The following is a 71,820-nucleotide window of genomic DNA, read 5'->3' as shown; positions in this document are numbered from 1 at the left end:
CTTTAAGCCAACTTTTTCACTCTCTACTTTCACTTTCATCAAGAGGCTCTTTAGTTCCTCTTCACTTTGTGCCATAAGGGTGATGTCATCTGCATATCTGAGGTTATTGATATTTCTTCCGGCAATCTTGATTCCAGCTTGCGCTTCCTCCAGCCCAGCGTTTCTCATGATGTACTCTGCATATAAGTTAAATAAGCAGAGTGACAATATACAGGCTTGACATACTCCTTTAGGGATTTGGAACCAGTCTGTTGTTCCATGTTCAGTTCTAACTGTTGCTTCTTGACCTGCATATAGGTTTCTCAAGAGGCACTGTATTCTAGATACTGTATTAATTAGAATTCGTATCAGTCTCAAGAATTTTATAGTATATAGATGGCTAGGAGGATATATAAATAAATAATTGTAAGTACCATGATAAATCTTTCATCAGTTATATAAAAAAACATAGTACTGTAGTCTAGTCTTAATAAGTGGTAATTCTAGTTAATGTAAATGGGCCAAACTCACCAATTAACATACAGACTATGGCTTCCCTGGTGGCTCAGATAGTAAAGAACCTGCCTGCAGGTGCAGGAGATATGGGTTCAACTCCTGGGCCAGGAAGATCCCCTGGAGAAAGGAAGGGCAACCCACTCTGGTATTCTTGCCTGGAGAATCCTATGGATAGAGGAGCCTGGTAGGCTATGGTCAATAGAGTTGCAAAGAGTTGGATTTGACTGAAGTGACTTAGCATGCATGCATGAGTTAAATGTATAAAGGAGGTAATAAGAACAGGAAGAGAAAGAGTCTTACAGGCTCAAGGAATGATAACTATATAAATTGTAAAGTGGTGCAAAAATCCTTAACAAAATTCTAGCAATCAGAATCCAACAACATATTAAAAGATCATACATCATGACCAAGTGGGCTTTATTCCAGGGATACAAGGATTCTTCAATATCTGCAAATCAATCAATGTAATACACCACATTAACAAATTGAAAAATAAAAGCCATATGATTATCTCAATAGATGCAGAGAAAGCCTTTGACAAAATTCAACATCCATTTATGATAAAAACCCTCCAGAAAGCAGGAATAGAAGGAACATACCTCAACATAATAAAAGCTATATATGACAAACCCACAGCAAACATTATCCTCAGTGGTGAAAAATTGAAAGCATTTCCCCGAAAGTCAGGAACAAGACAAGGGTGCCCACTTTCACCACTACTATTCAACATAATTTTGGAAGTTTTGGCCACAGCAATCAGAGCAGAAAAAGAAATAAAAGGAATCCAAATTGGAAAAGAAGAAGTAAAACTTTCACTGTTTGCAGATGACATGATCCTCTACATAGAAAACCCTAAAGACTCCACCAGAAAATTACTAGAGCTAATCAATGAATATAGTAAAGTTGCAGGATATAAAATCAACCCACAGAAATCCCTGCATTCCTATACACTAATAATGAGAAAATAAAGAAATTAAGGAAACAATTCCATTCACCATTGCAACGAAAATAATAAAATACTTAGGAATATATCTACCTAAAGAAACAAAAGACTTATATATAGAAAACTATAAAACACTGATGAAAGAAATCAAAGAGGACACGAGTAGATGGAGAAATACACCATGTTCACGGATCAGAAGAATCAATACAGTGAAAATGAGTATACTACCCAAAGCAATCCATAGATTCAATGCAATCCCTATCAAGCTACCAACGGTATTTTTCACAGAGCTAGAACAAATAATTTCACAATTTGTATGGAAATACAAAAAACCTCGAATAGCCAAAGCAATCTTGAGAAAGAAGAATGGAACTGGTGGAATCACCCTGCCTGACTGCAGGCTCTACTACAAAGCCATAGTCATCAAGACAGTATGGTACTGGCACAAAGACAGAAATATAGATCAGTGGAACAAAATAGAAATCCCAGAAATAAATTCACGCACCTATGGACACCTTATTTTTGGCAAAGGAGGCAAAAATATACAATGGAGAAAAGACAATCTCTTTAACAAGTGGTGCTGGGAAAACTGGTCAACCACTTGTAAAAGAATGAAACTAGAGCACTTTCTAACACCATACACAAAAATAAACTCAAAATGGATTAAAGATCTAAACATTAACACCACACACAAAAATAAACTCAAAATGGATTAAAGATCTAAACATAAGACCAGAAACTATAAAACTCCTAGAGGAGAATATAGGCAAAACACTCTCCGACATAAATCACAGCAGGATCCTCTATGACCCACCTCCCAGAATATTGGAAATAAAAGCAAAAATAAACAAATGGGACCTAATTGAAATTAAAAGCTTCTGCACAACAGAGGAAACTATAAGCAAGGTGAAAAGACAGCCTTCAGAATGGGAGAAAATAATAGCAAATGAAGCAACTGACAAAGAATTGATCTGAAAAATATACAAGCAACTCCTGCAGCTCAATTCCAGAAAAATAAACGATCCAATCAAAAAATGGGCCAAAGAACTAAACAGACATTTCTCCAAAGAAGACATACAGATGGCTAACAAACACATGAAAAGATGCTCAACATCACTCATTATCAGAGAAATGCAAATCAAAACCACAATGAGGTACCATTTCACACCAGTTGGAATGGCTGCAATACAAAAGTCTACAAGCAATAAATGCTGGAGAGGGTGTGGAGAAAAGGGAACCCTCTTACACTGTTGGTGGGAAGGCAAACTAGTTCAGCCACTATGGAGAACAGTGTGGAGATTCCTTTAAAAACTGGAAATAGAACTGCCATACGACCCAGCAATCCCACTGCTGGGCATACACATCGAGGAAGCCAGAATTGAAAGAGACACACGTACCCCAATGTTCATCGCAGCACTGTTTATAATAGCCAGGACATGGAAGCAACCTAGATGTCCATTGGCAGACGAATGGATAAGAAAGCTGTGGTACATATACACAATGGAGTATTACTCAGCCATTAAAAAGAATACATTTGAATCAGTTCTAATGAGGTGGATGAAACTGGAGCCAATTATACAGAGTGAAGTAAGCCAGAAAGAAAAACACCAATACAGTATACTAATGCATATATATGGAATTTAGAAAGATAGTAACAATAACCCTGTATGCGAGACAGCAGAAGAGACTCAGTTGTATACAACAGTCTTATGGACTCTGTGGGAAAGGGCAAGGGTGGGATGATTTGGGAGAATGGCATTGAAACATGTATAATATCATATGTGAAACGAATCGCCAGTCCAGGTTTGATGCATGATACAGGATGCTCGGGGCTGATGCACTGGGATGACCCAGAGGGATGGTATGGGGAGGGAGGTGGGAGGGGAGTTCAGGATGAACACGTATACACCCGTGGCAGATTCATGTTGATGTACCGCAAAACCAATACAATATTGTAAGGTAATTAGCCTCCAATTAAAATAAATAAATTTATATTTAAAAAGTTGTAAAGTGGAATTAGGCATTGTGTTTTTTAAAAGCACAAGATCTTAAGTGTACTAACCATACACATACATACATACATACTATACACACACACACACACATATGTACAAGGTAGCTATGTGAGGTGATAAATGAGTTAACCTGACTATAGTAATTGTTTCACACATTGCTATACCTCAAAAAATCACACTGTACAACCTAAATAGATACAATTTTTGTCAATTTTACCTCAATAAAACCAAAACACAGAAGATAAGTCTGGGGAATTAGGCAGGACCATGTGAAAATGCCAAAGGTCAAACGTTTGAAAATCTTTTTTAAAAAAAAACTTAAAAAACTTATTTCTTTATTTGGCTGCACTGGGTCTTAGTTGCAACATGCATGTCTTTAGTTGCAGCATGTGAGATCTAGTTCTCTGACCAGGGAATGAACCCAGGTTCCCTTCATTGGGAACATAGACTCTTCGCCACTGAACCACCAGGGAAGTCCCATAACTTCTTTGAACCTTAAAGGTATTTGAAAGCCATTGAAAAACTTTAAGAAAGAAAAGAGTGATATAATTAAATTGTGTTTTTAAAAATGAGTCTGGCTGCAGTGAAGATAATAGATTAGAAAGAGGTAAGAGTTTATGCATGGAGATCAGTTTAGGAGGTGAGTGTAGTAGCTCATGTACAGAGTGATGGGAGCTTAAACCAAGAAAATGTTGAAATGGAACAAAGGAAGAGGGATATGAAAGTTATTTAGAAGGTAACATTGAACAAATCAATGTAGAGATAAAGGTGTGTTGTCAAAGATGGAGGCCCTTGTTTTTGGTATGCACAAATTGGTGCTAATTGAGATTAGTTCATAGCTTGTGGGAGAAATGAAAATGGATATATATAGTGAGTTGAAATGCTTTCATGATATCTAGTTAGAAATATAGCGTAGGTGGTTGGGGTTCAGTGTCTCATCTGAAGTGGAAATACAAATTTGAGTGTCATCAGCTCATGCAAATAAAGTGGCTACATTTATTTTTTAAAATAAATGGAAATACACCTTTTCCTAAATGGTTTCCCATCTGTCTTCCTCCACAGAATAGATGGCTTTGTATTCAGGGATGAGGAAGGGGATGAATGAGTCCTTAGGAGTAAGTGACTGTCATTTCCTTTTGCTTACTATTTTTCAACTCTTTCACCAATAACTATAATAAACCAAATTGTAATAGTAGTAATAATAAAATCAAACAATATATTGCACAATCTCAACAAAATTAAGCTATATATAGTGAATTTAAACCACTTAAATCCACTGGAATGATTTGTTCAGAGTAGGCGATCAATACATATTTGCTGCTTGACCAAGTCACACGAAAAGTATTACTAAATCACTTTATAATGATGGCTTATAATTGAGTTTGTTGTAAGAACCATAACGATGGCCATAAATACTTTTATGTATTTGAGAAGACAAGAGAAAGCCCTTCCAAACATGGAGAAGCTGACATTGGCTACCATAGTTCAGCGACCTGGCTTAACCTCAGACCCAAAGTTTCAGGCTGTCACTTAGCCTTTGGTGGGCTGTGGGCCTTCACACCTAATATAATTTGGCAAACACAAAGTGTTTTATAAGACAGGTGATGTGGAAAATACTCGGTAATTTTGCCAGTGTTTTTAACCACTCACCGTCCCAAATGCTGCCTAAGTCAAATTAATTTACAAAGGTCTTGTATTTTCCATGTCCTTTTCCATTCTCTCTCTAGGGACCAAGGACTTGGCATGAACCCTAGCTCTAGTAGCCCCATGGGATCAGGCTGAATAGTTAGTTGTCTGGAAAGACCATAAAAAGACATGATTTAAGAGGCAAGTTCAAGGAAAGTAAGTCAAGGGTAAAGCCAGAGGGACAATATATTATACACTGGTGCCTAGGGTAGAGTTTGGGGCAATAGACAGGAAATGTGGTAAGAAATCAAGAGATCAGTGATAGGTGTCCTACCCAAATGCTAGGATACAAGAATATGGAAGAAGATCTGAATGTAGTTGTGAAGACCTTTGCAAATTAATAAATAATTAATAAAATAAAAAATAAAACAAAGGTGTCAGGAGTTTCTTTTATTGGGGTTGGGCAATGGGGGCATTTAAAAGTTCAGGATCGTCTCAGACACCTGAGTTCTTTTGCAGTACAATCCTCCTTTCTTTTGGAATGTTTCCCTTTCCCTTTGCTAACTTAAATCCTTTCTGTTTTCTGCACACCAATTCAGGTCCTATATCTTGTGTAAATGTTGATATAATATTTAATAGGCCTGAGACTAGTGTGGGAAAATCCATTTCCTAATGAAAATGCCAAGTCATTATAGCGTGTTTGTTTTAGGAAGTAAATTTTGCCATCTTTGGTGTGTCTTATTGTGTCCTCTTTTCTCCAGAACTTTCAGCAAATTTTTCTCTTTTCTTTTTTTACCATTAAAATTTTATTTATTTATATATTTATTTCTTTATTTTTGACTGTGCTGGGTCTTTGTTGCTGTGTGCAGGCTTTCTCTCATTGAGGTGAATGGAGGCTACTCTCTAGGTGTGGTATGTGGGCTTCTCCTTGGGGTGGCTTCTCTGTTGCAAAGCAGAGAACTCAAGTGGCATGGGCTCAATAGTTGTGATGCACTGGCTTAATTGCCCTGTTGCACGTGGGATCTTCCCTGGGCAAACAATCAAACTTGTGTTCCCTGCATTGGCAGGTGAATTCTTACCACTGGATCACCAGGGAAACCCCTCTCTTCTTTTGCTTTGGAAAAGTTGTCTATTTTCAGGGAATAATTACTGAGGATGTCTTAGCACATTAAATTTAATGTGTCATATACTTCATGAGGGTTTCCTAGGTGGCGCTCAGTTCAGTTCAGTCACTCAGTCATGTCCGACTCTTTGCAACCCCATGAACCACAGCACACCAGGCCTCCCTGTCCATCACCCACTCCTGGAGTCTACCCAAACTCATGTCGATTGAGTCGGTGATGCCATCCAACCAGCTCATCCTCTGTTGTCCCCTTCTCCTCACTCCTTCAATCTTTCCCAGCATCAGGGTCTTTTCAAATGAGTCAGCTCTTCGCATCAGGTGGCCAAAGTATTGGACTTTCAGCTTCAACGTCAGTCCTTCCAATGAACATTCAGGACTTATATCCTTTAGGATGGACTGGTTGGATCTCCTTGCAGTCCAAGGGACTCTCAACAGTCTTCTCCAACAAAAGCATCAATTCTTTAGTGCTCACCTTTCTTTATAGTCCAACTGCCACATCCATGCATGACTACTGGAAAAACCATAGCCTTGACTAGATGGGCCTTTGTTGGCAACGTAATGTCTCTGCTTTTTAATATGCTGTCTAGGTTGGTCATAACTTTCCTTCCAAGGAGTAAGTGTCTTTTAATTTCATGGCTGCAATCACCATCTGCAGTGATTTTGAAGTCCAAAAAAAATAGTCAGCCACTGTTTCCACTGTTTCTACATCTATTTGCCATGACGTGATGGGACTGGATGCCATTATCTTTGTTTTCTGAATGTTGAGCTTTAGCCCAACTTTTTCACTCTCTTTCACTTTCATCAAGAGGCTCTTTAGTTCTTCTTCACTTTCTGCCATAAGCGTGGTGTCATCTGCATATCTGAGGTTATTGATATTTCTTCCAGCAATCTTGATTCCAGCTTGTGCTTTCTCCAGCCCAGCATTTCTTTTATGTACTCTGCATATAAGTTAAATAAGCAGGGTGACAATATACAGCCTTGACGTACTCCTTTTCCTATTTGGATCCAGTCTGTTGTTCCATGTCCAGTTCTAACTGTTGCTTCCTGACCTGCATACAGGTTTCTCAAGGGGCATGTCAGGTGGTCTGGTATTCCCATCTCTTTCAGAATTTTCCACAGTTTATTGTGATCCACAGAGTCAAAGGCTTTGGCATAGTCAATAAAGCAGAAATAGATGTTTTTCTGGAACTCTCTTGCTTTTTCGATGATCCAGCGAATGTTGGCAATTTGACCTCTGGTTCCTCTGCCTTTTCTAAAACCAGCTTGAACATCTGGAAGTTCACAGTTCATGTATTGCTGAAGCCTGGCTTGGAGAATTTTGAGCATTACTTTACTAGCATGTGAGACGCTAGTGGTAAAGAAATTGCTGCCAATGTAGGAAATATGGTTTTGATTCCTGGGTTGGGAAGATCCCCTGGAGGAGGGTGTGGCAACCCACCCCAGTATACTTGCCTGGAGAATTCCATGGACAGAAGAGCTGGCGGGCTACAGTTTATGGGGTCACATGGAGTCTGACATGAGTGAAGCAACTTAGCCCACAGCACATAATACTTCTTGCAGGTTACGAATCATGTTTTACTTATATTGCTTTATATACTTTTGAATAATAAGGATATCTATCATTCATGAAGTCCCACATATATTCCAGATATTTCACCTTTATTATTTTTATTTTCATAAAAACTGTTCCAGATATGGATATTATTCCCATTTTGGGTTTAGCAAGGTTGTGCTTAGTCACTCAATCATGTCCAACTCTTTGCTACCCTATGGACTGTATGTAGCCCATCAGACTACTCTGTCCTTGGAATTCTCCAGGAAAGAGCACTGGAGTGGGTTGCCATACCCTCCCCCAGGGGATCTTCCCAACCCAGGGATCGAATCCAGGTCTCCTGCATTGTAGGTGGATTCTTTACCACCTGAGCCACCAGTGAAGCCCTTAGAAAGTTTAACTTGCTCAAAGATTGAACCAGTAGATGCTGGGGTTGAGATCAGAACTCAGGTTTGATCTCTCTTCTCTACACTAGGCTGTCCTGGAACATTTGTTGACTTGATTGATTTGAATTGATTTAAATTGTTGATAATTTATGTTCCCCATCTCCTAGAGTTTCTGTGATATCTCCAGAGCCAGTCTAAACAGGAGCTGATGAGAGAGAGAGAAGGAGAAAAAGAGAGAGATCCGCATTTTGTGCCTTCTGTTTCAAGTGAGAAAAGCTTCCATTTCTTCTCTTTTGGTTTTTGTCTTTCTTCTTTTATGTCTTTTCTACTTTTTGTACTTTTACTTGCTCATAAACACACTCATTTATTTTAAGAAAATTAATTTTCTTGCATATCGATCCTTCTTACCACCTCCCTGATACAATTTTCCATCAGTAAATGGCTGGTCTAATCTAAAAATTTTGCAAAAGCTCTTTAGATAATGAGTTAAATTTTAAAAAGTTAATTTATTTAACAGGGGTTGCTAATTTCTATGGCCTTCCAAAGGGGAGGGAAATATACATACAGTTTCTTAGAGGAGAAAACCAATAGATTCCAGCAAAGATATTCTTGGAGGCAGCGAAGCTAATTTTCTAAACCAAATAGATAAACTCTGTAGAGTCTCTTGATTTGTTCAGATCTGGTCCTGAGGTTTGCGGCTCTACTTACTCTGCTCCAGCCTTGTGTTCAAGAGCCTTCTATAGGCTCAGATAGCTCTGAGTCTTTTGATGGTCATGGTCATGGGCTCATACATTATCAGAGCATCATAGATGTGATGGTGGAAATAAACTATTTAAAACAGGTTTGGAGATGTTTCCCAGAGATCAAAGCTATGTATTGTGCTCTCAGTGTGTGCTATATGCTTTGTAAAGATAGATATATATATCATGATATATAATATATCATTTAAATATATAATATATAATAAATTAATAATGGGAATAAGAGGAATGAGGCCCAAGGAAAGTTCCAGAGAGACCCATTTGAGTGGGGCCCTTGATGATTGATGAGGGGCTGCCAACAAGGAAAGGTGGGGGTGGGCATTTCTAGGTAAAATGAACAGTTAATACCTTAGTACAAACCAGGCAAAGGAAAAACAAAGAAAGCTTGTGAAGTGTGTGACAACTGCCCATTTTTAAATATTTCTCAAGTAGGATAACAGATACGTGCTCTGTGCTAAGTTGTTTACTTGTGCTATTTCACTTAATCTTCACCTAGGAAGTTAGTATCAAAGAACTGATGCTTTTGAACTGTGATGTTGGAGAAGACTCTTGAGAGTCCCTTGGACTTCAAGGAGATCCAGCCAGTCCATCCTAAAGGAAGTCAGTCCTGAATATTCATTAGAAGGACTGATGCTGAAGCTGATGCTCCAATGCTTTGGCCACCTGATGCGAAGAACTGACTCATTAGAAAAGACCCTGATGCTGGGAATGATTGAAGGCAGGAAGAGAAGGGGATGACAGAGGATGAGATGGTTGGATGGCATCACTGACTCAATGGACATGAGTTTGAGTAATCTCCAGGAGTTGGTGATAGACAGGGAAGCCTGGTATGCCGCAGTTCATGGGGTTGCAAAGAATCGAACATGACTGAACGACTGAGCTGAATTGAACTGAACTGAGGAAATTAGTTCTGTTATGATTCCCGTTTTACATGGTAGAAACTGAGGCACAGAGAAACCAGTAATGTTTTGAGAGTCCGTACTTTTATTACACTATTGGTAAGTAGTAGAATCAGACTGTCTGCCCCCAGAGTCTGTGTGCTAAATGCTATGTTATATTTCCTTCCACATGTTTTTTGAACTAGAAATAAATAGTAGTGTTAGTTCCTTCTGTGGGGCACTTGTGTCTTTCACTAATTGTAAACCCCTATGTATTTTTAATTAATTTTTATTGTAGTATAGTTGCTTCCCTAGTGACTCAGTGGTTAAGAATCCTCCAGCGATGTGGGAAGATCTTCCCTAGGCTGGGAAGATCCCCTGGAGAAGGGCATGGCAGCCCACTCCAATATTCTTGCCTGGGGAATCCCCATGGACAGAGGAACCTGGTGGGCTACAGTCCATGGGGTCACAAAGAGTTGGACATGACTGAGTGACTAGGTACATAGTTGTTTTATAATGTTGTATTAGTTTCTGCTGCACAGCAAAGTGAATCAGTTACATGCATATTTCCTCCTTTTTAGATTTCCTTCCCATTCAGGTCACCATAGAGCACTGAATAGAAGTCCCTGTGCTGAACAGTAGGTTCTCATTAGTTGTCTGCTTTATACATAGTGTCAATAGTGTGTATATATATCAATACCAATCTCCTAAGTTATCTCACTCCTGCTTCCCTTGGTAACCTTAAATTTGTTTTCTACATCTGTGACTCTATTTCTGCTTTGCAAATAAGTTCATCTGTATCATTTTTCTAGATTTCACATATAAGTGATATTTTAAGATATTTGTCTTTTTCTTTCTGACTTACTTTATTCTGTATGACAATCTCTAGGCTCACCACCTATGTCATTGTAAATGGCACTATTTTGTTCCTTTTTTATCACTGAGTAATATTCCATTGTATAATATACTGCATCTTTTTTTATCCATTCCTCTGTTGATGGACATCCATGTCCTGGCTGTTGTAAATAGGGCTGCAATAGCCTATAAATCCTTAAATTTTAATAGCCCTTCATAACATCTCCTGAGGAGAGAGGGAAAAAAAAGCAGACCTAAAAGGAAAAGAAAACCCTTAAAAGTAGAAGGGAGAGGGCCAAAAATAAACTCAATCCTGGGTTTAGTTATAGGTCTGAATATCATGTTGAGACAGGAAGTGATAAAGACCACCATCCTTGGTTAACACTAGAAGGGCAGTGAGAGCCCCCAAAACATGGAAGGCAAGATTCAGACAAAAATGTGTCTCATTCACTGGGATGAATGTGCCAACTTTCATCAAAGGAAGATAAAGGCTCCTGCTAGGGTTTAGGTAATTCACGTTACTGCCAGTTGCCTTTAGGAATTTCTTGTATTCTGGGCTCTATTTTTCACTGAGGTGCTTTACACAGATCTGAGGGAATAAGCACATGTTGGAGCCCTGGATTCTGAAGGCTTTGGGGGAGCAGATTTGTGAGAAAAGAGTGGGAAGGAAGCAAGGAGGAGGATGTTTATTTTTAATAAAGAGACCCTGCCCTCCCTTCCTGAACTCAAATCTGTCTAGACTTGTTTTTTCCATTTTGCACAATGTTCACAACAACAGAATAAATGTATTAAAGTCAAACAAGCTGGGGGCTGAGTTTTGGCATGGAGAGTCGGACAGGAATAGAATCAGCTGCTTTTGAGTTGAGTCGAATAATTGATTTACAAACCAGTGGTAGATTAAGGCTGTGCTGGCCTGAACTGAACCAAAGTTATTTTCATTCTGAGGAGACAATAAGGAAGCGATGTGTCTGGCCTGGCGCCCAGGACAGGAACTATCAGTCCGTTCTGCACTCTTTGTCCTTCAGTTTTCCAAAACTGACAATGTTAGTTCAAGGAGTCTTTGCAGTCACGTTTCGCATCACCTATTTTGTGTGGTGGGAACTAGGTTGCAGAGAAGTAAGATGTCTCCCTTGTTAGTGCTGGATCAAACCTTGTCTCAAACAGTACCTACAAAGGGGCAGGGGGTGGCGGGGGGGTGTGGCTTCTCTGGTGGCTCAGACAGTAAAGAATCCACCTGCAATGCAGGAGACCTGGGTTTGATCCCTGGGTTGGGATGATCCCCTGGAGGTGGGCATGGCAACCCACTCCAGTATTCTTTCTGGGAGAATCTCCATGGACAGAGGAGCCTGGTGGGCTATAGTCCATGGGGTCTCAAAAAAGTCGGACATGACTAAGCACAGCATAGCACCTACAAAGGGGGAGTTTCAGTTTTGGCTCTTCTGGGTTGAGAAATTAATGCAGAAACAATTTGGCTTAAAATACAGCTGATCATACATTCTGAGTTAACTCTTTATGAATTGATAGACTCCATGTTTGAGGATTCTGCTGTTTTGTCCCTTCTCCTTCTTAGCCATTCAAGACTGCCTTTTATAGTACATCTGGACAAGGGTGTGTGTGTGCGTGTGTGTGTGTGTGAGTCCAGGCCAAAGTCAATGTGTATTTTTACATCTCAGAATGTTTTACATTCCTCAACTCATTTAATCTTGACTATATAAATGTGAGGAGTTAAGAAAGTTATGACAACCCTATTTTATATGCTGGGAAAATGAGACCTACAATATTCCCAAGATGACATGCTGAATTTAATGGGCAAGTCCAGATTCAAACCCAAATGTCCCCTCTCTTCATGATGAAGAGGGACTTCATCATGTCCCCCTTCTACTGTTCCCTCCTATTAATGTGAATTAGAGAAGTTGTCTACCAAAGGAAGACTGGAAGGTATGTGTGCTCCTAGGTTTAGTTTCACAAGAGATACTTCTGTTTCTTCAATATGTTGGGCTAATTTTGAAAAGCGTTTGGATTCTTAAGAGTTACTTCTTTTTTGGACTCTATTATTCTAAATTTTAATTCTCCATGTCTAGTCTAAAGAGACAGATCCTTTCATATACCTCTTTGTGGACTATCCACACCCAACACTTCTAGTGGCCAATCATATTATTATGACAAATTATTAGCGGTAAGATGTCTTAATCAAACAAAACCTGTGACAGTCTCTTAAAAAGTGTTTGTTTATTTGTTCATTTGGCTGCATTGGGTCTTAGTTGCAGCATGCGAAATCTTCATTGTGTTATGCAGGATCTTTCGTTGTGTCTCACAGAGTCTCTAGTTGTGGCACGTGGGCTCAGTAGATGCACTACATGGGCTTAGTTGCTCCAGGGCAAAGATCCCTGATGAGGGACTGAGCCCATGTACTCTGCATTGCAAGGTGGAGTTTTAACCACTAGACTACTGGGGAAGTCCCCATGACCATCTTTTAAGTGCTGAACAGAGGAGTAACTCTGATGGAAGGGACAGTTGCCAGGAGAGGTGATTTTTTCCTTAAGAGATTTCCTACTCCTTGACTTTTCTTCCTTTTCATACAACTGTGACCACTTTGCTCAGATTCTAAGGGGTCAATCCCTCATAGGAAAAAATTAAAATCTTTTATCTCGATGGATTATTGAGTATCTGTTTTTTTAAGGATAAACTGAAACATGGTCAAGAATTTGTAGAGGTGCGTGAGAAATCACCGTTGGCTTCCCAAATGAAAAAGCCTTTGCTGTGGTTTGGATTCTATTCTGTTTTTGGTGACTAAGAGTTGTATCTATTATGTGGTTTGTTCCAAATACATCCCTTTTAAGATCCCGCTTGATGGTTATCACAGTCTTTCTCATTCATTCCTTCCTTATATCGCAATAAAGTCCTTTTAAAATTTATTCTTAAAATTTCTATCTCTTCTTGGAAGTTGAGAACATTGTGGTTAAAACCAGATATTTTGAAAACTATGCGAAAAATGTGTTTTGTGACTTTTCAGACATGGCTTGTGCTAATAAGATGCTAAAATGTAATTAAAATCATGCAATTAGAAAATGGTGACTTTCTCCCTGAAGAAGTCCTGATGAACTTGAATATGCTGTAATTTAGCAAATTGGAAAATGAGACGGTGGAAGGAGAAAGAGAGGGTCATAAGTTGATGGCAATTCTAAAACTGTCACCTTTGGTAAATTGCCATTTTAACACTTGGTCTAGCTTCCATAATTATACCCAGGCTTAACCTCACTGACTACCATTCTTTTCCAAACACTGGTTGGCCCCAGCCTTGCAATAGTTCTCTGACCCGTTAGCCTGTTGCCTTACAAATCAACATCCCATCATTGGCTGCTACCATTCTTGCATTGCACCATCGTGTAAATATCTTACCACAAAACCACCTGCCTGCCCACAAACACCTCACATTTCCACTTGTTGACTGACTTAGCCTCTTCCCCTCTCCAGCCCTGGCATATTATTAGTGGTGTGAAGGGAAACGAGCAGGTGGAGTGAGCAGAATGAGTCAATGCAAGTAATTATTCCCCATTTTCATTCAGTGGCACGTCTGCCCAAGTGCAGTGGAGTGCCCATTGAGACCAGTAAGAGTCTCATGGTCACGGTGATAAAAGTGGATGGTGTGGGACAGGGCCAGGACTTTCAATATACTGTTCAACATGTACCTGCTTCCTTCCGGATACTTCTTTCCCTGAATATGACCCTTTGTGCTCAGCGCTCATATTATAACTCAACTTGTCTCAACCTCTCCCCCACGTAGTCACCTGGAGCAATATCCTAGGATAGGTAAAGATGGAGGAAGAAGTGGAGACAGAGACCATGCATTAGTGGGAAAGTAATAAAGGATGGAACTCAGGGTTGGCAATTATTAGCAAGAAAGTGAACATACAAGAAGGAATGAGGAACAGGAAGTGGAGACAGGAAGGTAAGGCACTGTTGATATTGTTAAATATCTTTTCCCACGTAAAGGGAAAAGATATTTAACAAGCAATGTGCATGCGTGCGTGCTCAGTCATGTCCAACTCTTTGAGACTCCATGGATTATAGCCCACCAGGCTCCTATGTTCATGGGATTTTCCAAGCAAGAATATTGGAGTGGGTTGCCATTTTCTCCTCCAGGGGATCTTCCTGACCCAGGGATCTCACTCTTGTCTCCAGGGGCTCCTGCTTTGGCAGGCAGATTCTTTACCACTGAGCCACCTGGGAAACATGATTTGCATCAAATGATCAGCGTCCGGGTATAAAGGCGCCTTCTCCATTCTCCAATTTGGTATGACCCTGCAAAGACATTTCAGCACTTAATAGCCCCATGGGATAATCTGAGACGTTATGTGACAATATCACATACCAGCTTTTCCTTCTGCCCAATCCAATCTTCTTCATTTCCTCATAGGTCCTAAGAACACTGCCCACCACCCTCTGCCCCGCTGCAATAAACTTCCTGTAAGGAAATTCAGTCTCAGAGTCTTCTTTCTGGGAAATAGGACCTGAAACACTACATATTTGTTAATTTTTAAATTCTTACTTCACTACAGCTGGAATTACATCAAATCTCATCTATTTTTTTCTTCCTCGAGCCTAGGCTAAAACCATGTTACCATATTAAGAATAGTGGGTCTAATGTAGACATCGAATCCTGCTATTAAGACCGAGTGCAACTGTTTGGACAATGACACATTAAAGTCTGGATTCCACACAACTTTTCAAAACCCATACATGCAGCTTAACCTCCTCATCCTTCACTCTCCCTAACCTTCTGCTCTAGTGTAACTCAGAGATTTTGCTGTGAAACTCACAGAAACAATGACCTCTGGTTGTGAAATAGAAAAGAAAGAATGACACCCTGACCTACATTAGATATGATTTGAATGCAGGTGAATCTCACACCTGTTTACAGAGGTATGATTTTAAAATTCATTTGTTTCTTTGATTTCTCAAGTATATTTTCTCCAAAGGTTTGGAATGTAAAAGAGGTTTTAAATGTTCTTCTTTTTCTGTTCTTATGTCTCTGGATGTAAAAGTGCTATAATTAGGGGCATGCGTCAGGTACCATCCCACTTCCTGTTTATTTTCCTTGCTTAGGAAACCAGATCCTTTCAGGAAGGTGAAATACATGGCGAATGTTGTTAGTCGCTCAGTTGTGTCTAGTGTCTGACTCTTTGTGAGCCCGTGGGCTGTAGCCCTCCAGGCTCCTCTGTCCGTGGGATTTTCCAGGCATGAATACTAGAATGGGTTGCCATTTCCTTCTCCAAGGATCTTCCTGACCCAGGGATGGAACCCAGGTCTCTTGCATTGCAGGCAGATTCCTTACCATCTGAACCACATAGGGCTGGTTCCAAACTCGACTGTGAAATAAAATTTGTCTGTGGTGAGCCTCTTCCCTTTTGTGGGGTACCCCTGTCACTTTGCCTTTTCTCTTCCCCTGACTCTGGGGTCTCCCCAGCCCACCGCCAGCCTCTTACCCATCTCTCCCCATAGCTCTCCCTTTCTTTTTATCCAGCTTTCCCTGCTCTACTTTTCTCTATCCATGACCCAGAATCAGTCTGATGGACTCTGTGCTGCCTGTTGTCACTACAGCTGAAACTTCCCCGTTCTGTCGTTCATCAGTCAAGGCCAACTTTCTCTCTTAGGAGGCATTTCTGCCTGACTTACTTGTAGTTGATTAGTATTTAAATAAAGGAGTGGACATATGAATAAGCGAAGTGCTCTCTCATAATGGGCCGCTTAGCACCCATCTTATCCCCACACACCCAAGGTATATGTGTATTCATAAGGGCCTGATAAAGACAGTATGCCTTCCTTTGTGGCCTGACCAAACCAGGTGAGTTGACAGAGAAACCTCATGACAGGTGAGTGGTAGAAGATTGTAGATAAACAATGAATGTTTCTGATGACTTGACATCTGGGAATTTGCTGCCCCTGGAGAAACTGCTCCTCCCAGAGCTAGCCAATCCTAGCGATAATAAACAATTCACCTGATGGAGTTTCTTTCATACGCAAACCAACAAATCCATACTTTATACCCCAACCACTTCCTTTACTGAGCTCTCACAAGACTCTCATCACGTTCTGGGACACAGTCCATTTGCTCTAATAGCACCAGGGCCAGGTTCAAGGCAACTAAGGACAGTTTCTATAGCCCAGAGTCTCTGAAATTATTTATATCAGTCCATCCAGCGTACCCTGCCTTGACTGTTCCTTCCCACAAAAGCCACAATGAAGGCCCTTGCCCACATTTCCCCCTTGGTCCTTCTGTCTCTTGACCAACCCTGGTGCTTCCCCATGTGGTTCTTTGTGACAGAGCTGTTCCTTCCTCTTGGGAACTGTGAGTAACAAGCTCTCTTTTCAGTGGCGATCATCTCCTGATCTGTTGGCTTCACCATATCTGGGTAATAATAAAGCTTACATTTTACAAGTTATAGTTATTTCAAGGGAGGACAGGCTGGAGCTCAGTGGTAGAGCACATGCATAGCAAGAATGAGGCCCTGGATTCAACTCTCAGTACCTCCATGTTTGATAAAACCAAAACTTTTAAAGTTTCAACTATTTCTCCAATCTCAGGTGTGAGGCCCCTCCCCCCATGCTAATTCTTTTAAGACCCTGAAGGAAGCCTCTCCTTTGCTATAAGTTCAGATGATTAGAGAAATGATTATTACCCAGAAAAGGGAGGGTAGCATTAAATTAAAAAAATAGAAGTAATGATTGAGACCTTTCTGGCAGTCCAGTGGCTAAGACTTCACCTTCTCGTGCAGGGGGTACAGGTTTGAGCCCTGGTTGGGGGGATCCTACATGCGTTGGTGCCAAAACACCAGAACATAAAACAAAAACATTATTGTAACAAATTCAATAAAGACTTTACACAAATGGTCCACATCAGAAAAAGTCTTCAAAAAAAGTAATGACAAACCTTATTTAATATATGATATCACCTTGAGATCTCAAAAAAAAAATCCTATGAATTATTATTGTATTATCCTTGATGAGTGGAAGTTCTAAGTGGTTTTTCCAAGGTCACAGAGAGGTAAGTCTCAAATACAAACTTTCCTGGCATTCCTCTGACTCATGCTGCTCCCACTCCTTCCTTCTGTCATAGTCTTCCAAACCATCCAATAGCTTTTACAAAGTATTGTATAACATCACCACTTCCTTCATAATTTAAGGACAAAAATATGGCAGTCTTGCCAACTAGGACTAATGAATGGTTGGTTCCACAGTGAAAAATAGCTGTGACATATTAATATTTAGATATTTCAACAATAATACAGCCTTGGGGAAAGGAATATAGAGTCTTAGGAAGATAATTACACAAAGAGAGGATCTAGAGATGACAGAAGTTTCTAGTACTAAGTCTGATCTTTAGTGAATGAATGAGAACCTTTAGAAATTTCTTCTTTCTAGAGAAGTTCCATTCTTTGCTCATAAGTCCCTGGTGGCTCAGATGGTAAAGAATCTACCTGCAAAGCAGGAGACCCAGGTTCAGTCCCTGGGTTGGGAAGATCCCCTGGAGAAGGGAATGGCTACCCATTCCAGTATTCTTGCCTAGAGAGTTCCATGGACAGAGGAGTCTGGCAGGCTACAGTCTATGTGGTTGCAAAGAGTCAGACACAACTGAGCAACTAACACTTTCCCATACAAAGAACAAGATTGGCCGTGAAGGAGACAGACAAGAATATCTTTCAGTTTTGGAGAAACATAAACCTAAAAGGAATAATTAAACACTATAAGATAAAAAGAAACATACAAAGTACAAAGTATAATGAAATTGCTGTTGAAGGTCATCAACAGAAAAATACCCTGTAAAGATGTTAAGATCTGTGTAGTCAATGCTGACCATAGTTATTGGCAGGAAGACTTCAAGTAAAATAATTGAAAAATGAACCCAATATTGAACAGAATATAGCTCATGGGAATTTATGTGTTCAGTTCAGTTCAGCTCAGCTCAGTCGCTCAGTCATGTCCGACTCTTTGCGACTCCATGAATTGCAGCACACCTGGCCTTCCTGTCCATCACCAACTCACAGAGTTCACTCAAATTCATGTCGGTGATGCCATCCAGCCACCTCATCCTCTGTCGTCCCCTTCTCTTCCTGCCCCCAATCCCTCCCAGCATCAGAGTCTTTTCCAATGAGTCAACTCTTCGCATGAGGTGGCCGAAGTGCTGGAGTTTCAGCTTTAGCATCATTCCTTCCAAAGAACACCCAGGACTGATTTCCTTTAGAATGGACTGGTTGGATCTCCTATTTATGTGTTGCTGCTGCTGCTGCTAAGTCACGACCGTCGTGTCCGAGTCTGTGCGACCCCATAGACGGCAGCCCACCAGGCTCCTCTGTCTCTGGGTTTCTCCAAATACCAACAAGGGTTTGGAATCCCATTCTTTTAAGCAAAAGAGAGGGAATGTTGACATAAGAGGAAAAGAGGAAATAATAAAGAAAATCAAATGACTTGGAAATTTTTTTAATTTGGATTACGACGAATATGGAGGAAAGAAGACAGGTTAGGAAGGTTTAAGAGCAATCAGCAAGGAGTTAAAAGTACTGTTTAGAGATGGTGATTGGCAGCCATTAGGAATTTCCATGCAGTATAAGTTAGAAGAAACGAGCTTGTGTGGTTAGTGGACCTCAGCAGGATATCAGGAAGAATTTCCTGATGGTAAATATCAAAAGTTCTGGTTCGCAGGATCAAAGGGCAGCTTCTGGAATGTGCCTATCCCAGGAATATTTTTCAGCCTCAAGCAGGAGACTGTTTGGGTGGTTTTCAGCAGCCCTGTGGATGGATGGGTCTGCCTCCTTGGAATCCGCTGGTCTCATGTTGCCGAGGGGCGTGCCCTCCACCGCTGCTTTCATGGACTCCCAGCCAGCAGCCAACTCCCAGCTCACAGGCCATGGAGTTTTCCCCCCAGAAAGGAACAACTAAGTCTTTCAGTGTCTGTTCCCCACTTGGACCAGCCCTTAGGTATACACTGTGGTTTTTCAGCTCTTCAGCACTTAGGCACTTTCCTTCAGAGCCAAAGGCCTCCTGGGAACAATGCAGCATTTGTGTGTTGACAGTAACAGCCTGTGGGCCAGAGACACTCAGCCAAACTCTCCCTCTGTCCCACATGGGCTGGATCACACCCCTCATCTGCAATAACCCACACTCGGTCAGCCCCAGCTTGCCCCCAGCGCCCAAGCACCCCACTTCTCTTCCCCCCTTCCCCAACTTCTTACCTAGTTCAATCCCCAGCTCCACTACCATGTTTATCCCAGTGGTCATGCAGGATGATCTCCACCAGCTCCCATCCCACCCACAGGGAACAATGACACAGAGGTGGCTCATGGCCTGACTCTGAACAGTAGGCACTGAAGAGGGAGGTCCACTCTGCTGAGCTGGGCAGGGGGTATTTACAAGAGGTTAGGTCTGCAAAGAGATGCCAGCCTTTTCCTATAAGATAGGGCTTTTAATTTATCATGTGGTTGTTGATTCACATGGGGAGTTAGGAACGCGAAACAAGCACAGAGTTGTACACGGTCTGTTTCTGCCGAGTTCAGAGACTTGGAAATACCGTTAGACTTCTGGCATGAAGACAATTCCAGACAGGTGTTTAAAACCATGTTTGTGTCCTTGGCTCTGAGTCAGAGAGGGACAAGGGCTTATGAAGAGTAGGGTTTCAACCCTTAGGCAGCTCTACAAGAGGTTGTATGTAAGTCTCGTGCAGTATGAATTCAATATTAAATGACCCATCAGAACAGTCTCCCTCTAAGAATGCTCCCCATTCCCCAACTTCCCCTGCCCTCCACTTTACAGCAAGAGCACAGTGTTTCTCTTAAAACCTCCATCCAGTGTATGGGTCCCCTCAGTATGAATGTAGAAGAGAAAAATCAGATGGGTAGTAGAGAATATAGAAAATTTTAAAGAAAGGTCAAGTAGAGTAATTGAGATTTTAAGGAACAAACTGGAGTTTTGTGTGTGTGTGTGTGTGTGTGTGTGTGTGTGTGAAGCTTGGTGAGTCTGTTATTTAATGTCTCTGAGATTTGAGTCTTTTTATTGACTCCTTTTTATTCAGCATAAAGTAGTTACTTGATTGTATGCAGAAGAAACAGGGAAGCAATCAGAGTTCCACCTTTGACGTCTTCTCTTTTGCTTCATGATTTTGTCTCTGAAAAACATCATGACATGGATATTTAGCTCTGGAGCCCAATCTTGTTTTTGAACTCTGAGACTAACAAATTGAGCTATTTAATCCCTCTTGAAAACCCTAAATCCATCTTCCACTGTTATCTCATGAACTCCTCATATGAATTTGACTCGTTTCCCATCGATATTGTACACAGAATGGTAAAATCCAAAATTCAGCTCCTTTGAATATGCAAGACCTCCCCCAAAGTGCTTTTGGAGTTCTATTTTGGTTTGCTTCCCATGACTATGGGCTTCCCTGATAGCTCAGTTGGTAAAGAATCCACCTGCAGTGCAGGAGACCCCGGTTCAATTCCTGGGTCAGGAAGATCCCCGGGAGAAGCGATAGGCTACCTACTCCAGTATTCTTGGGCTTCCCTTGTAGCTTAGCTGGTAGAGAATCCACCTGCAATGCGGGAGATGTGGGTTCGATCCTTGGGTTTGGAAGATCCCCTGGAGAAGGGATAGGCTACCCACTCCAATATTGTGGCCTGGAGAATCCCATGGACTGTAGTGCATAGGGTCACAAAGAGTCTGACATGACTGAGCGACATTCACTCACTCCCATGTTTACATCCTAAAAAGAGTCTCGACCCTGACCACTATATCTTCCCACTCCTTTACTTTTAATCAATTCCAGTGGAGGTCAAAGAATTTTTATTCAACAGAAAATTAAAGGGACTGAGAGGTAAAATGGATCTGATTCGATGGACATGAGTTTGAGCAAGCTCTGGGAGTTGGTGATGGACAGGGAAGCCTGGCATTCTGCAGTCCATGGAGTTTCACAGAGTCGGACATGACTGAGCAACAGAACTGAACTGAACTGAGAGGGAAAAAAAACCTCAACTTGCTTTACCTGCAGTTTCATACTTACCAATCCCTTCCCTTTCAGGAATCCATCACAAAAATTTTGCACTTGCTCTACTAAGACTTCTGTTATAGGCAATGTATCCCACTTATCATCCAGAGTCTGGTAAATTGCTAAAGCAGGCAGTTCAGCCATCTTTAGTTTGAAAAATGATATCGCCTTTTCATTTTGCTTCACTCCACTGTCCACTAGAATAAAAAGAATCTGCAGTTGGGGAAATTTGAAAGAGAAAGATCTGTCTGAGGTCCTTGGAAGAAAGAGACACTTGGTGATTGTTGCAGTTTACACTGATTGAATTCAGGGTCTGTGCCACACAATTTAAATCTTCATTGAATTAAAATGAATTTCTTCTTTTACTTTGCATTGTTTTAGGTCTATTTAATTTAATTTTAAGAACAAAGCATTGGAAGACAGTTTAATGATTAGCTAAGGGAGAAAGTATGATCTAAATGGCTAAACATGGGGAATTCTTTTTAAATGTTGCCTCTAGTACTTTCTAGCTGTCTGACTTTGGGTGCATTACTTGGCCTCTCTGAGATTCAGTGTTCTCATTGGATTTTGTTGGGGGGAGACTGAATGAGAGAATAGATAATATTTCTAATACAGTTTTTAGCATATATAGTAAGATGATGGGACGGATTGGGGGCAAGAGGAGAAGGGGACGACAGAGGATGAAATGGCTGGATGGCATCACCAACTCGATGGACATGAGTCTGAGTGCTGGGAGTTGGTAATGGACAGGGAAGCCTGGTGTGCTGCGATTCATGGGGTCGCAAAGAGTCAGACACCACTGAGCAACTGAACTGAACTGATAGTAAGTGCTTGATAGGGCTTCCCTGGTGGCTCAGATGGTAAATAATTGTTAACTATTTTATATTATTAAATCAAACCTTTTGCCCAATGAGGAAATCTCCTTGATAACAGTCTAGTTAGAGAGTTATCTATATTTAGTAACACTGAAAACTTCCAGTGTTAGGGAAACAACCACCAGAAAGATTTTTTTTTTTTTACCAAACAGCCCTCATCACTGGGGTCTCTAGTTCAATGCAGTAGACTTGAAGTAGTTGAAGTTTTACTATTTCAGTGACATAAGCAGAACTGCACAAAGTGGGGAAGGGAAAGAAAAATATTTATTGCCTATCCAGTGGGTAATAGGTACAAGATATGTGTTTTATGTGAGAAATAAGCCCTGAGGTCTAAAACTTCAGAGTTTATAGTGAGGAGTAGATAAATCATGGGGCTTCCCTGGTGGCTCAGTTGTAAAGAATCTTCCAGCAATTCAGGAGACATGGGTTTGATCCCTGGGTCAGGAAGATCCCCTGGAAGAGGGCATGGCAACCCACTCCAGGATTCTTGGCTGGAAAATCCCATGGACGAGGAGCCTGGCAGGCTACCAGGCCATAGAGTCACCAGGAGTCGGACATAACTGAAGCTACTTGACACAGCATAGATATATGAAGCTATCATGACTAACAGGTGATTTTTATGTTCAGTCTCTTTGGATCTCTATTTTTTGTCCAACCATCAATGAATAAAAAAGAAATAGACTTACTGCTAATGGAAGATATGATTAAATACATCTTTAACAGTTTAAAATACATCTTACGTTTTAAGGCAGAGTAATGGGATTTATTATATTCCAGTTCTCACTTCGTTATCTCTTAACCATAATTATTTTCCACATTTCTCTCACTTCCCTAGCCCCATCTCTCTTTTTCTGGTGTCCTACAGCTGAGTATTCAAAAGAGAATCTCCCCGTCCAGACTTACCCTCCCCTGGAAGAGCTTAGCTGCCTCCTGAAATCTGTGCAAGTTTTCTTCAAACTCTGAGGAGGCCTTGTTCATAATCAGTAGAAGATGAATCGGAATCATACTATTGAATAGGCCAATTGCAGTCTGGCAAATTGAAATGTATTAAAGCAGAATGAAAGAGAAAAGGAGGGGAAAAAATATTAGTGTTAACTCAGTGACTAGGCACACTGGACCATAAATGATAGCTGTCCACCCATCATACCAATGGCAATTCCTACAAGATGGCTTTGGATCAGTTTCACTCTCCTAGTTTTCATGTAATTTAGTAGACCCCTCATCCCCACACTGAACAGGGTGGAGCTGAGTAACCAAAGGGATACTGCAGTAGTGATGGAGTGTGACCTCCAAGGGTTAGGTCATAGAAGACATAGTAGCATCTGCTTTGCTCTCTCCTGTATCACTTACTCTCTTATACTGTCCGCTCAACCAGCCCTGGGAAGAGATTCACGTAGTTCCTATGAAGGAACTAAGTTCTCCTGCTAACAACCACCACTGACTTGCCAATCAGGTGACTGAATCATCTGGGAAGAAATCTTCCAGCCCCCATCAAACCTTCAGATGATTGCCTCCCTGACCAATGCTGCAACCTCACATGAGCCCCTGGGATCAGAGGCCCCCATCCCTAGCCACTCCCAAACTTGACCCACAGAAACTGTATCAGATAATCAATTATTTTTCTGTTCTAAGTTGTTACATTTTGGAGTAAACTGTTATGCATCATTAGACAACAAATATACCATGGAATATTTTAGTCACTTTTTTCAACTCCTTTTGAAATGTGGCAAGGGTACTCAGATTTTGGGAATTCCCTGGTGGTCCGGTGGTTAGGACTCCAAGCTTTCACTGTTGGAAGTGTGGGTTCATTCCCTGATTAGGGAACAAAGATCCTGCTGGCCACACAGCACAGCAAAAAACAAAGCAAAACAAATAAAAAACCAAGAGAAGCCAGATACACTTAAAATGGAATTTTGAATCCTTCTTAGTAGTGTACACTTTTGAGTGCTGATGATGTGCTGGGTAGTGTTTTCAGGTCTTTATGTATAATAACTAATTTAATCCTCAAAGTCCCAGTTTTATAAATAAAGACATTAAGGTGCAAGATCTCCTAAAGTCACATAAGTGATGAGCTGGAATTCTCAGCAGGCAGAGTGACTTAAGAGTCTGTACTTAAAGAGTACAGACTCTATACATGAGACTCTATACATGAGACTATCCATGAGACTCCTATTCAGCTGATGGCAAAACCTCAACAAAATCAACTCAGCCCTAAGCACGGTTGAGTTAGTTCATTTCAGGTCAGCCATAAGATAACTGCTTCAGGAGATGGGAAGTTTGGCCCTTCTTTGCTGATTAGAGATGGTGATTTCCCCTGAGGCTGTGGATGGTCGAGACAGCTGTGAGACAGAGGGAGGAGAGAAGGGAGACTGTAAAACTATGACTCTAGCCCCCTTCATTTCCCTTTTCAGAAAAAGCGCTACAACTGTCTCTATTTTAAACAAAATCCCATTTCTTCTTACCTCTCCCTTCTAAATACAGAGAGTATTGCTGTAAAACTAGCATGTGCACAGAGAGAGCTGTAGGTTAATGAACAAAGTCCCAGAATGATGGGAACGGGAATCACTAAATAATCCCATGGAAGGAGGAGCCTGGTAGGCTGCAGTCCATGGGGTTGCTAAGAGTTGGACATGACTGAGCGACTTCACTTTCACTTTTCACTTTCATGCATTGGAGAAGGAAATGGCAACACACTCCAGTGTTTTTGCCTTGCGAATCCCAGCGACAGGGGAGCCTGATGGGCTTCCATCTATGGGGTCACACAGAGTCGGACATGACTGAGGTGACTTAGCAGTAGCAGCAGAAGCTACATACTACCCTGTAGAGAATTTTCAGCTCTACTGGCCGACGTGTAGGCAAGGAGGATCCAATAAGTTCTTTCCAGAAACTTTCTCCCTGGAGTTTAAAACAGGGGACTCTTCCCAAGATTTATCCTCTATCTCTGTTCTAGGAAGGTAGATTGCATGCTATAAATTTAAGTAACAAAACAAGAGACAATTATTTAAATTTATAAAATGGTCTAGTGGAGGAGAAATTTTATTTCTAAAATTTAAATAATTGTCTCTTGTTTTGTTACTTAAATTTATAGCATGCAATCTACCCTCCTAGAACAGAGATAGAGGATAAATCTTGGGAAGAGTCAAGAAACCAAAGCTAAAGAGTCAAATGATATAGTGGAAGGATAGAGGAAGAGATTGAACATTGCAGAAATGATGAGTTTAATCCTAATAGACACAGTCCGATTTTCATCTTGAAGCCAAATGTTGAATGTATGCATTAACAGTGCACAGGAGGTCAACTACAGGACTGGGAATTTCTGTCCAGTTGCTACTGGTGCAAACCTCTGCACCAGAAACAGATGAGAAATAACCATAGTAGTGTGTGCAGGTCTCACAAAGAGAAAAACGCTACTTTTGGGAATTGAAAAAGTCATGATAAAACTTGGTTCTCTGGAGAAATTCTTTCCTAATTTCTTCTTGATATGAGTTGGTGTCACCTCTAATGTAGAACTTAACAAAATGTGTCATTGTTCTATAAGATGAGAGACGGCCCAATCATCAGAACTTAGGAAGGCTAGTCTTTGCCTCTGCCCTCATTCACCTGGGGAATTCCAGGACCCTGGGTCATAAACCAGGCACTGGAAGATCATCTTTTCTGGTCCCCAATGCACTCCTGGTAGCCTTATAGACAATGACCAGAATGATAATGGTCTAGGCACTTTTCAATGCCTTTTAAATTATTGCTACCAGTGACCCTGGGATGCATGTGTTTGAAATCTTAGCAGAAGTGGAAATGGGATCATCATTCTATGGAGACAAACATGGTGTGAGAGGCGGACAGGAATTTAGTCAACAGGAAAAGAAATGTTTTCTGTTGTAGGCTATGTGGGGGAATGGAAAAACCACAGGACTCAGTCAGACAGATCAGTCGTGAAAAATGCTGGGTCAAGTGGACAGGGCTGTCACTGAACTTCAAATGACAAGTTGTAGGGCTTGAGGAAGTTACTTCACTTTTCTGAACTCCCATTTCCTCTCCTATAAAATGGAAATAGACAATATGACTTCATGCATCATCAAATTTTCTGCCTTCAGTGATGTCTTTTCTACTTACTGTGTAATATTGAATGTTGCTTGGAACTTGAGAGTCCTCCTCTATAAAATGGACATAATAATCTCTCTTCTACCTCAAAAAAATATGTGAGTATTATATGAAAAAGTGACATAAAAGGGTTTTGTTAGTTCTGAAAAGCATGACGTGCATATAAAGTACTGTTATGAGAGAATATGCAGCATTTTGGAGCCGAGGTAGATCACTGGAAATCAACACTCCATCACCTAATGATGTAAGTTCGGGAAGGTAAAAGGTAGGACATATAAGGTAATTCTATAAGCTGTAGGTGTTAGAAGGCCAGAAGATTATCCGGACAGGTGGACCAACACCTTCACCCAGGTTGTAGACAGAATGCAACAACCAAGGAATACACCCAGAAAGAAACCTGAGACTCCAGGAGGGTCTAGGCAAGTGCCAATTGTACCCGACAGAACTGCTGGTCATGAGTCTGCAAGGAGGTAGACACAGAAAATGGGAATAGGTGTGTAAAAACTTTTTAGAAATTTTACATTGCTGCAACATCCAAATATGTGATCAGTGTTTTTAAACAGCTCATTTGTATTTTATAAAAATATTGGTCTCTAATGCTTTAGGAAAAAAAATTGACCTTCAGCATTTTTGCAATTGTGGCAAGCTTGCCATCTTGTTTGAGAAGCATGGTCTAGAATGCTGGTCACATCAGAGTTGCTTCACTGAACTCTCTTGCAACCAAACTCAGAAGTTTTTGATTAGTCACCTCAACTTTGCATTCTGACTCTCTTACTAGTCATGTAACGTGTCATCTCACTTTTCTATTTCTTTCTTTGTTGGGTAGGAACAAGTTTATCAATCTTAAGGGTTGTAGTAGGGATGGCAATATAAACAATTTTGAGTTGATTTAATGGTGGTTACTGTTATTATGGGCTGCCCTGGTAGCTCCGTTGGTAAAGAATCCACCTGCAGTGCAGGAGACCCTGGTTTGATTCCTGGGTTGGGAAGATCCACTGGAGAAGGGATAGGCTACCCATTTCAGTATTCTTGGGCTTCCCTTGTGGCTCAGCTGGTAAAGACTCCACCTGCAATGCAGGAGACCTGGGTTCGATCCCTGGGTTGGAAAGATCCCCTGGTAAAGGAAACGGCAATCCAGTCCAGTACTCTTGCTTGGGAAATCCCATGGACAGAGGTGCCTGGTGGGCTACAGTCCATGGGGTTCCAAAAGAGTCTGACATGACTTAGTGACTAAACAACAATAACAACAATAACAACTGTTATTATTCATTAAAAGATCAGAATGCTTGGAGGACAAGATTTCTCCTATGAAGGCAATTACCCTCCCTGACAAAAGGACTTCTGGGTCTAGAGACAGGGGCTACTTACTATAGCGTTGTACTCTGTAACCAAGCGGAGGTTGTTGCTCTCAATGAAACGGCTTAACTTGGTGGCATCCATGCTTTCAAAGTCTTCACCCTTTAAATCCAGTTGTTTGTTATCTACCTGGATCACACAGAAAGGATAAAATTGTCACTGTTCTGTCATCAATAAATGTTTCTGAACTATTAACCTCAAGTCAGGCACTAACTCAAGCTCCAAAGACAGAAAGGTAAATGTTTCTGGCCCTCGAGGAATGCACTGTCCTGTGGGGCACAGAGAAGTAAACAGGAACATCCCACAGAAGGTGACAAGTATCATCACAGACCCGTATGTCACCTAAGGAAGAGGAGAAATGCTTCCAGGAAGAGACAGCTCCTAATCAACGGCTAAGACTTGGTCAGATGAATGAGGATGGGATGGGAGTTTTAAATAACAAACAGTGTTTGCAAAAGGCAAAAAAATGATAGGCGTTCTGTTCTAGAAGCTGCAGTTAGGTTAGCTCGACTATAGCAGTGAATGTTAAGTGCAGTAGGAGAGAGACATGTACAGTGGGGTGGAAAGTGACTGCAGCTGGCCAGACTCCTCTATCTTTGTGATTTCCCAGGCAAGGATACTGGAGTGGGTTGCCATTTCCTTCTCCAGGGGATCTTCCTGACCCAGGGATCAAACCCAGTTCTTCTGCATTGCAGCAGATTCTTTAGGATCAGAGCCATCAGGGCAATGGGGTAGGCAGGGCAAATTCCCAAAGAACCTTGAGGTCAAGATAAGTAATTAAATTCTAACCTGAGGGCAAGGGGAGCCACTTAGAGGATCAGATTTATGTTTTATTTACATACATTTCTAATGTGAAATAAAACACACATTTTTGTGTGTGTGCAGAGAAAAGCACCAAATGGAAAATATAAAGCTCAGAAAATTGTCACAGAGTAAACAACTGTGGAACCACCACTCAGGGAAAGACATAGAATATTGCCAGAATGTCTGAAGCCCTCTGAGATCTTTCTATTGTTGTTTAGTAGCTAAGTTGTGTATGACTCTTTGCGACCCCATGGACTGCAGCATGCCAGGCTTCCCTGTCCTCCATGATCTCCCAGAGTTTGCTCAAGTTCATGTCCATTTTATAATCCGTTATTTTTCTGCCAACGTTCACCATTATCCTGACTTTTACAATGACGATTTTCATTCTTTATAGCTTTACTGCTTAAAAATTCACCTCACTGTTACAGGTGAGTTTCTTTTTAAAAATATTATGTAGGGACTTCCCTGGTGGTCCAGTGGTTAAGATTCCATGCTTCTAATGCAGGTGGTGTGGGTTTGGTTCTTGGCTGGGGAACTAAGATCCCACATGCAGTGGGGATGCACAAAAAAAATAATGTAAGTGGAAACAGACAATGTTTTTTTTGTGTATCTCAATTATTTTGTTTTTAAGAGTTATCCATATTATTGCATATAGCTGTAATATGTTCATTTTCCTTGCTGTAATAGTATCCCATTGTATAAATATGCAAAATCTTATTTTACTACTGATGGATATTGAGGTTGTTTCCAGTTTCTGGTTATTAAAATAATGCTGCAATGAACTCTCTTGTTCATTTCTCTTGGAACTCATGCCTCTGTATCTATTGAGCATGTATTTAGGATTGAAATTTTTAATTATAGGATATGTATATTTTTGACGTGCATTTTGATGTTTATTTGGGAGATAAGGCAAAGCTATTTTCTAAAATGAATAGTAATGTATACTTGCATCTGTACTGTTTGAGAGATCCCAATGCTTCACATCCTGGCCAGCACTTGGTATTATCTGCCTTTCTAATTTTATTCATTTTGATGAATATGTGGTAGTATTTCATTGTGGTTTAACTTCCAATTCCCCAATTAACTAGTTATATATCATCTTTTTTGAAGTTTCTGTTCAAGTCACTTGCCTATTTTTCTATTGAGTTGATCCTTTCCTTGTTGATTTGAAGATGTTTTATATATTATGGATATGAGCCCTTTATGGTTCTATATTACATATCTTTTCTCACTGAGGACTATTTTAATGGTAACTGAATATGAATAGAAGTTAATTTCAATGTAGTCATCAACCTTTTTGTTTATAACTAGTGTGCGTTTTTGTTTTGTTTTGTTTAAAATGCTTTGACTACACCAAAGTGCTGAGATCCAGAAGTGCTGACATTTACTCAACTGGCGACTTAATCACCTTATGATTGTGGTTTTTTTTTTTTTTCACAACTCAAACTTATGAAATACATAAATGCCAAAGTACAGAAAATATTTGTCTTTAAAAAAAGAATCTTGAAAAAAAAATCATCGAAACTACAGGATATTTTAAAATGTGAGTTCCCTTTGCATATTTAATTGTTTTAAAATTCACACTATTTGAGAGAAAGCCTGGGAGAGAACTATGAAAGCAGGAGAAAATGTCATCATACGTGGGGCCTCGCCCACCCTTCTCCCATCCCTCTCCTCCAGGAGAAAGAAAGTGAGCACAAAGGATTTTTAAAGCTGCATAATGCCCAGGTTGTGCTAGTGGTAAAGAATCTGGCTGCAAATGCAGGAGAGGCAGGAGATACGAGTTCAATCCCCAGGTCGGGAAGATCCCATGGAGGAGGAAATGGCAACCCACTCCAGGATTCGTGCCTGGAGAATTCCATGGACAAAGGAGCCTGGCGGGCTACAGTCCATGGGGTTGCAGAGTCAGACACGACTAAAGCGACCTAGCAATGTACGTTTCCTTCCTAAGGTTTTGCTAATTGCACAACCATCAGAATCACTACTGTAATCACAACCAGGGTCCTTTTTATGTTTAACATGTCTAAATACTTTCTGGTTATTTTTCTAGAAACTTGGAAGCCTGGTGTCTACACCACAGTGGATAGAACTGTGCTCAGAGCCAGGAGCTCCTCCCTCGCTGCTCTCTTTTCCCGGCAAACCCTCGCATTTCCCAGAACAGGATGAACAGGAAATGCCAGCTACTCCAGGTGGCTCTGGACTTGAGGAATGCAGTATATGGGAGGCAGAGTTTGTGAAGTGGTGATAACATTCTCTAAGAAGCAAAGATCTTTCATAAAAGCCATCCTCCCGAAGCCTCTCCAGTTGGTCATGGCTCTTTAAATGAAGCATACCTGATTATTTCTCTATTTCTTACACCAACAAACTCTGGAGCGCTCATGTGTAGGGTTCCTGGAAATATTTAAACAGGAAACCTCCCTTCTGTAAAGGGAATTTATTTGCATAATGCCCTGGAAAGAAAATCCGACCCTGGATCCCAGAGTGGGAGAAAATATTTTTTAATATATTTTTCCAGTTTTTGGAAAGAATTTTCCTTGAAAAATCATATTATTTTTCTCCTCAAGAAAAGGGGCACCAGAAGAAAAACAGAAACAGTAAACCAGAAGGGTTGTCACCTTACAATATAATTTTGAGGTTCCCCAAGAGTATCAGATGTAGATTATTATATGAGTCAGACACTGTATCATACCAATGGATTTCATCATTCCTTTTCTGTTTGTTAGTATTTTGGCAATACTCCTTTGAATTAATTCTGGTAGATTCCTGTAATTAACAACGCAGCTTTTTGTAAAACATTAAAGTTGTTTTAGTTTGCACCAGCTACAATATTAAATATCTTGGCTACCATGGAGAAATCATTTGTTCAGTACACGCCCTCTCGCCTCTGGGGTGTGTTTTTATAAGCTAATTGGTTACCATATACTTGGTACATATATACTTTAGGATTTCTCTGGTGGTCTAAAGCTTGGGAATCTGCCTGCCAATGCAGGAGACATGGGTTCTAATCCTGGTCCAGGAAGATCCCACATGCTGCAGAGCAACAGAGCCCATGCACCATAACTACTGAGCCTGGACTCCAGGACCTGTGAGCTGAAACCACCGAGCCCACGTGCCCTCGAGCCCACAATAATGAGAAGCCCACACACCGCAACTAGAGAGTAGTCCCTGCTCACCACAACTAGAGAAAGCCGTGCACAGCAGTGAAGGCCCCGTGCAGCCAAAAATAAATACATTTATATATATATATATATACTTTAGAAAAATATTTTAAAATTTGGCAAATCTTATTTATTGCCTTCCTTATCAGTTTATTTTTATGTACTCTGCTCTGATTCTCTGCTTGGCTAGGTGCATTTCTTATAACAGGTTTCCAGGAATAATTGTGAAAGGCGTGAAGGGATGCCTCTACTCTATTACTATCCCGTTGGGTCAAAGTTAGACTAATTCTATTTCTTCAAATAGAAGTGATGGCGAATACTCAAAATGAGGTACACATTCAAATAATATCTGAGATTCCATTTTAGGACAGGCTCACGGTTTATTCAACACAGGATTAGGGTAACAGTAAGTGTCCTATTGAGAGTAGGGGGCTGTCTATGGCCATACCACCCTGAATGCCCTGGATTTCACTTGATCTCAGAAGCTAAGCAGGGTCGGCCCTGGTTAGTGCTTGGATCGGCGAGTGGGGAGGGACTTCACACTAGTGCTAAGACAAGCTGTGTCCTCACACAGACAAGTTGTCATACACAACATTTTAATTTTTTCTCAGTCACGTTTAAATAGTTGGCCTGAACTATTTTTACAGACTGATGCATTCCATAAATATAGCAAATGCTGCACTCTTTTCTCTCCCATATAACTGTCAACTCATATTTCCACTTATTATTTCAGCTTATTTCTAAACATGTTCTTACAGTGGAAATTTGCTGTATGGGCTAATTCTGAAATTTCTTTGCCAAAATATGTCATTCATGTGTGTGTGTGTGTGTCTGTGTGTGTGCTCAGTCATTCAGTCATGTCTGACTCTTTGGGATCCCATGGACTATAGCACACCAGGCTTATTTGTCCATGGAATTTCCCAGGCAAGAATAATGGAGTAGGTTGCCATTTCCTACTCCAGCAGATCTTCCTGACCCAGGGATCCAACCCGCATCTCTTGTACCTCCCACACTGTCAGGTGAATTCTTCACTACTGCTGCTGCTAAGTTGCTTCAGTTGTGTCCGACTCTGTGTGATCCCACAGACAGCAGCCCACCAGGCTTTTCTGTCTCTGGGCAAGATTCTCCAGGCAAGAATACTGGAGCGGGTTGCCTTTTCCTTCTCACTACTGCACCAACTGGGAAAACCCAAAATATGTCATGTCTAGGTTAAATCTTGAGAAATAAGATGGGGGTTTGATTAAATAGTGCTAGGGGAGACAGAAATTGTTTAGGAAAAACATTTTTTGTTTTCTTTGGCTTTATTTAATGAGGAGCATTAGAGTAGGTAGAATATAGGAGTAAAAACAGGCTTTTTTCAGAGTTAAATACTGTAGAAAGTCACTATAATAAGGTAGAAAATGTAGCTTTGGAGTCGGCCATACTGGATATGGGCTTCCCTCTTAGTTCAGTTGGTAAAGAATCCGCGTGCAACACAGGAGAACCCGGTTCAATTCCTGGGTTGAGAAGATCTGCTGGAGAAGGGGTAGCCTACCCACTCCAGCATTCTTGGGCTTCCCTTGTGGCTCAGCTGGTAAAGAATCCGCCTGCAATGCAGGAGACCTGAGTTTGATCCCTGGGTTGGGAAGATCTCCTGGAGAAGGGAAAGGCTACCCACTCCAGTATTCTGGCCTGGAGAATGCTGGGTATGAGTTAGATGTTTGTGACTCTATAGTTCTGAAAGTCTAGACATCAGAATCAAGCTCATGGAACTTTAGTTTCTTTATTGATAATGCAGGGTCGATAATGGGCTTCCCTGGTGACTCAGACAGTAAAGAATCCCCCTGCAGTGATGGAGACCTGGGTTCGATCCCTGGGTCAGGAAGATCCCCTGGGTGAGGGCATGGCAACTCACTCCAGTATTCTTGCCTGGAAAATCCCATGGATAGAAGAGCCTGGTGGGCTTCAGTCTATGGGCTCGTAAAGAGTCAGACACGACTGAGTGACTAAGTGCACACAGGGATGATAATAATAATTTCATCAGATTCTAGTGCCTATCATAAACTAGGCACTAAAACAAACAGATGAAATTCTAGATCTTAAATAAAAGAAAGTATCAGAAATCTGCAATTGGTTCACATTTCCCAGTGTCAAGGAGAAGTCTTAACTGCAGACGTAAAAGGGCCTCCTAATGGGTCTACACAGAGCCACAGAGACCAACGGGCAGGAATCCGTGAAACCCATGTCCATTGTGTAAGTATGTCTGTTCACTCCCAGACCACCCCTACAGGACACAGGAACTGATTATCATTTCTAAACATTGGGATCCTCTTCTGAAGGGCACAGTCACATTGTATGGTATTTTTTGAGTGTATTAAAAGCCTCAGTTTGTTCAATGCCAAACTTTTAAATATACCTCAATTTAAGAAAACACTAAAAAAAAGAGGATAGTTTTGGCTGATGTTCTTTTTCTTTTTTAAAAAAATTATCCCCAAAACTTGAATAATAATCCTAGTAAAATTTGGACTGAATTTTTGAAAGTGTAGGACTCCAAAATCACTGCAGATGGTGATGGCAGCCATGAAATTAAAAGATGCTTACTCCTGGGAAGGAAAGTTATGACCATCCTAGACAGAATATTAAAAAGCACAGACATTATTTTGCCAACAAAGGTCCATCTAGTCAAGGCTATGGTTTTTCCAGTGGTCATGTGTGGATGTGAGAGTTGGAGTATAAAGAAAGCTGAATGCAGAAGAATTGATGCTTTTGAACTGTGGTGTTGGAGAAGACTGTTGAGAGTCCCTTGGACTGCAAGGAGATCCAACCAGTCCATCCTAAAGGAGATCGGTCCTGGGTGTTCATTGGAAGGACTGATGCTGACGCTGAAACTCCAATACTCTGGCCACCTGATGCGAAGAGTTGACTCATTGGAAAAGACCCTGATGCTGGGAAAGATTGAGGGCAGGAGGAGAAGGGAACGACAGAAGATGAGCTGGTTGGATGGTATCACTGACTCGATGGACATGGGTTTGGGTGGACTCTGGGAGTTGGTGATGGACAGGGAGTCCTGGCATGCTGTGATTCATGGGGTTGCAAAGAGTCAGACACGACTGAGCCACTGAACTGAAACTGAGGAGAAAATGTTTATCTAAGAGTTGTCACCACAGACCTGCCAATGGAGCAGGGTGCTTGTTTTCGGTATGGCACATAAATAATCTTGTCCACAGAGGTTCCAAGAGTTCATTTGGAGTAGGTCTGTCACTGGTGGGAAACAACCAGCAGATTCTAAAGAAGCGTGAGCAGCTCTGGGAAGTCATCAACAGGGCTTTGTAGAGAATAAATCGTAAACAAAGTTAAAGCGTTCGTTAGAGGTCGTAAAACCTGCAGAGACACTGGAAGCAACAAGCACTTGTTTTTCTTCCCAAATGTGTCTCTTGGTGGAACTAGGACTTTTAAATCAGGCTTTCATAAGACTATAAACAACAAACTGGGAAAGAAGTACTTGTGGATCTGTAGCTAATTGGAGTTTTTTGTATGGACAGGTTGCTACAAATAGTTCAATGGTACCAGGAAATGCATTAGTGTAACCTTCTATATCTTTCTTTAAAAAAGCATCTTTTTTTTTTAACTGAAGTATAGTTAACTTACAATATTATGTTAGTCTCTGGTATACAGCAAAGTGATTCAATTATATATTTTATATATATAATGTATGTATATTTTCATAATCTTTTCCATTATGGTTTGTTATAGTATATTGAATATAGCTCCCTGTGAAATACACTAAGACCTTATTATTGGTCTATTTTATACACAGTTTATATCTTTCTCACCAAAACTCTTCACAGAAGGATTTGATTTAATCCTATTTTACAGTGCAAACCAGCAGCTTCTGTCCAGGTGGGGGAAGAACTGCTGAAGGGACTCAGGCATCTTCAGACAGAGTTTTGGGAATGAGTAAATTCCTCAAACACTTTCTGAATGTCTTCGAGGTACCAGAGACCTACTGTAGACCTTTGGGACACAAAGATGAATAAGTCATGGTTCCTGCCTTGCATAAGCTCATGGTCTAGTAGGGTAAAGGTGAAACAGACACAGAAATACATCACATGTACTCTAAAGTGGTCAGTTTCATGGGATTTTAGCAGAAACTCTGTCTGTGCTCAGTCGTGTCCGACTCTTTGAGACCCTATGGATTGTAGCCTGCCAGGCTCCTCTGTCCATGGGATTTTCCAGGCAAGACTACTGGACTGGGTTGCCACTTCCTACTCCAGGGGTTCCTGACCCAGGGATCAAACTTGAGTCTCCTGCATCTCCTGCATTGGCAGGCATATTCTTTACCACTGTGCGACCTGGGAAGCTTTAGAGGAGTAGTTAGGACAATTTGGAGATTCCAGGGAGCCTTTCTGAAGGATAAGCTGCTGGAACTGATTCACTGGAATATGAGGAGGAGTTGGTTGGGTGAGCCTAAGAGAAAAGGGCCTGAGCGGGGCTGGCATTCTAGGCAGAGAATTAGCCCACGTGACATGATAAAATCATGTCCTCATACTGTGTATAGTTGGGTATTGAAATGGTAGAGACTAGGGTGGGAATGTGCTAGAAAAGGGAATGGAGAAGCAGGTAGTGGCCTGGTCATAAAAACTACACATTTAAATGTCTTGATTTTGTTCTTGTAATATGGGGGAATATTGAAGAGTTTTTTAAGAAGGAGGTGTCATGGTCAAATGTCTATTTTAAATCCATCATTGTCATACCAATCTAGAAAGTGAATAAGAAATAGTGAAGGGAAACCTATTAAGAAGGTACTGACAATATTTATGCCAAAGGTGCCAAGAGTCTAAGCGAGGAACAAAATAGAAAGAGCAGAGGAAAAGTCAATTTTGTGCACTACACCATCAGTACATTAATTGAATCAATAATAATAATGCAGGAGCAACAAAAGATTCAGGCAGCTATAGACACAGAAAATACTTCAATCTATTTAATAAAGATGGAAGTATTAACTGGATAATAAAACAACGTGTAATGGCCATGGCTGCGGGACTGGCTAAATCAGACCTCTATCACGGAGCCTCACCAGCGGCAACACTGAGTTTTCATTGCTGTTAAGAGACCTCCCTCATGCTTAGACAGTAAAGAATCTGCCTGCAGTGAAGGAGACCTAGGTTCAATCCCTGGGTCAGGAAGATCCCCTGAAGAAGAGAATGGATACTCACTCCAGTATTTTTGCCTGGAGAATTCCATCGACAGAGGAGCCTGGTGGGCTACAGTTCATAGGGTCCCAAAGAGTTGGACATAATTGAGCCACTAACCCTTTCCCTTACATTTATGAACTCATTATTGTTGATTACTGTCTTCCTTCAGAAGTATCACTTGTATTTTTTGTGTCTCTACAAATATTTTGATGGTGCCTGAATAAACTGATGTAATAGAAAGTAAAAAGAAGAGTGAAGGAGAACACAGGCTCCAAATACAGGGTGGGAGGTATGATCGGCAAAGACCAGAGACTGAATGAACGTAGCTATTCAGTAAAATAGTGTTTTCGTGGGAAGAACGTGACACAGCGAGGGAAGATGACAAATTCAGTTTTGACTAAGTGAAGACTGCAGTCAGTTCAGTTCAGTTCAGTTGCTCAGTCATCTCTGACTCTTTGCAACCCCATGGACTGCAGCACACCAGGCTTCCCTGTCTATCACCAACTCCTGGAGCTTGCTCAAACTCCAGGCCTGCAGTATTTATGAGGATATTCAAATAGTTATATCCAGCAAGCATCTGAATCATGGAGAGGTCCAGGCTAGAGATAAAACATGCCAAATCCTCAACAAACACATAACTGTCAAACATAAGAAAAGATCCTGTTATTGAAGACTTACTCATTCATTCATTAATTGATTCATTCACAGGCAGAACACAGAGGAATTTAAGGGCAGTGAAAATCCTGGAATACCATAACAATAGATTTATGCCATTACTCATTGTATTGTATATACAATATATTGTATATCATATATTGTAGAACACCAAGAGTGAGCTATGATGTAAACTATAGAGTTTGGGTGGTTATGACATTTTAATGTAGCCTAATCGGCTGTGACAAATCTACCACTCTCGTGGAGATGCTGCTGATGGGGGAGGCCATGGATGAGTGTGGCAGGAGATATAAGGGGAATCTTTGCATTTTACTCTCAATTCTGCTCTGAATTTGAAACTTTCCTAAATAAATAAAGCCTTTTTCAAAAATTAAAAGAAATGATTCATTCACATATTCATTTATTCAATAAATACTTATGAGTACCTGCTACATGGCAGGCACTTTTATTTTTTATTTTGTTTTTTTAAAGATGCTTACCTAAATTTATTTTTAGTTTATTTTTGGCCACAGATTACCCCATGCAGAATCTTAGTTCTCTGATCAGGGACCAAACCCATGCCCCTGCAGTGGAATTGCAGATTATTAACCACCGGACCACCAAGGAAGTCCTGACAGATGCTGTTAAATGCTCAGTGGTTGAAGTAGTGAATAAGACAGTCTCTGCCTCCATGGATTCTATAACTTAGATTGGGAAGAGCATTGGGTCAGGCAGTAGTATGGATAGAGAAAGAGAAGAACTCAAGGAGACTAAAAGAAGAGTTGGACCGAGAGAAGCAGGTTCCTAGATCAAGGAAAGAGAGACTATTAAAGAGAAAAGAGTGGCTAACAATGTCAAATATGGCATAAATGGTCAGTAAAATAAGATCTAAACAATGTTGGTTGGGTTTGGAGATATGGAAGCCATGGTGACCTGGTTGAAAGCAGTTTTGATGGAGTGATATGCAAATGAGATAACAATGTATTAAGAGCTTAAAGAAAGCTGAAGACAATACAAAATACATTTTAAAGAGATTTGGGTGAAGAATGTAAGAGAGAGAGAAGATAAAGAGGAGAGGGAAGGACATTCAGACCAGAAATTTTGAAACTTTAATGTCTGCTCAGTTTCTTATTTCCAGTGGACTCTGGTCATCTTCACTTTGACATTCCACCAACAACATAAACTCAACAACCAAAGAAAACATCAGAAATACCTACTTCTGTTATAACCTCACTATTCCTTAGATACTGTGACCTTCAACCTCTCCTCCTTTCCATAATTTGATACCTGATCCTTGCAGTAGTGTGGACAGAGAAAGAGAAGAACTCAAGGAGGCTAAAAGAAGAGATGGACCCAGAGAAGCAGGTGCCCAGGTCAAGGAAAGAGAGAATATGATGCTGTTTTCTTCACTTTCTGCTGCTACCTCTTTGCTATACATCCTTAGTACACGATCTATCTAGTCAGCCTAATAAAAGTTCTCTTTATTCTTGTCTTTATGCCTAATCATCCATCTGACTCATTGCTGCCAAAATAATCTTGCGCAAACACATTTCTGTTCATGCTATTCCCCTGATCTAAAGGCTTGAGGGGCTGCCCAGAGCCAGTCAACTTAAGTGCAAACTCATTAAGCTGGTATTCAAATTTCTCGACAATATGGTTCCAATCAAATTGCTCTTTTATTCATCTGCCCAAAACATGTTCCCTGAGATCCAGTCAAGTTGGCTTGATCACTCTTTTCCAAGTTTAACTTTTTTCCCCCATTTTGTCCATAAATTCTCCTCTATGTTGTCCAAATTTTATCTGTTCTTTAAATCCCAGTTCAGTTGCCTCCTTCATAACTTATTTTGGTCAGAATTCCTACTCTGCTTTTTTTTTTAATCCATTTTTTATTCTTTTTATTAGAATATATTACCCTTAACACTGTTGATAATGGCCTTAACATTAGAAACTGTGTTGATGTCAGTACTGAGAACGTCCTTAAGAAGGGAACAAAGGAACTGTGTTCCAATAGTCACTGAAATCTTAACCCACTGTTGATTTTCTTCATTGTAAAAGAGACAGGGAAACTGTAGGGGTTTGGGAGATGGCTCAAAGGAGGAAAACAGCATGTTATATTTTGCACATTTCTGGATTAATGTGTGCAGGCAATACAGAAGGTCCAGAATATGGAATAACTCTTAAGGCCATTCAGCCAGAACTTGGATCATAGGTTACAAAGCTGATGTTTTGGGCCAAGTCATTTAGTGCTTATCCTGCTTTGACCAGTTAAACTCTTATAATGTTTCACCTGGAGAAAGAAATGGCTACCCACTCCAGTATTCTTGCCTGAAGAATTCCATGGGCAGAGGAGCCTGGAGGGCTCAAATAGGGGCCTGGAGGTCCATGGGATCTCAAATAATCGAAGACGACTGAGCAACTAACACACACACACACACACACACAATATTTTACCCATGGTAATGCTGTTTGTATTATAGATACTTGTATGTTATGTTTACAATCTCTACCATATTTTAAGAGCTATGAGAGGGGAGAATATACTCAATGTGTTTTAAGGATCATTACCTTGCATAGAGAACCCAGTAGTTGTTAACATATGTTTGATAAATGTAAGCAAACTCTCAAAGATATGAAGATATTAAAAAGCATATATATATATGGAAATATAAAAATATCTGACCCAGGGATCAAATCCAGGTCTCCCACATTGCAGGCAGATTCTTTACTGTCTGAGCCACCAGGGAAGCCCCATAAAAGCATTTATTATAGAACTTCAGTAATATAAAATATTTGAGATTATCTAATTATCTATGGAGAGCTAACCAGGAGACCTGAGTTCAATCCCTAGATTGGGAAGATCCCCTGGAGAAGGGAATGGCAACCCGCTTCAGTATTCTTGCCTAGAGAGTCCATGGGGTTGCAAAGAGTCAGACATGACTGAGGGACTAATACACACACTGAATTATCTATAAATAGGAAAGTGGCTAATTAAGCTATGCCATGTCCAAATTATGGAGCTGTATGCAGTAGTTTTTTTCTTGGTATTTTTTCTTTTTAAAATTTATTTATTTTAATTAGAGTATAATTCTTTACAATGCTGTGTTAATTTCTGCTGTAAAACATGAATCAGCTACATGTATACATATATCCCCTCCCTCCTGAGCCTCCCTCCGACTCCCCTTTTGTTTATAGATTAAAGAATTGAAGCCAAGAAAGTGTTTTGTGACCTGCCCAAGTCACATGGCTGCTCAGTGACAAAGCGGTGCTGAAAATCTTACGTCCTGACCCTCAGTCCAGGCCTCTTCCCATTTCACGACAGCATCTGTTTAGGAAGCTTGAGTTGAGCCATCCTCCTCACATGGTCCCTGAAGCTGGCATCACTGTTGTGATTCAAGATCTAGACTCCTTTCTGGTCTCAGAAGTCTGTGTATTCACAACCCAAGGAAGAACTAGAAGGCTGGAGCTGCCCACCTGACTTACCAGACGGAAGAGGGAAATGGTGTTCCCAGTGATGTTGTAGTAAGCCAGAACCTCGGAGGCAGTGCTGATCCCAAAAGACACGTCTTGGAAATTTTGCACCACACTGTGGATTAGGGACACTGCCGGTACTTCTGAATCCTAAAGACAAGAAGGAAAAAAAAGAAAAGAAAAAGAAAAAATCCCACAGGTTGTTTCTGGAGGAAAGAGACTAGGGAGTAGAAATATGCTCACACTTATCTAATCAAAGTGTCCAGTGAGACAACATTGACCTCTAAAAATGTAGGCTGGCTTCTCAGGGACATGGTTGAATTTTCCAGGCTGGGTGGGTTAATAGGTAACTATGGCAGAGTGGCTAAGTCTAGAACACCTATCTGGCTTTACCATAGAACTTGCAGTTTGTTGGGCTTCACTGGTGGCTCAGCCGGTAAAGAATCTGCCTGTAATGCAGGAGACCCAGGGTCAGGAAGATTCCCCTGGAGAAGGGCATGGCTATCCACTCTAGTTTTCTTGCCTGGAGAATTCCATGGACACAGGAGCCTGGCGGGCTACCATCCATGGGGTCGCAAAGAGTCAGACATGACTGAATGACTAACTTGTAGTTTGTTAGTAGCTGAGAGGGGGCTCAAAATCACAAAGACCTGAAGAGTTGGCCTCCACAGTCATTGATAAACCAAAGGAGGCAAATATTTGGGGAATAATTTGTAGAGGAAAGAAGAAACGTAAAAATCAGAAATAGGTGCTGTCAAAAGAACCGAAAAAGAGAAAATAAAAATAAGAGAAATTCAAGTGGAAGCTTAGAAGTTTTATTAACAAGACTGTGTAGGACGTTGGGGTGCTCTCTCCACTGTGTGTAAGCCATGAAGACACTGTTCAGGCGTTGCTCCAACTCTAGAACCAAGGCCTGCAAGACAGAGCAGGGAAGCCTGTTCTGAATAATGATTCCAGACCTTCTACAGCAAGCTGGCCTTATTTCCCTGCAGTCATGGGACCCTCCTCCCCAGAAGCTCTGAGCAATAAACAGCCATGAACATGTTTGTCCTTGACATTTCTCTGGCACGAAAAGGAAATGTGCTCAGAGAAAAGATCATGGTTAGCCTTGCAGCTGGGGTCAAGTAGAGGGAGTTGGCACTTTGCTCATCCAAAAGAGCGTGTGGAGTTCATTTTAGGTTATGAACAATTGTTCTTCAAGGCTTCATCTTTTAAAAAAAAATCTGCTCCTTAGAATTGAATTGCTCTCGGAGCAAACAGCGACACCTGGTGGCCATTTGAGTTATCGCACCCTCCTCCAGTTCTACTTCCTTGGCACTCCTGCCTGAGTGTAGGCTGCTGTTTTTGTCTACAGGTCAGATCTCTCTCTCATCACTGAAAAATTTGCCCCCAGGCCTCCCCCCACTCCCCCACCCCACTCCCGTCTTCCTCCCCTACTTATATCTCATCGATTTTATTTCCAGCTGTGTACACAGAAAAGACAAGATGATGGTGATTTGGAATTAATGAATAGAAACAGACAAGGTCTGAGAGGAGAGAGTAGGGGATTAATTAGCTGTGAAATCACCAGATGTTACCTCCAGAGAAAAAGAAAAATGCTGGAATAATGTCTTCTCCTTTATGGTTGATTTTTTTAGCCAGGCAGCCGATCTGGAAGATTGGCTAAGGCCTTCAATATGCAAAATGTCATCCTTATTCAACATTTCAGAGCAAACAAACAAACAAAAAAAGTGTGTATGCATGCTCAGTTGCACAGTTGTGTCAGACTCTTTTCGACCCGGTGTACTGTAACTCACCAGGCTCCTCTGTCCATGGGATTTCCCAGGCAAGAATACTGGGGTGGGTTGCCATTTCTTACTCCAGGGGATCTTCCCAACCCAGGGATTGAACCTGTGTTTCCTTCATTGGCAGGTGGATTCTTTACCATGGAGCCACCTGGGAAGCAAAAGAAGAGCGGGGGACTCCTTACTTGGTAAAAGGTTCTAGACTGGAGGCAGCGATTCACAAATGTGTTGCCAGCTTGATACAAGCTGGTTTACTCTGGGCCCTGCCTTGGAAATTAAAATACTGACTGAAGCTTCAAAGCATATACAGATGGGGAGACCCAGACAGCAGCCTCAGAACTCTCAAAACAAATATGAGAAAGATATGATTCAGAGACTGGGAACATCTAGAAATTGTGAGATCTTGATTGGCAAGCTAAAATTAGACTCTGCCCTTTGACTTTTAATGCAGTATCATCCGGCCAGCAAGTGACTAGCATGGCTCCCTTAAGGTAGCATATTTCTAGTCACAGAGGGTCAGACACGACTGAGCGACTGAAGTGAACTTAACTGGGAGAAGGGCAGGTGGCAATATCTGAACAAACCTGGAAGAAGCCTATGACAGCCACCTCAGCAGCAGCAATGAATTCCATGGCAGCTTGGACATCTGTGAGCCGCATGGGTTCCTGGGCACCAGGACCATCTAGACAGAGATGAGGGTAGGGGTGGGAGGAAGAGAGAGAGAGAGACAGAGAGTTTGCAGGTACCAAGTGGAGAAAAAGCAACTCTAAATCACAAAGGCATCTCTATTTTTCCTCTTCATACTAAGGCCAAAGAGATTTAGGAGTGCAGTTGTCATTCCAAGGCTTTATTTCTTTACTAACTTGTGGAAGGGGGACTCCTCTCATAATAGCCCATTTTAAAATAATATTTATTTATTTATTTGGCTGCTCCAAATCTTAGTTGTGGCATGCAGAATCTTCAGTTGCAGTAGTGGGATCTAGTTCCCTGACCAGGGATCGAACCTGGGGCCCCCAGCATTGGGAGCACGAAGACTTAAGTCATGGGACCACCAGGGAAGTCCATAATAGCCTATTTCTGAAGGATGTCAGACTCTCCTCTTCTCTACTAGGCAAGGCAGATCTTTATCTAGCATTTCCTGAAAAGTTCCTAGGTTTGGGGAACAAATACCCAGAGTTCTACCAATATTCCCTTCCCTTCTCCCAATAACAGTTTCACCCCCTGGTCACTCAAGTGCTCTTTTCTTTTACCTGATGATTCCTGAACTTCTGCAACAACTTCCGGGGACAGTTTGCATGTGGAGAGAAATAACAGAAACAGGCATCTGGATGGCATGGCTTCCATTTTCCTGCTCTCGCTCCACGCCCTGGTCTTGGTGTTTGGAGCCTCTGACTCAGGGCAGCCCACTCTGCAGTTAATGGATTGTGGCATAATTTGTGCTCTGGGAACATTGCAGCTGACTCCGGGGCAGGGGGACCTTCAACTTTTGAGATAAGAGACAGGATTCGGTAACAGGGCCTCAGAACAAAACCAATCAGAAGAAAGTCAGGCTAGTTCCTTTAAATAAAACAAAACATTCTATGCCAAGTGTTGACTTAGGCACTACAGACATAGCAATAATGGTGATCTGATCACCTCTCCCAGCTTAGATTGTTAATATGAAAAATGGGCAATTAAATAGATCATTTAAATGTAAAATGGAAAGTGATTAAAAAATTGGGAAGCTCATAGGGTGCTAGGAGAAGATGAACTAAGGACATTTTGGACAATGATCGTGTCTGGTGAAAGCTTTCTTCCTGCAGGGGGTGCCCAAGCAGTGCGTGTGTGCAGACTCAGTCATGTCTGACTCCAGGGAGGAATACTGGAATCCGCTGCCATGTCCTTCTCTTTGGATCTTCCCCACACACAGATCGAACCTTCGTCTCCTGCGCTGGCAGGCGGTTTTACCACTGCACCGCCTGGGAAGCATGCCTAAGCAGAGTCCTGGGCAAATAAAACTTTTCTAGGCAATGAAGGTGGAAAGGGAGTTTCATGTAAAGAGCCAAAGCACTGAGATGCAAATGTGACGTGCAAATTACGAATAAGAGAATTATTAGTAATTGAGTATTACCAGAAAATGGAATAATAAATCTTGGCAGAAAGGCATTCTGAGGCCAGATCCCAGGGGACCTTGTATACTAAGTGTAGGAGCTTCAGCTATATTTTTCAGGTGATGGGAAGCCACTGAAGAGCTTAAGCAGAAGAGAAAAAATGCCTAATGTGGCCCAAGTGCCTATGGAAATCCAAGGGATTCTCAAAGGCAGGGGATATATAAGCCTCAAGCTTAGTAGAAACTTCTATCCATGGGTTTGCAAAGAGTCAGACACGACTGAATTGACTTAGCATGCATGCACTATATGATAATAAAATACACTGAAGGACTTCCCTGGTGGTGCAGTGGATGGGAATCTGCCTGAAGATGAAGGGAACACAGATTCCGTCTCTGGTCCAGAAAGATCCCACATGCTTTGGAGCAACTGAGCTCATGAGCCACAACTACTGACTCCGTGCTCTAGAGCCTAGGAGCTGGAACTACTGAGTCTGTACTTTAGAGCCTGTGCTCTGAAGTAAGAGAAGCAGCTCCAATGAAAAGCCTGAGCACCACAATGAAGAGTAGCCCCTGTTCACCACAACTAGAGACAGTCTGTGTGCAGCAAGACCCAGCAGGGCCAAAGATAAAAAAAAAAAAATTAATTAAAAGAAATCCTCCTTGCTTCTATTTGACTCTTGTTCAATCTCTGGTCAGGGAACTAGATCCTGCGTGCTGCAACTAATATCCACCACAGCAAGTGAAAGTCGTGTCCGACTCTTCGCCATCCCCTGGACTGTAGTCTGCCAGGCTCCTCTGTCCATGGAATTCTCCAGAGAAGAATACTGGAGTGGGTTGCCATCCCCTTCTCCAGGGGATCTTCCTGACCCAGGGATCAAACCCAGGTCTCTTGCATTGCAGGCAGATTCTGTAAAGATGGTAATGTCTGAATCACCAGGGAAGCCACAGCAAAGCAAATTTAAAAAAAAAAAAAAAGAAGAAGAAGAAGAAGAATACCATGCTTATTTTAAAAAAATAAATAAATTGAGATTTTTCTAGCATTTGCACTGAAACAGGGGGCAAAACCACTCCCAGTTATGTAAAACCTCCTGTACTGAGCTCTGCCCACCTATTCTGAGGAAACGCATGAATGGGGACCTTCCAGTTTCCATATTTGCTTGAAGGGAGAATGCAGAGAAAGGAGGGTCTCAGTCAGCTCTTATAACTGCTTTATTCTTGTTCTCTTGTGCTGTTTACAGTGTCTCCCAGAAAAGAAAACCCCCAGTTGGCAGGGAACGTGATGATCGACCTTCACTGAACCAGCAGTAACCACCAGGAGAATCCAGGGGTGGGAGGGAGAGACAAGGACCTGAGACAGAAGGACTGTGCTAGTGTGCCCATTTTCTGATCTCCAGTTGCTCAAATGGGAATAAAAGAAGGAATATTAAATGATCGTCTATGGGACAGAGAACTTCGGAGATCTGGGCATGATCAGAAGGAGGGCAGGACGAAAGCCCAATTTTAAGCATCTTGTTCGGCTATCACTGGGAGACTCCGTGTGGGAAAGGGTGCAGTGCTAAGAGGGTGGAGGGTGCTGGGAAAGGGCCCCAACTGTGATCAGGGAGGAGGGACCAAGGGCTCTTCTGGATGGCAAAGATAGGCAGAGCGAAGGGCTGGGGCGCTCATTCTGTCCAGTCCTTCTTAATGGACAGGTTCCACTCCCAGGTGAGGTGGTCATGCTTATCATCATCGGTGAAGAAGGACTTGTTGTGGTAAGTGCCTCGGGCCAGCATGCCCTTGGGGGCCTCCTCAATTGGAGTCAGAAACTCATATTCCTCTGGCCGAGGCCCGTAGCTGCCCACCATGAACGTTGCTTTATCCACTGGGAAAAAAGAAAAGTTCATTAGGGTGAGAGCCTGTTAGATGGAAACACTGCATGTGACAATTTGGAGCAGAGCTCACTGTGATCAAAGCCAAGAGTAATAGTTTCCAAGCCTGGCTAAATATCAGATTTACCTGGAGCAACTTTTTTTTTTTCCTTAAAAACATTTTTTAAAGTTGGAATCTCTTCATAATGTAGTATACTTTGACCCACTCTCAACCTATGGTTAGTACTATTGTGAGTCCCAAGAATCAGTGTCTTTAACTCTGAGATTTAGGAAAGCTGAGGAATTAGTGCCCTAAATCAATGAGGATCAAGACTCTATGAAGATATAGCAGATTATATCATAAAAAACAAACAAACAAACAAAAAGAATTCCAGGTACTCCAAAGGTACACACTTCCAGTTACAAGATAAGTAAGTCCAGGGGATCTTCTCAACCCAGGAATCGAACTTGGGTGTCCTGTATTGCAGGCAGATTCTTTACCAACTGAGCCAGGGAAGCCCTAAAGTACAGTGCGGTGACCATAGTTCACAATACTATGTTGTGTATTTGAAAGCTGCAGAGAGAGTTGATCTTAAAAGTTCTCATCACAAGAAAAAAAACTGAAACTGTGTGGTGATGGGGGTTAATTAGACTAATCACGGTAATTATTTTACAATATGTACAGGTACAGGTCATTATGTTGTATACCTAAAACTAACACTATGTTATATGCCAATTATATCTCAATTAAAAAAACCCTGAAACTAATTGAGACCAGAGTTCTGATCTCAGCCCTGCTACTATCTACGTTTCGGGGATTCAGTTTCTTTTCTATATAATACACCTTGAGGATCTTCTATCTACAAACTATCATTCTGTGGATAGTTGCAAGAGATAAGGTAACAGCTGGTGATCAGAATGAACAGAAATCATGGATGGAATAATTAGATGAAATGGGAAAACCAATAATTTTTTTTTTTTTTTTATAGTGGTGAACTGAAACAGATGGTAAAAATAGCCAACCAGAGTTATTAAAAGGTAAGCAACTGGGATATATATTAAGAATAATAAGGACTAGAAAGTTTAAGTAAAGGTAGGTGGGCAGGCAGGCAGGTGATGTTTAAATTGGCTGTTATTTTGAATAAGTTTGGAGGAATAGCTGCAGACATTCTTGACAACCTTTTGCCCAAGTGATACATCAGAGTCTTTACACCCAAAGGAAAATAGGAAACTGAACTATGTTTTCGTGAGACTAGGTATTGGAAGAGCAAGGACGATCTTTAAGGTTAACTATCTTCTGTGGGATTTGAGTCATTAAGTGGGTCTTTGCTGCTACTGCTAAGTCGCTTCAGTCGTGTCCGACTCTGTGTGACCCCATAGACGGCAGCCCACTAGGCTCCTCTGTCCCTGGGATTCTCCAGGCAAGAACACTGGAGTGGGTTTCCATTTCCATCTCCAATGCATGAAAGTGAAAAGTGAAAGTGAAGTCGCTTAGTCGTGCTCCATGCTAACTGATCATTGTCTTCCTTAGTCCTCTTTGATGGATTTGGTGAAACTGACCTATGCATTACTGATTCACCCCTCTAGGGGACGCTGTTTCACACCAGTAGGTTAACGAAACGTTTAAAGTGCTTTCATCCGCCTTCCACCTTTCATTTTTCTCTGCTCTTATTAACAGAACCCAACTGAACATGCACCGTTTAGGTGCAGCTTGTCAAGGAAACTGTAGATTAAATAATGTGATATTATTTGTTTTAGTTACAAAGTGAAAGTGAAGTCACTCAGTCCTGTCTGACTCTTTGCAACCCCATGGACTGTAGCCTACCAGGCTCCTCCGTCCATGGGATTTTCCAGGCAAGAGTACTGGAGTGGGGTGCCATTGCCTTCTCCAGGGGGTCTTCCTACACAGGGATCGAACCTGGGTCTCCTGCATTGTAGGCAGACGCTTCACCATCTGAGCCGCTTTTCTCAGTTCTAGAAAGAGTTCCCCCCGGCCCCCCCTATTCTTTGGCCAGGAAATTGAGCACCGCAGCCCACCCCTCCGCTGGCACCTGCCTATCATATGCTACTAGCACCTCCCATTTGGGTAGGTCTTTCCTCTCGGATTTCTCTGACACTCAGGTTTTTTTGGAGAAGGAAATGGCAACCCACTCCAGTGTTCTTGCCTGGAGACTCCCAGGGATGGGGGAGCCTGGTGGGCTGCCGCCTATGGGGTCACACAGAGTCGGACACAACTGAAGCGACTTAGCAGCAGCAGCAGCAGCAGTTTTTTTACTTGTGAACTGCTTTTTTAAAAAATTCAAGAGTACATTTATGTACTTGAATTCAAACTTGGTTGTGTTTGCTTGCGTGCTATGTTGCTTAGGTCGTGTCCGACTCTTTGCGACCCTATGGACTGTAGCCCTCCAGGCTCCTCTGTCCATGGGATTCTCCAGGCAAGAATATTGGAGTCGGTTGCCATGCCTTCCTCCGGAGGATCTAACCGAGCCAGGTATCGAATTCTTATTCTTCCCCTTTATAAGTAATAAAATTGGATTTCCGAAGCAGAATGCTGAAGGTCGGTGGCTGACCCAGTCTTAACTAGGTTTCTGTTAACATGGAAGTAAGTAGGTGCGTGGCTCTGCAAGGGTGAATGTCCACAGCTGTCATCAGATTCTTCAATGAATTTAGGACTAAACATCGCTAATAACCCGAAGTTTACGTGTCCCTGAGAAGCGGAGTTTGGTACAGTGGTAAGTGTGGATACTTTACCTTTCACCCCCGTCCGGTAGGTGTGTTGAACATACTTCAGTCCTGACACAATATCCTTGTTCACCTGTAGGTGGGAAGGAGCCATGTGATTCAGATTAAAGAGGGTCTTCAATTTTTCCTCATATTTCATGCTGATCTGACCTAACTGAGGCTTCTCTAAGGATGAAAGGACTGAAGATTTAGTTCAAAATAAGTTACTACCATCATGTAGCCTGGCGATGAGGCAGAGATTAAAGAAAGGAAGTCACAAGACTCAATGTTACCGAAGCTGGTTCCAATTGTTGAATACTATGATTTTTGGTGTGGGGGAGGAGATGGTTAATTAAAACAGTCTCAGTATTCTACATTACGTCTCTCCTTCCTCCATGGCCCAGAGAAGGGTCTTGAGCTCCTTCTCCCTGAAGACTGTCCATAAGGCCTTTCTTGTTTTTAGGTTACAAAGGCATTAATGGAAACTATTATGTAAATATCTGAAAACCCTAATCTCAGAAATGATCCACCAAACATATGAAGAACAAACAGGGAGAAAAGTCGTAATGGACAGTAGGACCTAGAAGATGATTTTGCTTGTAACATAACTGTGATTGGAGTCTAGAGATGAGATGAGTCACAGGAAAACACCCCCCTCGGATGAAAATAATGGGTGAAATCCATTTGCCTCTGGCATATAGTTTGGATGGCTGTCGTTCTCAGATGTTGTCTGGAATCTTGCCACTTTCCCAAGCCTTTCAAAGAAAATTTACTAAAGTGGAATGAAAATATAGACAGCTCGAGCACTTTATTTTTCCATGATTCATTCTACCTAGGGCTGAACCGGTCTGTTAATTTTATACCATGGTCATGTTTATACAAGCAAATTAAAGTGGGCACAACCCCATTAGCTGGATGGCTTGGTTAATTGTTCACCCATGTAAGAATGAAAGAGTATTGTTTCTCTTTGACAATAACCAGGGCTCTGTTTTTATTTTGGACAGAACAATTAGAGCAGTCTCTCAGTGATACATTTTGTTTTGTTGGCAATGGGGTAGTGTAGCCATGAATACTTCTTGCTTAGGTTTGGAACAGTCGGTCAGCAAAACCTGTAGCATAAAGCTATTGAAAGCAGACAGAAGGAAAACAGCTTCATTGAAGAAAGAGTGATAAAATGAAACCCGAACTTTCTAACTCTTCTAACTTCTGCATGTGACTCATAGATATAGGAAAAAAACCCACATCCTTCTAGAAGCCTTTAAGCTGGTCTCCTGGGCATAGTAGAAGATGTGGTCTGGTGGGTAAAAGACCAAAAAAAGACGGAAATGGTGGTGGAGTGGTAATAAGGACTTCAAAAAAGAAAAACTCCTGTTTTTCTACTGCTCCACAGATCATCCATTTAATATAAACATGGTTGAGATGGACAAAAGGAAAGTGTGAATATTCCTTGTTATTCCCTGCCTCTGCCTGCCCACCCTTCCCGATTGTCTTCCACCCCATGAGGAAGAAGCTTTGGGAACTAAAACCGAGAGCCCAGATTTAGGGAGAAATAGAAATTAACAAACATATGCCAATGTGATAATGTAAGAAATTTGATTTTTTTTCTTCTTCTGATTACAGGAAGAATTGAAACTTTATACAAACATACAGGGCCATATACTTACTTTGAAGTTAATTTTGACTCTATATTCAACACCTTCCTTTAGGACAAAGGTTTCTTTTTTAAGGGCTTCCAGATCCCCTGTAGAAGTGAATTTTAAAAGAGTTAATTCTCGCTGAAAGGACATTCACAAGGAGATGAATGAAGTTGAAGCTCCTGAGCCATTTTCTGGACTCCTCAGGGCAACACGGTCCCTATGGTCCTCAGGTCAAAGAATGTTTGAGATTACTCGCTGCACAAATACACATTTGGAATTCCTGAAATCTTATAGCCGATATGAAAGAAACATGATAGAGCTTTCCCTCCAAGTTTGACTGCAACCTTAAGAATACGCAAGACTTTATGCTTAAAGACTCTGCCCCCAGTCCTCAAATATATAGGAGAAAAATATTATGTAAGAATGCCAGCTATTTGTTTTTGTAGATTTGTTAACGTGTGTTGTGTTTTCTAAGCTTTAGAAAATGTGCTTGTTTGGTTCCTTTTTATCATTCTAAAAAATATATAAAATTAAAAAATTTTAAAAATAGATTTTTGTACTTAATTTTGCTTTTGCATTTGCAATTTCATACTTTTTTTTTTTCTTAAGGAAAAGAAAGCTTATCACTTAAGTTCTAAAGGCTTCAGGCTCCATAAAACCAGGATCTGCCCTCTAATTCCTGTACCTTGGTTAGAGAGGTGGTCTTTGTTCCTTTCCCAAAGTGATCCTGTATAATTTGACATTTGGGGTGACTGTGTGTGTGTGTTTTGCACAGTTTTGTGCAGATGCTTCATGCATATAGCTGGCACCAGCCTCCTCTGTATACATCTAGGATTCACTTCAGTAGCTTTTTTTTCGCTGATAGAAAACCAAGCTTATTTTGTTGCTGGGAAAAAGGGACAGGGACCAAGTTTTCCCTGCAGGATCGATGATTGAGCCTTTCCGAACAGAGCAGGTTTCCTTAGTACTACTTCAGACCTTATCTTGCAAAATGACAGTTGTACCTGTTAACTTTACACAATTTCTCACAGGAAGAGGTCTGAGGCCCGGTGAGAGAGAGAGAGAATTTCTTTCTGAGAGATGCTAGAACGTGGGGGTAGTTGAATGTGGGACTCTGCTCTAATGATTTCAGTTGAACAGGAAGTGTGTCTTTTCAGCCTCCAATTTCCTCCCTCTGACAAAAAGCCCATATAAGGTAAAGAGTGGTTGTCTTATGAGAGGGGAACTACCTTGCTCCTAAGCTTGCTGTTCTAGAGGCATGCTCTGTTCTGTCTCATGAGTCTATTTTATGAATCTGGTAATAATAATTATTATTATTTTTTTCACTAAAGACCTGCCTTTGATGTCCCCAACCCCTGGCTCGGTGGCCCTTTCCTCATTTCTCCCAGTGGCCTACTTTCCCCCAAATCAGCCACCTTTCCAGTCTCTCATCATCTCCTCCAGACCTAAGTTTCAGGAAAGGATTTGATCTTGGCAGCAATAAAGTGAAAGAAAATAACATGTTAAGTTGTACATCTTTAGTGAGGGAAGTTGCTTCTTTCAAAGAATCAGAGTTTTAAGCTAAAAAGGTACTGCATATTTCACAATGGAATTCCTAGCATTAATCAGGAGGTCTTAGATTTCTTCTTGCCTTCAGGTAAGTTCTGTAGCTGACACAGGATCAATATTTTCTCTGATCTTTATATTGTATGTGTGTGTGTTTGTGTATGTGTGTGTGTGCACTCAGTTATGTCTGATTCCTTGTGATTCCATGGACTGTAGCCTGCCAGGCTCCTCTGTCCATGGGATTTCCCAGGCAAGAGTACTGGAGTGGGTTGCCATTTCCTTCTCCGGGGGATCTTCCCAAGCCAAAGATCAAACCCAAGTCTCCTGTGTCTCCTGCATTGGCAGGTGGATTCTTGACCACTGTGCCACTTGGGAAGCTGTTTACTTTACTAGGTTTTTTTTTTTTTGGCTGGGACAAGGGACAAAAACCATGCCCTTGTCCTCATGATGACATGAGGTCCCCACCAAACAGAAGAGCTGTGATCACTTACCAGTGAGGTCCATGGTGATTGGTCCTGGGGCACTTTCACAAACAAGGGTCAGGCGGGTGACAGTGACATTGGGGGCTGTTGGGTCTGCAGAAATTATAAGGCACTGTGAGCACAGAGAAGAGGTATATACATACAGGGTGTGTGTGTATACATTTCAAGTAGGAAAGAGAGAAGATGAAAAAGAAAAATGGATCTCTGTCTCTAGAGGAGAAATAAAGATGGAAGTGGCAGATTCACCAGGCTTGGTCTTAGTGACCTTGGACCTTCCTGTGAAGCTATTTCTGCTTCAGGTACTTGTAAGTGTGTTAGTTGCTCAGTCGTGCCCAACTCTTTGTGACCCCATGGACTGCAGCCCACTAGGCTCCTCTGTCCATGAGATTTTCCAGGCAAGGATACTGGAGGGGGGTTGCCATTTCCTTCTCCAGGGGATCTTCCCAACCCAGGGATCGAACCCAGGTACTTGTAGGCCCACCTTATTCATCAATAGCAAACATTTCCAGAGTGGCTAGGGGGAAGGTACTCTGCTGGTTGGGCAGGGTGCATCCATATATTTGGACCATGTCTGACTCTGCCATTGTGTATTGGAAATGATGGATGTTAGGTAAGGAGTGAGAAGGAGAAAAAGAGAACGTGAGAGACCATGGAGAGAATCCAATTCTGAGTAATAGTCTGAAACTCCTAAATCCTTCCTATGTGTTATTTTTGTCTATTTCAAGGCAACGTACCCTTTATCTCCAAAGAAAACTTAATCATCCATCTATAACTTGGTTTGGCACATGGAGACTGCAGCTCACTCCCTTAACCTTAGAAGCACTTGGGAAACTCTTCTTTGCACCTGCTCCTGAGTAGCTCAAATGTCTGCCTTCTCTGTGCCCCTCGACCTGCCCCACTCTGTCTCCTCACATACACATACCTGCTACCACAGGACCGTCCCCCAGGAGCGTTTTCTTGTACTTAGTTAGACTTTCATCATCTTTGTCCATCTCCTGCAGCTCCTTCAGGGACTTCTGTGGGGGGGGCTTGTAGTTGAGCTTGCCATCCAGCTCATCGTCATCCTCTTCCACGTGTGGTTCTGGGGCCTTTTCAGTCATTTTGATCTAGAGGGAGACAGAAAGAAAGACAGTGAGGATCTATTGGCCAAAAGTCCGTGGATATGAGCTATGCTTGAGGGGCTGCTCTTAGTCTTGTCGTTGTTTAGTCACTAAGTCCTGTCCCACTCTTTGCGATCCCATGGACTATAGCCTGCCAGGCTCCTCTGTCCATGGGATTTCTCAGACAAGAATACTGGAGTGGGTTGCCATTTCCTTCTCCAGGGGATCTTCCTGGCCCAGGGATTGAACCCACATCTCCTGCACTGGCAGATGGATTCTTTACCACTGAATCATCAGGAAAGCCCACTCTTAGTGCTATTTTTGCCCTAATAAACTTCTGTAATTGTCAATGATTTTCCAGAAGATTTCCCTCTGATTCAGCCTCATTCTATTTCACAAAATAAGAATATAACACATTCTAGGTTTTCCTTTGACATATCTGAATGTTTTCATACTGTGATGAATCCCTCCTATTCACTCAATGAAACTGACAGTAAGTAACTCACTTGTGAATACTATAAAACAAGTGAAGCAACACAGCACAAGCTATCCTGAACAATGAATGAACAGCCCCAGTTCAGAGAGTTATAGAAATGATCATAGTCCTACAAATCTAGCCAGTCTTGCAGGTGTCAAAGTGCTCAGCATGTATCAATACAATCCCAGTCATAATGGTGTCAAGTACTTGGTAAAGCAAGTTAGTTTTTCCCCATTCATTGCATCTTTCCCTGAACTCCTGCAAGAGCTCAAAAGCAAGTCATGAGAAGTTTTAGCCCCTGTGATATCTGCCTGAGTGTCCTCCCCCGGCTCCCAACATTGCTAATAATTCCCCAAGGCCAGCTAGTGGGTTTTGTTTCTCTCTCACTTTAAAAATTTATTTGGCTGCCCTGGGTCTTCATTGCATTATATGGGATTTAGTTCCCCAATCAGGGATCAAACTCAGGGCCCCTGCATTGGGAGCTCAGAGTCTTAGACACTGGACCACCAAAAAGTCTCTTGAATCTCCCGAAACACTTGAATACTTGTCATTTTATAAGTGCTCATTGATTGGGTTAATAGGTTCTATATCTAACGAGCTTCTGTTCTTTTGAAATAACACAAAATAATAAAGGATTCCAACTTCTAGACAAATTGCAACTGTCTCTTTAGTACCCTTCTGTCCATCTCCACTTCTCCTTTAGTACCTCCTTCCCTTCTCCAGATCTCCTGTGACCTTATGCTCTCAGACCTTACCTGGGCATACCCTATTTTCTTCCTTCATCATCTACATTTACTTGTTTTATGTTAAAACATCAAGGGAAGATCTAATACAATTATTTACACTTAAATGTTAATGACTGATTGTAAATTTTAAAATTATTTTTCTTAAAGCAGGTATAGTCAGAGCTTTTCAGAGTTGAAATGAACCTTGGAGGTGATATAGTCCAAAAACTTGCTAGTCACTCAGTCGTGTCCAACTCTTTGTGACCCCACGGACCGTAGCCCACCAGGCTCCTCTGTCCATGGAATTCTTCAGGCTGTAATACTGGAGTGGGTAGCCATTCTCTTCCCCTTGTTTTATCACTGAGAAACTCGAAACCCAGAGCTTAAGAGAATTGCCCAAGTTCATGTATCTCAATGAGATACCCTGTCCTAATAAAGAGGAAGGAATCTCTAGGAAGAATTTCAGGCCTGGGGTTGGCAGAAATGGAGCTATTTGGGGGAAACAAGGGAGATATTTAGACAAGGAGATAATTTCCTGGTTTCCTTTCATTCTGCTCCCAGGGTAACTCTTCCCTGCCTTGGGTAAAGGCTTTACTGTTCCGAAGTGGTAGAACTCTAAGACAATACTTATCACATCTCCTCTTGAGTGACCCTGCCAAGTTCTATAAGGTTCCTCTGAGAGTTTGAAGCTATCTGTGGCCAAAATCAGTTGTGGTTTCAAATTTAATGTTGCTATTATTGGCAATGGGAAGAAAAATAATTTGGAAGTGAAGCTAAACAAAAGCAATTTTAACAGGGGGAAAAAAAAAGGAAAGGAAAAAAAATGATATCTCTTGGCTCATCTATCTTCTTCCAGAAAAATAACAAGCTGAACACTATAAGCCTTGATCAACTCTGCAAACAGTATTGCATTGCCTGGGTCCACTTCCTGTGCAGGAAGGAAGCTTGTAGGCCTGTTGCTATGGCAACTCTTGCTTCTGCCGAAGAACCAGAACCACTCAGAGCTGAGTCTCTAGGGAACAGCACAATCAACAGAGTGACTAATTCAAGTCCTATTCCAAACAACACTCAGGGAAAGTGAATAAACTGGCTGGAAAAACGATGAAGGATGCAGTTGGTGGAGGTTGTAGGCTGTGGGTAGTTTAAGGACAACCATTAAGCCACAGATAAAGAACAACGCAGATGAGACTAATTAGATGAGACAGGTTCTCCTCTGGTGACACCCAGGAGCCTGACCAAATACCCAGGGTAGAGGTCACATAAAAAAACTGCAGACAGAGCATCAGCAAAGCTATCACCTTATGAGGACATCTCAGCACTGTAGAGAGGCCTTTCTGGAAAGTATTACTTGGTTCTCACAAGTCATGCGCTTAAAGTTTGACTACGAAAGGATGACACCACATCCAGGCACTAATTAGCTCAAGGTGATTTTAATAATCTGTAGGGAAATGACAACCCACTCTAGTATTCCTGCCTAGAAAAATTCCGTGGACAGAGGAACCTGGCAGGCTATAGTCCATGAGGTTGTAAAGAGTCGGACATGATTGAGTGACTGAGCGCACACACAGGGAATTGTAATTCTGTACCCTCAAATCTCAATTTTGAAAGGAGAGGGAAACAGAGACAGAGAGAAAGATCTAGTCTAGGACAGTATTTTCTAACTTTTGATAGTGTCATACTTGGCAACATAATTTATCTGTCATCTAGATCTTGATTTTTTAATTGGTAAATCAGAGACATGTCACTTTTAAATTTCCTTGATCCACTGCAAACAGATATAATAATTGCTCAATGAAAATGAGCCACACATTTATTTAAAGACATTGAAGAACAGAGAATAATGTGGGATTATGATATGAAATTGTGGCAGTCAAGAGGAGGAAAATGGGACCACATGAAAATAATTTGGTCTAATTATATAGCATAAGAAAAAGAGATATGAAGTCAGATGACTCCAAATCAGTTCACTCTGAAAAGCTGATTAGAAAAAAGAAAAAAAGATGAAAATGTCATAAAATGACAAAGAAAGGACTGGAAAGCACTTCTCAGGGAAAGCCCTTCTGAAAGCAAAATGAAGGTCACAAATATTTGATGAGCATCTAGCATTTACAAGACACTGTTCTTTAAGTTATTCTCCAAAGTGGAAAAAGTTGGGGGATGAGCAATCTATCCATACCAAAAATGCCCAGCTGGTTTGATTGGTGGTTCTTAATCTTTCTGGAGATTGCAAGTCTCTTTAAAAATCTAGTAAGAGTCATGGTCCTTATAAAAGGAGAAAAGCAAAAGCCCATGAAATTGTGCAAGCAGCACAGGGATTCGTGGAGCCCTGAAGTCCTTCATAGACTCTACTGGAGTCCATGATTAAGAACATGACCTTGAAACTATCACTTTTGGAAACAGTGAAGCAAAGCATTGAGTGTTAAGCATGGACTTCCCTGGTGGCTCAGATGGTAAAGCATCTGCCTACAATGCGGGAGACCCAGGTTTGATCCCTGGATTGGGAAAACCCTCTGGAGAAGGAAACAGCAACCCACTCCAGTACTCTTGGCTGGAAAATCCCATGGACAGAGGAACGTGGACAGACATTCCATGGGGTCGCCAAGAGTTGGACACAACTAAGTGACTTCACTTTCTTTTTCACTTTTTGCTTCTCTCTGAAGCCTGGCCCGACCAATGACACAACTCAGCCTCAAGCCAAGGATCAAGTCTGTGAACCTGAAACCCTGGACCTGCAGAGGCAGGAGGAGATACTGAGTAACGTCTGGATCTCAGGGAACATGACCATAGTCCAGCAGAAGAGCTGTGGTTTGGGAAGAGTTCTGGGTCGATCTACTTGATTTTGGATAATTATCCCCTCAATGAACTAGGCCTCATCATGCATGAGTTTTCATTCTGGCTTTGCTACTGACTAGCTATGACCCTGTGAGCAAATTTTCCAACCCCTGTGATCTTCCTTTCCTCATCTTGGGAGGTGACAGGTTAGGGGAGACCATCTCTAGGTGCTTCCTTTTCTAAGGTTGCTACCTGTAGTCAGGTGTCAGCTCAGTTGTCCTTCAGTTACCTTATTTCACCTGTATAAAAGGCTATCTGCCTCTGTTTTATTATTTCATATTGTTTATTTATGTGAATTCCCCAAAGAGTATGCATTTTCAATTTTACAATTCATTTCCGGGAAATTTCAGATTCTCCCAAAGCCCCAACTGGTTAATATATCTTGACAACAGTTTCCCAAGCTGTGTATGTATAGTGAACTACAAGTATCATTTTTCTCCTTTTAAAAATAGTTTAAAACTTTTTTGTTTGTGTTGTGTGTGTGTTTTGTTTGTTTTTCTTGTTGTTTGTTTGTTTTTTGGCTGCACCATGTGCCTTGCAGGATCTTAGTTTCCTGACCAGAAATTGAACCCTGGCCATGGCAGTGAAACCACAGAGTCCTAGCTACTGGACCACTGGGGAACTCCCTCATTTTTCTCTTTTTATCCTTCCATTTTGTAGGAATTTTAGGGAAATGCCAGGTTGCTCTCCAATTGCATCATCTAAAGAACAGCTTTTGTGTGTGTGTTGGAGTATAGCCAATTAACAATGTTGTGATGGTTTCAGGTGAACAGTGAAGGGACTCAGTCATACATATACATGTATCCATCCCACCCCAAACTCCACTCCCATCCAGGCTGCCACATAACATTGAGTAGAGTTCCCTGTGCTGTACAGTAGGTGTTTGTTGGTTATCCATTTTAGGAATAGCAGTGTGTACATGCCCATCCCAAACTCCTTAATTATTCCTTCCCCCCACTACCCACCACCCCCAAAACCATAAATTCATTCAGTAAGTCTGTGAAGAACATCTGGTTTTGTTATTGATAACAATAATTCTACCAGCTATCACGCGTAGCGCTAAACCCTGTCCCGAGGATTATCTCACTTAGTCCTCACCATAGCCTTAAGGATGGCTGTTATCATCATTCCCTTCTACAGATTAGGGAACCAAACTTGAAGTAAATAACTTGCCCGAGAAAGCATGCTGTGTAAGTGACAACATGAATATGAGCCCGGGGGGAGGTTTCTGACAGCAGGCTCTAAGCTCTGTCACTCCAGCTGTCTTTATTAAGAAGCAATAATGAAATTAGAGAGCTTATTGGTTATCTTGAGAATCTCCATGGGGGATGCTGCACAGGCAGAGGTGAGTGCTGCTTTGCAAAACTCTGCAGGGCAGCTTTAGCAAGTCAGGGAAGTGTCATCTAAAGAGAATTTCGGTGCAACTCTACCCCATGTCCCCTTGCGCAAGCTGCTAAACCTCTGCTCCAGTTTTGGCCTCTGCAGAGTGAAACGGTTGCCTTCAAAGATCTCTGAGGCTCCTTCATAATTCAGTGATTCTAAGGCTGTCCTTAATTTAAACAAGGTTGTAAACCAAGAAAGGGAAAGAGGAAGTGGATGTGAGGCTGGGGAGAACCCATATCATCAGCATAGAACATTCTAGATTGGGCTGTGCTCACCTCCCTCTGGGGCTTGTACCTTGTTCCACAAAGAGCAGGGCTGTGTCGCTTGTTTTCATGCTGTGTTTGATTACAGTTCTTTACACAGTAAAAGTGAAATGAAAGTGAAAGTGAAGTCGCTCAGTCGTGTCCAACTCTTTGCAACCCCGTGGACTGTAGCCCACCAGGCTCCCCCGTCCATGGGATTCTCCAGGCAAGAATACTGGAGTGGGTTGCCATTTCCTTCTCCAGGGGATCTTCCCGATCCAGGCATCGAACCCAGGTCTCCCGCATTGCGGGCAGACGCTTTAACCTCTGAGCCGCCTGGGAAGCCCTAACGTGAAATGGGGAATTATCAATTACATATTTAATAAGGCCCCAAAGCACATACGCTTTTCTTTTCTGTTTTCATGTGCTCACCTCTCTAGTTATCTTTATTTCCTGCTTCACAGATGCCTATACAGGTGAATTTTCACAGCGAACCCTCACACCCATGTTTACTGCTCAGTGAAATAGGGTCAAGCATTAGATGGGCTGAGGCAGGAACTTAATCCTCTCAGGCTCAATTAAAATGCCAAATTAAATTAGGGTGGGTATTCATGGCATGGGTATAACAGCACAAATCAGTGTTTTTGTTTAAAAATTCAGTGAAATTTCCAAGACACTGGAAGTGACATACACCTAAGAATTTACCAGTCTCAGGATGCAGCACACTCTTCTGGTTCATAACGCAGTTCTGAATAAGTGGAAGGCAAAGACAAGGTAAAACTCTTGAATTTAGATGAAACAAACCACCTGGTTAATTCATAAAACAATGACCCTTTGTTGTGTCTCTTGGGATTTGAGCACTGAGTCAGATAGACTAGAGATTCAAAATGTGTGTCCATGATTGACGTTCCAGGATGTAAGGGTGTTATTAGCCTCACTGAGCCTGAGTTTTTTTTTACCAGTAAAGTGGGAATCATAAGCTTTTCTGATGGAGTTGAAGAGTTAGAGAAGACGTGAAAAGTTCTAGGACTATTCTGGCCAACAGTAGATGTTCAATTACCCTCTGTTCCCTTCTTCTCCTCGCTTCTTCATGATACTCTGTGTTTGCTGGTTTCAGCTTCATCGAGGTACCTGACTGCCAGACACCAAGGCTTTCTTTGGGCTCTGCCATGTTGACAAAGTCCTCTCCTTCCTCCTTAAAAATAGATTTGGTTTCTTTGAGGAGCATGGAAGAGACAAGAGGTTCTGGGAACTGCCAGGATTGTTTAGGAACTGAATCAGCCTGTAAAATGCAATCGTCACTATTCTAGTTCTTTAAAGAGCAATTTAATTTTAGATTCTATTTATTGCTCCCTTTCCTAAGTGAAGCCAGAGGTCATTCTGGGACTGATGGGAAATGATAGGAGACACAGGCACAGCAAATAGAGAGATTGTCCTTTGGCTCTTGAGGAAAGCACAGTGGAGACTTAACTCAAGCCCCGAAATTGCCTAATCACACAACCTGATGCACCGGCCAGGAGGATTAGACAGAAGAGGTAGAGTTGAGGGAGGAATAGAAAGAAATGGGGAAGTGCCAGAAGTAGGGGGTTTCCAGCAGAGAAGTACCTATGTGAGCATCAGCATTCTATGTCACCCAGTCATCTTTACTTCCTGATGTCTAGGATATGCCCACTTTCCCCAAACTGGAGGTCATTGGTCTACAGCAGGTCATGGTGAGCTGGACTGTCTCTGAAGGACCACAGACGTTTCGGAGCCAGTCGAGGAGGATTTGGGTCTGCTCTGCTGCCTGGTGATTTGGCTTCACTGGGGAATCTAACTTTAACCCCTGGGACACAGCACGCTGTCTCGGTTCTAAATTCCTTTCTGGTGTGTCACTATTCCCAAATGACCCAGAGGAATTGATGCTTCCAATTGGGAGCTGCTCTCTACTGCCTCCACCCCACCAAGAGCAACTGCAACTGCAGAGCCGGAAGACAGCAACCAATCCAGTGCCTGAGAGGACAGTGTCCTCTTACATGCATTAAACATTAAGATCAAGCCAGAGGTGGGGTACAGATTCTTAGAAGCAGAATTCTTTAGTGATTCCCTTGAAGTAATTATTTCCCAAGATATAATACGTTATTCCTCCCTGGGCATTCATAGTACGGTTGGTCCTCTCTTGATACCAAGAGCACGGGACTTGCAGCATCCATGGATTTTGGTATCAAGGAGGATGGGTGTGATCCTAGAACCAATGCCCCATGGACACCTAGATTTATATGCAAAAGGAGAGAGAACTCAGTGGATGCATTCAGCTTTTCTGAGTGTCTACTATGTAAAGTCACAGTTCTAGGTGCTTTCATGAATACTCATTTTAAATAATCTGCAAAGAAAATTGCATAAAGGCAGCCATTATTGGGCAAAAGATTACACTGCAATTAGTCCACTCACAGAGGTTTTAAATTAAACATGAAAAATTATGGCTCAGATGGTAAAGAATCCACCTGCAATACAGGAGACCAGGATTCCATCCCTGGGTTAGGAAGATCGCCTGGAGAAGGTAAGGGCAACCCACTCTAGTATTCTTGCCTGGAGAATCCCACGGACAGAGGAGCCTGGCAGGCTACAGTCCATGGGGTCACAAGGAGTCAGACACAACTGAGCAACTGACACTTTTCCAAAGACAATTTTTATAAGCACACATGGTGAATAGTAACTCTTCTAAGAAAACCCAAGCGAGACCAGAATGTGGAAACCACTAGGGAGGGACTCAGTAATTCTTTATTAAGTGGATAAGTATTGAAGTTTCAAAAGGAACACGAGACCCATCTGTGGGGGGTGCCAGTATGGACTCTAATACAAGATCTGGGGTGACAATAATACTAACCCAGAACAAAGATGCTCAGAATGGGGGCTTAAAGAACATTTCTGCCATGGTGCATTTCCTAAAATGTTCTTCTGAGGCAGCATAGCTACTGATTGTTTTTTGCATCAGTGTGTGACTTCAGTAAAGTCATTGCATACTTCTGAGCCTTCTTGTCCTCTCAGTGTCCTCATGGGATTCAGTTTTATACGTTTCTCACACCAGATCTGACACACAGAAGGCCCTCCATATAAGCTGGTTCTCTTTATCTTCTTAACTTTTACTGCCCCCCACCCCCACTCCTCAGGGTGTCTCTCTATCGGCCTGCTGAAGTTGGAATCTATTGTGCTCCCATGAATTGGCCAAGGCCCTCATGTTCCCATCAGACTGACCTAGCTATTTTGAGCTTCCACTGAAAACAGAACCTGCTCATTGCTCAGAGCATACTGCCTGAGGGACAAGCTCATGTTCTCCCAAATAACAGAGGACCATAGTCCAGTGCCTGGAGGTTGTTGGCCTTTGTTCAGCTATAACCTGCTTATTCTTCATGGGCTGTATCTGTGTAGTATGGGTGGTGAATGAACTTTTATTTCAGAATTGCACACATATCAGGAAAGAATAAAACGATCTTACTGTGCTTGTGTCATATCTAGTTATGGGAGGGGCCTTTTCTTATAAATGTAATGAAATCCAGCAATGGCGAAGATAAATGGCAACTGCCTATGACTGAACTTCCTGGATGCCAGCACAGACCTCTTGACTTCCCTTGCTTGAGCATCCAATATGCTAACTCTGAATCCAGTGTTTCTTGGTCTCTCCATGAAGATACAACCATGGGACCTCCAAGTCAAGGCATCTACCTTCCCCTACCTTGAACAGAACACCTCAGAGTTTATCTGACTTATACCACAAATTACCCTAGGTCCAGAGTTTAACCCACTCCAGTATGCTTGCCTGAGAAATGCCAGGGACAGAGGAGCCCAATGTGCTCTGAGGTCACAAAAAGAGCCCGATATGACTTAGCAACTAAACAAAAAACCAGAGTTGAAGTACAGACCATGTTTGTAACATGTGCTACCTGGAACATCCTTTAAAAGAGAAGAAAGTATTTCAGGTCACACCTAAAGCACTTCTCATGACTGCCAAAACCAGACCACAACATTTGGAAGGCCCACTGACTAGGTGTCCTAGCTGAGCCTACTTGAATTTTACTAGAATGCCTCTCTTAATAAGGGGCTTCCCTGATGGCTCAGCAGCTAAAGAATCCACACGCAATGAAGGAGACAGGAGATGCAGGGTTCAATCTGGGTTGGGAAGATCCCCTGGAAGAAGAAATGGCAACCCATTCCAGTATTCTTGCCTGAAAAACCCCTGGACAGAGAAGCCTGTCAGGCTACAGTCCATGGGATCTCAAAGAGTCAGATAGAGCATGCCAGCAAAGAGCAACCAAGCGTGCATTTCTCAATAAATTGTTGGGTGTCTTCTGGGTTTCCTTTTAGCCCTCTCAGATGTAAAGAGCTGGTCTTGGCAATGGCAGCAGTTATCTTTCTGCCCACCTCACTGGCTTTTGCTAGTGGTAGAAATGTCATCTCGGTAGACTGATGAATCAATAGCCATGCGTTCTGCTATGCTCTCCACTGGGTTGTTAAATCTCATTGGACCCCAGGGGGGGCTTTCATTATATATTTCCTTTATGTGCCCAGAAAATTCTTTCCGTGGAGAACAGTTTCATGTTTTTTTTTTTTTTTCCTTTTCAACCCATCTCTTTAAGTCTGCTTAAAAACAGGAAACCACACATCTCCACCCCAGCACCAACCAACTTACCATGCACCAGCTTGGTTCGTAACAGCTTGGTTCTACAGTCTTTTTGCTTCTGAGGTTGGCCAGATGCCGGCTTCGACCTTGTAGGAACCCGGCCAGGCACTGCCGGCGGGTGCCCTTGGAATCCTTCTCCAGGACATGAAGGATGGGTCTCCTGGGCAGGCGTGCACGCCCTCCCTCATAGACCAGCCTCCCCTGAGTCACTGTTGCCATTCCCTGCCCAGACTTCCCCTTCTCTGCAGCCTCCTTAATAACTTTCTTATCATGGTTTATTTTAAAGAGGAACAACCCCTCTTAAAATAAATAAACTGTACAGGCGGTAGCCAGGTTTAGAAATTTCTTGCATTTGTCTGTGCTCACCTGCAGCCTTCCCCACCCCGAAGGGATCTCAACTTACTGTCAGTGGTCCACGTCTCCGTCCTGGGTGCCTCTGCCTCTCAAGCCTGACTTCTGAGTACTGGCAGTTAGAACAGGAAGGAAGTTGTGAGAAAAAAAAAAAAAATGTTTTAAACCTACTCAAAGAGGAAACCCTGGGCTGTCTCAAATCCTGTTCCTTCAAGCTGCGTATCTCTTGATCAGCCAACTCTGAGCAGCACTCTTGATGATTCATGGTGCAGGCTACAGCATGACCACCCAGGTGAACACACAGCTGCCTGAGGGTTCAGACAAGGGTCTGCAGCCTATCATTGTGAGTGCTGTGAATAATTGTATGGCTGCACCTAAAAATCAAGCCATTTCAGTGCATACACTTCTGAGGCAAGTTGTCTAAAACCAGTAGCAGAAAATTCGCATAGGCCTTACTTTGTATGACTAACTTCTGTTCCTTTGGGGTCTCTGCCAGCTCCCTTATCAGCCAGATATGTTGAAAGTTTGCTGGCAGTGAATACTGCTAAGGGGTGCTAAGAAATTATGAATTTTAACTACACGTATTTAGCCCTAAATCTTAACATTGGTCCTCAAATTGGTTTTTAGAGTTTTGTTGGTCAGAATTTCAAGATGTGGCTTGTATGCCAGCACAAATCATCACATGCTATGTATTGTAGTTTTCACTAATTTTTCTTTTAAAAAGTCAAAGCCTTGTTTTGATTTAACCTAAGGATTGCAGATAGCAAGATAAAACTTCATTAATTCATAGTCTTCTAAGTCAGAACTTGTTATAATTTTAAAAGTGCTAAAACTGACTTTGTACCTTATTTGAGGAAATGGCTTGTGAAGTAATTTGAATGGGAACAAGTTACAGAGGCCATATTTAAATCATTTGAGGGAAGTTTCTAAAGCACCCAAACCACATTTTCATTAGAAATCTCCACAACTGCTGCCAATAATAAATGGTTGTTATTAATATTTAAATATTCAGTATTTTGGGGCTTCCCAGGTGGTGCTAGTGGTAAAAAACCCACCTACCAATACAGGAGATGTAAGAGATGTGGGTTCGATCCTTGGGTGGAGAAGACCCCCTGGAGGAGGGCATGGCAACCCACTCCAGTATACATGCCTGGAGAATCCCTTGGATAGAAGAGTCTGATGGACTATGGTCCATAGCATCACAAATAATCAGACATGAGTGAAGTGACTTAATACACATGCATTCAGTATTTACATTGTTCCAATATGTTTAGAGCTGATTAATTATGCAAATATATTTGGAGAAACTGACATTAATTTTGTTGTCATTGAAACGTAATGCATTTTGTTTACTTCATTTTGTATATTGATGGCACCAGCTAAATCTTATCTTTAGTCAATGGAACTAAAGTAATCAAGGAAGTGGTGATCATTTGATGGAAGAAAAGAGATTAATCTAGAAAAATATGAAAAGAAAAACAGTAAAAGTACTGAAAACAAAAAACAGATTTAGTCTATAAATTTCAGGATGATGTAGATACCAAAGAGCTTTTGAAACAAAGAGGATGACCATATTATAAATAGAAGCAAATATTAATTTACTCAGTAGACAGTAAATTTTGTAGCACAGAACTCTCAAGAGAGGACATATTTCTTCTTTCAAGAATATTTTTTGAGCACATAGTTCCTCCAGGTCCTGTTCTAGACACTGCATCTAGATACAGGGTCGGCAAATGCAAAGTATCAAGATACAGCTGCAGGCAGCAGTCACAATCTCAAAATCTCTGCTCGCTTGTGGAATTTATGATCTGGGAGAAGATAATTTCCAAATAGGTCAAGTTTTAAAACAGGAAGAGTTACCATATGATCCAGCTATCCCGCTGCTGAGCATACTTCCAGAAAAGACAAAAGCCCTAATCTGAAAAGATACACACATCCCAATATTCACAGCAGCACTGTTTACAATAGCCAAGACATGGAGGCAACCTAAATGTTTATTGATAGATGAATGGATAAAGAAGGTGTGATGTATACACACACACACACACACACACATATACATAGATGTTATATTTATATATCTGTGCTGCTAAGTCGCTTCAGTCATGTCCGACTCTGTGCGACCCCATAGACGGCAGCCCACCAGGCTCCCCCGTCCCTGGGATTCTCCAGGCAAGAACACTGGAGTGGGTTGCCGTTTCCTTCTCCAATGCATGAAAGTGAGGTCGCCCAGTCGCGTCCGACTCCCAGCGACCCCATGGACCGCAGCCCACCAGGCTCCTCCGTCCATGAGACCCTCCAGGCAAGAGTACCGGAGTGGGTTGCCATATATATAGATATTTCTATATCTATATACAAACGCAATAGAACATTACTCAGATATAAGGAAATGGCAGCCCACTCCAGTGTTCTTGCCTGGAGAATCCCAGGGACGGGGGAGCCTGGTGGGCTGCAGTCTATGGGGTCACACAGAGTCGGACACGACTGAATCGACTTAGCAGCAGCAGCAGATATAAGAAAAGAATGAAATAATGCCATTTGCAGCAATATGGATGGACCTAAAGATCATCATACTAAAGTGAAGTAAGTCAAAGAGAAGCATTATATGACACCACTTACATGTGGAATCCAAAAAATAATGATACAAATGAACTTATTTACAAAACAGAAACAGACTCCCAGACATGGGAAACAAACTTATAGTTACCAAAGGGGAAATCCCAAGGAGTTTGGGATTAACAAATAACACTACTATACAACAAGATCCTACTGGGTGGTACAGGGAACTTTTTCAGTATCTTGTGCTGTGCTCACTGTGTGCGTCGCTCTGTCGTGTCTGACTCTGTGCAACACGGTGGACTGTAGCCCGCCAACCTCCTCTGTCCATGGGGATTCTCCAGGCAAGAATACTGGAGCGGGTTGCCATGCCCTCCTCCAGGGATTCTCAACCCAGGGACTGAATCCAGGTCTTCTGCATTGCAAGTGGATTCTTCACCATCTGAGCCACCAGGGAAGCATTATCTTGTAATACCTGTAATGGAAAAGAATCTGAAGAAGAATCCATACAACTAAAACTAACACAACACTGTAAATCAACTATACCTCAATTAAAAAAAAAAAACACACACAACATAGGTAGAATACATTATTTGGAACAAGAAGGACCTGAAGAATCTGGAATGGTAGATTCAGTGGGTGCCACTACCCATTTCTTATGCTATTAGGGAAGACATCATTAGTCAAACAGGGTGTTTTTTCCTACTAAGCTCAATGTGTCATCAAAATTATTCCTAATGTGCTGCTTTAGGCACAGACATTAGAAGATATGGAAACCCCTAAAAGTGTCTGTGATATCAATATATATATGCAGTGTTTCTGTGCATTTACTGGAGTGGGGGGGAGGGGAGAGCATTCCTAACTTTCATCAAATTTTCAAGGAAGTCCATGACCTCAAATGGATTGAGTTGCTAATGAAGAGCCTCTTTTCTTTCTTTTTTAAAAAAGTTTTATTTATTTATTTATTTTGGCCACACTGCACACCATGCAGGATCCCAGTTCCCAGGCCAGGGATATAACCTGTGCCCCCTGTAAAGAAAGTGAGGAATCCCAACCACTGGACCACCAGGTAAGCCCTTAGAGTCTCTTCTTGATGATACGATGGTGGACTTTCAGTAAGTTAGAGGACAATTTCATATTCTTCTAAAATGACTTTCAGCATCACTGTCAGGGCTGGGGTCTACCTGAAATTACCATTTCTCACTTTCTTCTGCTGTAGTTCATTTTTTAGAACCCACCTGCCTATCCAGGAGACATAAGAGATGCGGGTTCCATCCCTGGGTCTGGAAGATCCCCTGGAGGAGGATATGACTACCCACTCCAGTATTTTTGCCTTTGAAATTCCATGGACAGAGGAGCCTGGTGGGCTACAGTCTATGGGGTCCCAAGAGTCAGATACGACTTAGTGACTAAACTACCACCAGTAGAAGTATATCTAAATTAGATAGAATTGGGACCTCCCTGGTGGTCCAGTGGCTAAGATTTCGCTCTCTCAATGCAGGGCCTCATTTGATCCCTGATCCGGGATCTAGATCTTGCATGCTGTAACAATGAGTTTGCATACCTCAGCTGAGACCTGACACAGCCAAATAAATAAATAAATAAACTTAGAAATTAAATAAAATAAATGAGAGTTACCTACATGCTACCACCAATTCTATCTCTTTTCTGGGGTAAGAATATTGCTTCGGGAAAGGATGAGCATGAGAGTGGTCACGGAGACCAAACTTCCTTTTTCTTCCTGTCTTTTATATATATGACATTTTAAACTACAGTATTCAGGGTTTCATAGCTTTGGCATAAAAACTCATTTCTTAAGTCAACAAACCCTTGATCATTCCCAGTCTACGCCAGGCCAGGACTTGTGCACAGGTACAGAGATAAACAAGACACAGTCCTACATCTGTGCAGCTAGTCTTCGTTGCCAAAGATGTAACGGGGGAAAACAAACAAATGGAAAACTTTTGTTAGTTTAGGAAAAGTAATATACTTGGGGTATTATGAGAGCACTAAGTTACCATATCAGAGAAGGCTTCTTGGAGGAAGTGACTACAGCTCTTAGTCTCAAAGGATAGTAGGTAGTTGACATGGGGAGGGCTGGAACAGGAAGAGAAGGCATTTGTGGAAAGGGTCACGTATATGTGCGAAGTCGCTTTAGTCGAGTCCGACTTTTTGAGACCCTATGGACTGTAGCCTGCCAGGCTGCTTAGTCCATGGCATTCTCCAGGCAAGAATACTGAAGTGGGTTGCCATATCCTCCTCCAGGGGATCTCCCCTCCCCTGAGATCAAACCCGTGTCTCTTGCATTGGCAGGCAGGTTCCTTACCATTAGTGCCACCTGGGAAGCCTTAGGAGAAAAGAGGAAGCATGAGCAGAGATGTAGCATCCTTAAATAATATGATATGTGCAGGGGATTACAAGAAAGCAGCTCAAGGTGGCTGGACCTCAAAATGTGCATCACACAAGGAGAAGAAGCATGCCTGGAGGTGGGCAGGTGCAGGTACAGATCACAGTAGATGACTTATGTTGGTAAACAAGGAGCTTGGTTTTGATCCTGTCCATGGTTTAGAGTCATTGAAAGTGAAGAAAGAATATGTTTTCCTCTGTAGTTTACACTGGTAGCTGTGTGGATAAATTTGACGGGAACAAAAACTGTTTGGTGACAGTTTGCTGCTAAGTCACTTCAGTCATGTCCGACTCTGTGTGACCCCATAGACGGCAGCCCACCAGGCTCCCCCGTCCCTGGGATTCTCCAGGCAAGAACACTGGAGTGGGTTGCCATTTCCTTCTCCAATGCATGAAAGTGAAAAGTGAAAGGGAAGTCGCTCAGTCATGTCCAACTCTTAGCAACCCCATGGACTGCAGCCCTCCAGGCTCCTCCATCCATGGAATTTTCCAGGCAAGAGTACTGGAGTGGGGTGCCATCGCCTTCTCCGTGACAGTTTAGGCCTGAACTACAGCGCTCATAGTAGAGACAGAGGCAGATTTGAGAAATATATAAGTGAAATTGGCCTGGCTTGTTGGTTAATGAGACGTGAAGGATGAGGGTGAAGAGGAGTGAGGAATCAAAGATGACTTATGGATTTCTTGCTAGAATGAATGGGTCCTTAGTAGGTGTAGTAGGTAAGGGAGTTAGAGAAGGAGAGGTGCAGAAAAAGAATGAGACCGGCACTTTACAGGAACTGATCAGCTTTAATGAGGCGAGAAGGGGCAATAGTCAGATTAGTGAGCTGCTGCACTAACCCAAGAAAAGAGTGAGTATATTTAGGCATATATGTGGAAATCTACTGTCTTAAGGGGGCCTGTTCTTCTCCAGGGTTGTTTGGAGTAGGTATGTCTTAAATGGCTGGGGCAAGGAATTCTGGAGATCGGCCAGAGGCTGACTGGCTGGGAACTGGGCATAATCGAGGAGAGAGTTCTTTGTTTTGCATAGAATGGTGGGGGGAACCCAAAGGGGAGTTTTAACTCCAGGCTATTTGAGCCATGTAACTATCCTTCAGTAGGAAAACAAGTTGAGATAGAGAACACAGAGGAAGGAACAGAGGTGTTGGGGGAGATAAAGACTTGAGTTTGAAGATGTTGAGCATCAGGTCTGAAAGACACTGGGTCATTTCTAGGAAGTGATTTCAGACTGTAAGTGAGATATAGAAAACTGAATTTCAACCCTAAATTGATGATTTGCACTTCATCAAGTTATACTGCTATTGCCAAGTCACTTCAGTCTTGTCCGACTCTGTGTGACCCCATAGACGGCAGCCCACCAGGCTCCCCCATCCCTGGGATTCTCTAGGCAAGAACACTGGAGTGGGTTGCCATTTCCTTCTCCAATGCATGAAAAGTGAAAGTGAAGTTGCTCAGTCGTGTCCGACCCTCAGTGACCCCATGGACTTCTATGATCCCTGCAGCCTTCCAGGCTCCTCCATCCATGGGATTTTCCAAGCAGGAGTACTGGAGTGGGGTGCCATTATATGCAGTAACTTAAACCAGGTTATCCAAAGTATGGTTTGAGGATCAGCAGATCAGCACCCAGGAATTTGTTAGAAATGGAAATCCTTAGGCCTGATTTCAGGCCTACTGTATCAGAATCTCAAGGGTTGGTGCCAGGAAGCTGTTAAAAAAAAAAAAAAACCCAAAA

At 41.9% G+C, this 71,820-nt stretch overlaps 2 protein-coding genes across 4 annotated transcripts; both read right to left on the bottom strand.

Moving 5' to 3' along the window:
• Positions 1–20,073: 20,073 nt before the first annotated feature.
• On the bottom strand, positions 20,074–46,224 carry ERP27 (endoplasmic reticulum protein 27). 2 transcript variants are annotated; one of them, XM_005206977.5, is made up of 7 exons: positions 44,291–46,224; positions 43,625–43,722; positions 41,269–41,406; positions 28,011–28,127; positions 23,448–23,573; positions 21,685–21,882; positions 20,074–20,793 (listed from the first exon to the last, which is right to left on the bottom strand). In XM_005206977.5, exons 1-7 carry the CDS (start codon positions 44,469–44,471, stop codon positions 20,746–20,748), a joined length of 906 nt encoding a protein of 301 aa, XP_005207034.1. In that variant the 5' UTR covers positions 44,472–46,224; the 3' UTR covers positions 20,074–20,745. The 2 variants fall into 2 exon arrangements, with proteins under 2 accessions (XP_005207034.1, NP_001033130.1); NM_001038041.2 differs by lacking the exon at positions 21,685–21,882 and having other exon boundaries at positions 44,291–44,466.
• A 96-nt stretch (positions 46,225–46,320) lies between these two features.
• ARHGDIB (Rho GDP dissociation inhibitor beta) lies at positions 46,321–65,243 on the bottom strand. 2 transcript variants are annotated; one of them, XM_005206973.2, is made up of 6 exons: positions 64,788–65,243; positions 54,284–54,467; positions 53,371–53,454; positions 51,362–51,438; positions 49,728–49,791; positions 46,321–46,990 (listed from the first exon to the last, which is right to left on the bottom strand). In XM_005206973.2, the coding sequence occupies exons 1-6, from the start codon at positions 64,995–64,997 to the stop codon at positions 46,791–46,793; spliced, it is 819 nt and encodes a 272-aa protein (XP_005207030.1). In that variant the 5' UTR covers positions 64,998–65,243; the 3' UTR covers positions 46,321–46,790. The 2 variants fall into 2 exon arrangements, with proteins under 2 accessions (XP_005207030.1, NP_786991.1); NM_175797.2 differs by having other exon boundaries at positions 46,322–46,990; positions 65,182–65,214.
• Between the last annotated feature and the right edge of the window lie 6,577 nt (positions 65,244–71,820).

The sequence above is a fragment of the Bos taurus genome, chromosome 5 (assembly GCF_002263795.3).
Source record: "Bos taurus isolate L1 Dominette 01449 registration number 42190680 breed Hereford chromosome 5, ARS-UCD2.0, whole genome shotgun sequence".
Classification (NCBI taxonomy): Eukaryota; Metazoa; Chordata; class Mammalia; order Artiodactyla; family Bovidae; genus Bos; species Bos taurus.
The sequence above is the reverse complement of the archived record's forward strand: the minus strand, read 5'-3'. Positions and strand labels throughout refer to the sequence as shown.

Excerpts from the sequence above, each read along its gene's own strand:
- ERP27 (XM_005206977.5), bottom strand. The coding sequence starts at position 44,471 with ATGCCACAATCCATTAACTGCAGAGTGGGCTGCCCTGAGTCAGAGGCT. Across the intron at positions 21,883-23,447 it reads CTAAGCTCTTCCAGGGGAGG|ATTCTTTTTATTCTAGTGGA; the intron begins GTAAGTCTGGAC and ends CCCCAACTGCAG. Across the intron at positions 20,794-21,684 it reads TCCTGAAAGGGAAGGGATTG|AGACAAAATCATGAAGCAAA; the intron begins GTAAGTATGAAA and ends GATGTTTTTCAG.
- ARHGDIB (XM_005206973.2), bottom strand. The coding sequence starts at position 64,997 with ATGGCAACAGTGACTCAGGGGAGGCTGGTCTATGAGGGAGGGCGTGCA. Across the intron at positions 54,468-64,787 it reads ACGAACCAAGCTGGTGCATG|ATCAAAATGACTGAAAAGGC; the intron begins GTAAGTTGGTTG and ends GTCTCCCTCTAG. Across the intron at positions 53,455-54,283 it reads GGACGGTCCTGTGGTAGCAG|ACCCAACAGCCCCCAATGTC; the intron begins GTATGTGTATGT and ends TAATTTCTGCAG.